We start from the raw sequence: 72,089 nt of genomic DNA, 5'->3' as shown, positions 1-72,089 counted from the left end.
CAGCAACTGATGGATGTCCGGGATGACACGGATATTGTTAGTCAATGGAGGACGACAGAAGCTGAGTGTCGACTGTGGTGTAGACAGTATCTGTCGACAGATCAGGACAAGATGGTGTAAGTCTCTGATGGTGATAGCTGGCTTAAGACCCAGAGAGGTGCTCGGCAAAACACCTGATACTCGACTGCAGGGATGGTATCGCAGGAGTCTTCTGGAGATGGAATGAACCAGGTAAAGCAATAACAATAGCTGGAGAAACGCTGGAGACAAGGACACAGGTAAACCTGGATATCCTAGAGCCTTGGGAACTTCCTCTGAACACAGGAGAACTCTGTAACAGGTAAAACAGTTGTTCAAGGCAAGGAATGAAGGCCCAGGGCCTGAGTTATATCCCCCTTGCCTTTCTGTGATTGGCTGCCAGCCGCAGCACTAATCAACACTGGGGAAAGACAGACACACCTGATTACTGCACAGGTGTGTGTGGGTCAGGGATCAGGCTGCAGAACTCAGGGAAGTTCACTGGAGACTTAATCACTGGGAATGCAGGGCAGCTGCAACAGCAGCAGCTAGGAGCAAACAGGCATAGAAACCTCAGAAACTGACTGAACCAAGTCAGGTTCATGACACTTTCAGCAGTGAATACTGACATGGCATGCTAGAGGGGCACAATTTACACTACATAGTGCAGATCTGCACTATATAGTGTTGCCTGCCCTCTCTGGCTGCTGATTTGTGCTTACACGGGAGCACGCATTGGCAGCTCGCAAAAAAGCATGCGATTTGCATGCGATTTCGCTTCCGATGTTCCCTATATCGGGAACATCGGAAGCCAAATCTTACCATGTGTACACACCATTACTGTGAGTGGCAGCTGCAGGTTACAGCTGTACAGCTGCATGCTCCTTATCACTGTCTGCCCTCCTCTTTCCAAGGCAGCAGCATTGCTAAGCTGCATCAGACCATCAGGAACTGTGGGGATGCTGCTGCCTGCACCCAGCAGTTAGGCAGGAGTCAACACATTGTGGGCAGCAGACCACCCTAACCCTCCATACTGCCACAGATTCTGCTAAGCCCCGCCCCTTGTAACCCGCTAAGCCCCGCCCCCTCACAGAGACCTAGACATGGCACCATTAGCTCTGTGCAACATCCAGCCTGACACAGACAGCTGCAGCACAACATCCAGGCATGCTGCTACTGCAGCTGCTAAGAAGAATCAATTACTGGGGGCAGAAGGAGAAAGAAGCAGACCACCCTAACCCCCGATACTGCCACAGGTTTTGCTAAGCCCCGCCCTTGGTGAACCGCTAAGCCCCACCTCCTATCAGAACCCTGAACACGGCACAATGATCAGCTCTGTGCTGTGCACTGTGTGCAGCATCCAGCCTGAGTCTAACCCTGACAGCCGCAGCACAGCCTTTAGGCATGCTGATACTGCAGCTGTTAGAATAAATCACTGGAGGCAGAGGGAGAAAGAAGCTGGTCACTGCTGTATTGCTGTAGGTAGGGGCGAGAAGGCGCCCTCTAGAGTTTGCAGCGCCTGGAGCACAAGCTCCACTGGAACCACCCTCCCCACGCCCCTGTCCAGGGTTTGCGTATGTAGGCTGCTTAGTGATCCTTACTGTATCACCCCCAAAATGTAGTAAAAAGACTGCTGGGCTACCTGGTGATTTGTGCAGTACTGCTGCAGATGCATGACTATGGAGAGGTAAGTACTGATGCTGATATGCCACTGACAGATACCTAAAGCTTGTACAGCACGTGCGTTACACGTATGTACACTGACAATGTGCACAGCGTTCTTTGGTGGTGAGTGGAAGTGGCTATTCAGACGCTCGGAGATGGCCGCCTCATGGGCGGGTCGCAGGCTGTCGATGAACTAGATGCATACACAGATGCTTAATCACTTACATTGGAGGCCGTACTCTCATGGAGAATCTGCACCTAGCATGAGGCTGCTGCAAGTTCAGATGATGCAACCGATCTTAGTATATAAAGTAGCACCAAGCTTTATTACACAGCTTAAAGATGCCCACAGTGGGCATCTTAGCCCTAAGCTAAATCAGTTGCAGCACTTAGAATTAGACCCTTGAAATATTATGGTAGATGTATGAAGCACCCAATAAGCTTTGAGTTAACATTTATCAAGTGCATTCTATAATATTATAGGCAATAGCTGATTGGTTGCTCATTGCCGACTCTTTACACTGCTTCATACATCTCCCATATATATGTTGAATTTGACAACAAGCCCCTGTACTCAGGTGGGACTATAGTGCTGCTGCCATATAATGCCCTCATTGTTTAGATCAAGGGTCCTCAAACTATTTTGCTCTGGGACCCCATCAGACAATAAAAATAATTACAGGACCCCAGCAAGTTACTGTAGAAGGTCATCACATCACATCACATGTGTAGTCAGCAGACAACACATACATGGCAGACACAAAATGATGCGAGGACCCTGAAGTAACAGACAATGCAACAGATTTTTCAGACACCTTGAATCACTGACTGAGATTAGTAAAGTCATCAGCCTGATGGTCAGCAACATGGAGTCGCGACCCCATGCTGAAAAGGTCGGGACCCACTTTGGGGTCAGGACCCACAGTATGAGAACTGCTGGTTTAGATGTCTCACAGTCTGTCACCAGCTACTCCCTCTCTTGTTAGCTGTTATATCACTCCAACCCACATCTGTCTCCAGCTGTCACAGGCTGCGCAGTCCTACTCTCCTCTAATCTGTGCCCATTAAGCTTTCAGCACATCCTCAGACATACAGGGACGATTTATTAACATACCTACATATCAGGAATAAAGATCCTCCTGGTTTCAATCTATATAACATTTCCTAAAGGTCCTCTATCCATCAGCTACAGTATATAACACCTTGGTGGTTATCTCCCCAGGGAATTCCGCCAGAGGGTCTTGTCTTTGCTGCACCATAGCAGTGTGATTTTCCAACGAGAGTCCTTTTCTGACTCATGGATACACAGCCTTCCACACAAACAGCTACAGTATGTATGCTATGTAATGGAACTGGCTGGTGAGGGACCCTGCATCATTATATGAAAGAGAACTCACCACCACTGAGCCCAACCACAATACAATTTATTGAGACAGAACTGGTCTGTGGCTTGCAGTTCATGCATGCCAAAGGAGACCTAAAACTGAAGAATGTTTTGCTGACCACAATGAAGATAACTGCCATGTGCATATAAAACAATTAAAACCAAATTCCCTGCTGGGACACCTGCCTACACGGCTCCAGAAGTTGTAAAATGGCAGCCATACAGTGCAGGTATAGACTGGTTTGAATTCAATGTTATGCTTTATTTTCTCACCATACAAAAACACCCTTTCCCTGGAATGAAGAGAGAAGCAGAATGATCTTTAAGCAAGAACCATTGTATTCAGGGCTTGAGGATCTCGTAACAAAGGACATTTTGGGTGAAATTTAATGGGATAGGAATTTGTTTTGTTTTGCAATTTTATGTAAAAAAACTGGCTAATTCACGTTTTTCTGAAATCGTTAACTTAATGGTATGCAAATTGCACTAAAAATTGCACTTTTTTCTGCAAAATCGCACATTCTGGACTCGCGATTTTTCAATTTGCATCTAGATGTTTTCCATTAAAAAGTAAAAAAATTCGATAATGCGATTTTGGGAAAACGTTACCAAAAATCGCCACGCAAACAGACCAGGTGGTGAAGGCAATTTTGACAGAACCATGCACAGACCAGTGTAATCTGTGCATGCTTCTGTCCCAAAAAATGTGTACGGCGCTGCGGACACTTTGTGGCGCCTTGTACTGCTACTAAAAGTAGAATGAACTATTGTGTATTGTTGTGGAACTACAAGTCCCAGCAAGTCTGCACCGCATGCAGGACCCAGCATGCAGGGCATTAAAGGGCCTGCTGGAACTTGTTGTTCCACAACAGTACAAATAGTTAAATAAAAACACACACAATAAAAGTATAACTTTATTACATACTGAGCCCATTCATACAGATACTTACCTACTTTGACATGTAGGTAGGTAGGTCTCCTCTGTCTGAAGAAAATCCATCTGGGTACCTGTGGAAGGAATGCATACTCACCTGGGTCCTCCGGCGTAGATCACTTCCTCTTCGTTACAAGTAGGCATCCAGGGGACTTGGCAAAATAAAAAAATGCTGAACACAAAGCAATGCACGGACTGAGGAGAAGCCACAGAATGTGTGTTTACACCCTGCGGCTCCCCCCCCCCCCCCCCCCCAAATAAAACACAATGGGCAGGTCTGGTGGATGTGCGGGATGCTGTCTGAACTCAGAGGTTTATCAAAGGGGCAGTCATTGCCTAGTAAATTAATGCCTCTTTTCAATAAACATTAAAGTTCAACCAGCATCCTGTCCATGTGCCCAGACTTGCTCTGCATTACATCTGGCCCAATATATCTTTCTTCTACTCATGTAACTCTCTCACTATACTACGTAACGTCCATAACATATACCAGCTTTGCGTGTCACATGATTTCAATAATGTCACCTTCTTGGCATTCAGCCGATTATTGATAATGCCACACAACCTGAATTGTGGGCTAGTAACAACTGAGTGGGCAATACACCCAAATAGCAATCTGTGTTTGTCAGTTCATTCACCTGCTGGTGTGTAGCATTCTCCACATTGGCTGAGCTCCCCACTGCCGGAGGCTTACCCATCTGTACCGATGCCACCGCCTCCACTTTCTCCCTGTCCAGAATCAACATTTTCAGATCCAAATTCTCATATCTTCAGGCACATCCGTCCTTATCCAATTCGATGCCCTGGGCGGGCAGGCAGCTGACATCTGCTGATTACAGGCACATCACAGGCGCATTCCCATGGGAACGCCCAGCATTTTCATGGGAACGCCTATGAAACGCTGGGCATTGCCATAGGCGCGACCCCTTGCTGCTGCGGCACGCCCCATGTCCACACTGCTAGTTGCGAACGGGCCAGCAAATAATCAATCAAATGCGGCTGAACATGCGCAAAAAAGATTATGTGCATGTGCAGTTGTACTGGGAGGAGTGTGTCGGTTAGCAGCATGGCTGTAGTGCTTGGAGTCAAACTGACTTCGCAAAGGACCATGGGAGGAGGGACTGCTGCTGGGTATGCACAGCAGACCTCCTTTTCACAAGCGGCCATTTTTCTTATGAGCAGCTGTGCTTATTTCTAGTATACAGTGCAGCAGCCCCTCAGGCAGCTGCAGCACTGAGCACCAAGTGCTCGCTACAACGGGCAGGTGAGGCACTGGTCGGGCAGCTCAGAGCTAGCGGTGCTGACATTTGGCTGGGAGGCTGCCACCCCTAGGCATAGGCTGACACCCTAGGCAATTGTCTAGTATGCCTAGGGCAGGCTCTGTCTTCAGGGTGAACTGACCAAGAATAGAAGGGAAAACAGAATCAAACTTTGATCTGCATAATGAGAACCTGTCTCCATGAGAATTGCACAATTTCACACATATACATACAATGTCTGTAGCTCTATAAGCTCTATACAAGGAAATTATGAAGTGAAGTTACATAGATTAAAGATTGGATTTATTCTGGAACGACTGTGATGTAACGCCTGTCTTCTTCTTATTCATCTCATTACAGGTATTTAACCTTACATGCCATTGCCAGTATTGAGTCACCATCACTCTGCCTGCATATTGCATTATTATAGGTATTTGTGCAATTGTATTAAGAATTAAAGTGAGTTTGAATGTAATCATGGCTGGGATGGTATGTAACCTCTTACCATTTGTTTATCTTAGTTTTATTGCTAGTGGGAGAGGGGCTCTGGCTGGGTGGGGTCTTAATAAATTAACTTAGAAACTGCTTTTAGTAATTAGTGAGAATACTAGGCTGACACAGCCTGGTTGACTATTGATATTTTTGGTTTTTAAGTAGGGAGAAAAAAGTTACATAGATTAAAGATTGGACTTATTCTGGACTTAAACTGGACAGACACTGCCAACCACCTTAACATCTTGATATCAAAGTGATTCAGAAAAACAGAAACTACAGCAACTCAGAAAACCAAGGGACTGCTTTGAGTGAGCTCACTTCATACTCACAACATACTACTCCTGGCTATCTAAATGTTTATCCAGCTTATCACCATTTCTGCAACTGCTAAAACTTTGAATATCACTGTTAATGCTTGTATTTGCACTGTCTGTTTTGAAAATGCCCAGCTGTACCTCTAATAACTTCACCTAGGGTTACCACCTAGTCCCTTTAATTCCGGACACATGTTAATTACACAGGTTCTGTGGCAGTTTAAAATCAGGTGAAGTGGAGTCTTGAAGTCAGCAAGCCACAGAACCTGTATAATTAATGTGTCCGGAATTAAAGGGACTAGGTGGTAACCCTAACTTCACCACTTCTGCTCTTCCATTGAAAGTAGATGTCCCCCATCATTTTATTCTTGGTCCTCTTCTTCTCTATCTCTATATGTCCTCTCTGGGTGAGCTTACTTGCTCACTTAACTTCCACTATCACCTCTATGCTGATAATACTAAAATCTACTGCTCCTTTAATGATCTCTCTCCTTCCATCCTCACTCATATCTCCAACTGTCTCTCTGCTGTCTACTCCTGGATGACCCAGTGCTTTTTTAGACTTAAAATATCAAAGACTAAGCTGACCTCTTTCCACCCTCCAGCATAAAACCTGACCATCTCTCATCCTAACCTGTTTATGCCCACTTCTTTCCCTTCTGTGTCACCCCGTCTGTCTAACCCTCCCCTTTTAGAATGTAAGCTCTCACGGGCAGGGCCCTCTCTCCTCTTGTGCCTTTCTTAGAATATATAAACCTCTGCCACCCTGATGATTGCTTCAGTGTCCTGTCCCCTGATGCAACTATCCATATTTACCATGTACTTGTCCTAAACTGTCTTGTACTGTAATTTGATATGTGTTTTTGTTCCTAATTATGCTTTGTAAAGCGCTGCGGAATTTGTGTGCGCTATATAAGAAACTGTTAATAAATAAATAATTAAATAAGTGTCTGAGTGTCAGATAAAACTATGGCAGTCATGACCCATAAAGTTTTTGACGGATTCTTACATACAACAGACATTTCTATGGAGACCACAATGCAGCTATGACCTATATAAGTAACTCATCCACTATGGCTTCAACATTGGAGACAAGGTTGATTTGGAAACTGATCACCAAGTGGTGAGAAAGAGGAGAAAATGGCAAATATACTGTAGCTAACCCTAATACTGCGGTCAGGGGTGTTTGCTATGTTACAGTGGCCCAGTTCATACTACTGTATGCCACATTACAATACCTCTATTCAGAGGCGTAACTAGATATTCGCAGGCCCCAGAGCAAAAGTTTTTAAGGGCCCCCTATTTAGAAACTGATGGTGTTAAATGTGTGTAAAACATTACTTAAAACAGTAAAGATGGGCCCCCTTCAGCTCTGGGCCCCATAGCAGCTGCACCCCTTGCACCTATGGTAGTTACGCCCTTGCCTCTATTTCATATTGTGAAGTGGGGCACATTCATTTTCACATTAAAGTTGCACAGTTGTTATGCAACAACTGTTATTATAGTGCCCTCCGCATTACAATGTGCAGATCGGATTATGACACATAGGGCCTTATTTTGGTTCACTCTTTCTGACAAAATCCTTCTTATATGGGCAAAACCATGTGCACTGCAGGGGAGCATATGCAAAATGTGCAGAGAGAGTTAGATTTGGGTGGGGTTTTATTTCAAAGTGAGATCTATATTGCAGTGTAAAAATAAAGCAGCCAGTATTTTCCCTGCACAGAAACAAAATTACTCACCCAAATCTAATTCTCTCTGCACATGTTACATCTGCCCCCCTGCAGTGCACATGGTTTTGTCCATCTAAGAAGTATTTTGTCAGAAAGAGTGAACCAAAATAAGGCCCATTACAGTGACCTCCAGTTGTGGGACGCGACAGTGCCCTTCAGTTCATATTGTACCACATTAAAATGCTCTCACCACTATAACATCGACTACACTCCCCTCTCATTTAAAATGTAATGTCACAGACTTCATGGCAGGCGGGGCATTGAGTATTTAGTTGCGCTCCAGAGGAGACCCGAAAAATCTAAAGCCAACTGCATCTTCCCAATTTAACTTGGTCTATCAAATATCATCATTTGAAAGACTGCACCCTGCAGATTTAATTGATACCTCCAGGGGCAAACGCAGGATTTTCAGAAGGGAGTTTCCAGAGAGGGGCGGAGCAAAGCACGGAGATGGACACTTAGGTGACCCAGTATATGCCGAGTCAGTTAAAGTATTATGGTGTGTACACACGTTAGATGTGTCTTAAGATCCTATCCACGATCCGATCAGATAGGATCGTGGATAGGATCTTAAGGCACATCCGATTTGCATCCTATCTTGACTATATAGTGCAGATCTGCCCTATATAGACAAGGCAGCCAAGACTTTCTGGCTTCCGATACGTGAACGCGCATCGGGATCGGATCGGGATCGCAAGGGTTAAAACCCTTGGGATCTGCATCCGATGCCGATCCGATGTTGACTATATTGTCAACATCGGAAAGGAAATCGGACCGTGTGTACACAGCATAGATAGACCAAATGCATATAAATAATAATAATAATAATAATTATATATGTATATATATATAGAAATCCAATGCTGGCGGCACTCGAGGTAAACAGGTACAATATGCTCCAGGTGCCCTATGTATTATATCAACCGCTCAGCATGTAGGGCCTGGATCAGTAATTTCCACTAATTACCCCTTTACAGCACAGATGGTGGGAGATGGGGTCGGAGAAGGGGGCATTGGGCTGAATGAAGGGGCCCTGATACATAACTTCCAGGGTGGTAGAGGATGTGTAATACGCAGAGGAGGGGTGTATAGTGGAGTGAGCTTATTATTCATAATTTTCTGGTGGGATGACAGCTTGCTCGACTGCAGATATCTCCAGTTCCTGGAACTAGATTTCTTAGCTTTTAATGGAATTAAAAACTAGAGAATCCCACCTACCAAATGGTTTTGGGGACTAGGGCATCAGAGTTCAGGAGGCAGAGCAATCTGCCAATGAGTATATAAAACTACATACCAGGTGTGTGGAGCTGGAGCAGTAACCAGTTGCTGGAAGGCTGATTTCTCTGGTTCTGGGAATAGTAGAGACAAGCTACTAGTGTTCTTCAAAGGGGGAGTGTCCCAGCTTTCGGAATATACCCTCAGAAAAACCCTATGTCAGACAGAACCTGAAATATCTGACTGGGAAGAGCAATTAACAGGCTTGGATGGGGTCCACTCCTTTGAAGTCAGATATCTCCGGTTCCCCAGGGCCGATTTTTTAAGTTCTTGTACCCATGGAAAGAGGGGACCCTCAGCTTTCAGAATAGCGTCCTTAGATTCCTGGGGGGGTTTTCTGGGTACTCAGAAACCCCCCCTGCGTGCGCTACTGGCCTTGACAGGTCTCAGGAGAGCATACTTCCTCCGGAGTCCGGCCACATATGAGGGTTGATGTGGGGGGTAAGCCCCTGTTTCTGAGCTACAGGACTCACTGGTCTACTGTTGCTGGGGATCATGTCGATGACAGTGCACTGCCGGTGTACCCCTGAAAACAGAGCAGGTGCAGAGACTAACAGAAATGGGACAAACTCCCTTCCTTGCTGCTTGTCATTAACAATAAAAAGGGGTACTTCACTGACAGTTAACAGGGACTGGAAACCCAGGGCACCATAAAAAAGGCAGTAGGCTGGGACTATTAGGCTGCTACACTTAGCGACACTGCTTCTTAAATAATATTGGCGGAACAGTGTTAAGGTGTCCCTATTTCACTTGGGCTCCATTTGTAATCACTATCCAGAGCTAGTTGATATTTCCCTGATGAGTTGGTACAGAGCTAGACAAGTAGACACATCATCATTTTCTCACCTGTTACAAACCTGTTTTATAGGAGGTTCATTACATAGAGCACAAAATATGTTTTACAGTTGTCTGTATGCAATCGCATTGTTCAAGTGGTTTTCCAGCGCATCAACTCCTTCCCCCCAGCCGGCTGTACTGGACATGTGCGGGATCTCGCTACACATGCAAGATCTCCAGCACAGCCCAGAGCCAGCAGCAGGCACAGCACTGTCCCTGCTGTGGAGATAGGGCTTCACCACCCTGCTGCTGACTTATTGGATAGCAGCAGGGGGCAGAACGGTCAGCGTTACTGACCGTTCATACATTTATCCGACTTATCGGCCCGCTATCATTTAGATAGCCGCATCTATATGGACTGGGGCATATAGCATAGCACATCCCAGGCACCTTCTTACATGGGGGAAAAGCAGTATGTGCTCTTATCAATCTTCTCTCCATAATGACACTTAATACATCTGCCCCACTGTGTGGAGTGATGCTTTGTTTGCTCTGAGGGACTGTTGTTATCAATGAGAAGGATTATTGGTACTTGTGTAGTTTCACTGCGCCACCGCGCGCACAGTGAAGCTTTGAAAGTGCTTCTCTTGGACAGAGCCCCCCACCCTTGGCTAACCACTATCCGGTACTTGTTTTCTAGCAGGGCGCCCAGATTTCTTAAGTACGCAAACGTAGTGAAATCGCATCTCATCGCATGGTACATTTTAACCGTGCGATGTGTGCGATGTATGCGATATTTCATTGTACAAGCACCCATGCCATGAGATGTGATGAGTGCTTACAATGAGATGTGATGGGTGCTTACAATGAGATGTGATACTATGTGATGTGATGTGTGCATAGTATTTGATGTGATGGGTGCTTACAATTGTAAGCACCTGCACCTACGCCATTGTTTAGCGTCAACCCCAGTATCCACACCACCCCGAAGCGTGGCACGCAGCAGCGGAACGCGCCCGCCGACCCTTTTCATACCCCCACTATACACGTCGGTGTGGAGTTGATTTTACATAGTGTGGCGAGCTCAGCGAGCCACCGAGCCCAAAGCGTGGTGAATGGATGCGGGTATTCCGCGGGGCTTGCTGCGCTCGCCACACTATCTAGGATCAACTACACGCCGACGTGGATAGTGGGGGTATGAAAAGGTTGGAGGATGCATTCTGCCATCCCTCACAGGGCTCGCCACGCTTCGGGGTGGCGTGGATACTGCGGTTGATGCTAAACAATGGCGTAGGTGCAGGTGCTTACAACATCACATCACATACTATGCACACATAACATCACATAGCATCACATCTCATTGTAAGCACCCATCACCAGGGGCTAATTTAGGGGTCAGGCCGCCCCTAGGCACAACATTTTTGGCCGCCCCCCCCCCCCTATTTTAATATAATCATTATTAAGGTATAATTATATATATATATATATATATAAATAGATATATAGATATATATATATAGATATATATAGATTACATACAAATTTTACTGTAGCCCACCTCAAAAAAATGTAACGCAGTCTGGACTGCTAACTGTATGAGGACCCGGACGGAGGGAGGGTGAATTAACTTTATGTGCAGTCTCAGTCAGTCTCTCTCACACTGACTGACTGCAGGGACGTTCGCGCTGCTCAGCCTAGCTGCTTTCCCCGCCGGCGGCAGTGAGCCAGAGCAATTCAGCTCAGCTCACCCAGCTGCGCAGGGGGACCATCGGAGATAGCCGGTGATGTACTCTGCATGGCAGAGCGGGTGGGCAGCGGCGTCACTTGCCACTGCCCACCCGCTCTGCCATGCTGCTATTTAAAAGAACGTCAGCCTGCTGTGCCACCCTTGATTGGTGCCGCCCTGAGGCCCGTGCCTCATGGCATGGGTGCTTGTACAATGAAATATCGCATTGCATTGCATTTGGTGCCATGCTATCCTATGCGATATTTCATTGTATAAACACTCCTGTGCAGTTAACATGGACATTGCATCGAATTGCATCGAATTGCATCACATCGCACATCGCACAGCACATCGCACAGACGGTACGCAATGCGATGTGATACGATTTTCCTACACAGAATAGCTCACTAAGCTATTTGCTTAGTGGTTACCCTGCTAGAAAACAAGTACCCACTCTCCTTGCTTGGAGGATGTGCCTACATTGCTGCAGAATCATTCCCTTGACACTGAGACCACAGTTACTTGTTAACATTTCTCATTCTTCCACTACTCATTCCCACAATGATAATTTCTCTGATTTCACTTTGAATACTTTGGTACTTGATATTCCCGTGGTCCAAGCCTTAAATGGTAACTTGGAGGTGTTTTTGGTAACGTTCCTAAACTGATTGCCCTGAAAGTCACTGTACAACATATATAGACATGGCTTTGCATTTTATGGTTTTCAGCCAGTTCTGCCAAATCTTGAAATGTCTTTTTGCATGTGGCAATTAATTTCACTCCACACTGTGTGTATTTTACATTTATTTCCATGCCCCTTAGGGGTGCTACATGAATGGATCATTTATTTAAGTATTTTTGTCTTTCTCCCATCAGACACACTTTAGAAATTTTGACTGTACTCAGTGGCATAACAATAGCCCTGCAGACCTAGCGGTGGGGGGCACTTTTTAAGTGGGTCTGCGGGGCTATTGTAATGCCGCTGCCGTATCTGTGCTGTGGCCAGGACCCACAGATTTACTTGTCTACGGTCCCGGCTCCCCTCCTGGCTTCTGTTACTATGAAAATGGATCATTACAAAATGTCCACCTCCATACAGCAGACAGTTTTTGAGGATGCTAGAGGAGGCGGCGGCCGCTTTCACAGCAGCACAAGCCAGGAGGGGAGCCGAGACCGCAGACAAGATCTGCGGGTCCCTGCTACAGAAGCGGTGCGCGGAGGGGTAAGGCACGGGGGGGGGGGTTAACTTTACCGGGGTGTTAACTTTACATGGGGGGAGCTGCCAAAATTTTCGGCTGGGGGGGGGGGCAATCTGGTAGTTACGCCACTGACTGTGCTCTTTATGTAGGGGGTCCCCAATCCCCAGGTACCCCATTTAGGGTTAACCAGTCACAGTGCGCATGGTATGGCTGGGGGACCTTAATTAAAAAGAGTCCCCCGCCTGTGGCATGACACCGTGGGATGTTGGAGCCCGTATTTTTGGAACCAGGACCAGTCGAAGAGTCTGGGGCTGGTTTCAGAAATTTGGGGGACCCCTACACTTTATGTCCCCTATATTTTTGGAACCAAGTCCAGCTGAATGGTCCTTATTCTGATTGATTCGGACCGCTGCGTGTGCAGTTAGACGGCCGATGTTTGTTGTTTGTGCATGTGCAGAGGCGTTTATGCGCATGTGCAAACGCCTTGCATGTCTGAACACGCGGTGAGTTCCGTGCAAAAAATTATTGGTCGGAACCGTCCAAACAGGGGGTGGAGAGGGTCATGATGGGCTGTTTGGGCTCATCACCATATGCGTATGCCCCGCGTTTCATGGGCGTTCCCATGAAAATGCTGGGCGTACGTATGGTAATGTGGTCTGGACGCATGTGTGGGGGGCCAGATGTCAGCTGCACGCCCATATCCCTGCTTTCATACGGAAAAATGTCAGAGTTGGTCTGGAGCACTCGGTGCTGCCTGACCGCTCGGTCCATCATTCGATGGTTGGTGACCATCGGAAGGATGGGGGAGGTTCCCACAGATGGAGGAGGTGTTCACATGAAACATCCACTCGCGGTTTGTTCACTCGGCATCTTACCACGTTCGGACAGTGTGAGAGATCTGTACAGTAGGCGGGGCTAAGAACACTCTGTTCCTGTCCAAAATACGCATCTGTCTGAATCAACTAGAATAACGGCCAATGAGCCATATCAGCGAAAGGGCCTACCAAACTACTGTGGCTGAAATGATTGGTTTGTTTGGACCCCCACAATACAAGCAGACAATGCTCCAAAGACCATTGCATGCAAAGAAAATAGGTGCAAGATGGAAGTGTCCTTGTCCTTATATTGGCCATTCAGATTGAGGTACACAACCTCTAACAAGCTGCCGCAGCAGTGCTCAGTTTTTGTTTTTTAAATTTTTTAAATAAATATATTGTATCACCTAGAACCAGCGCTTCTGAGTGACCTTAGGGTTACAATTTTGTAGGCTTTGCATAGTCATCCAGCTACTGTACCTCGGTGCAACATTTTGCTCTAAAAACAATATTGTGAGGTGTTCAGAATTGACTGGAAATGAGTGTCAAATTAATGATATTGAGGTTATTAATAGCGTAGGAGCAAAACAAACCAAAATTCTGCGATTCTAGTGTTTTTATGTTTTTTTTCAAAAAAAATACAAATCCAAAACATGAAACACGAAACATGAACATGGTGGTGTTTTGGAACAGATCCAGATCCAAATCCAAAACACTGCCCGAGATACAGACCCAAAATGCAGTTCACGAAACATGAAAAGTGCCCGGTGCACATCCCTAATTTTGATTAGAATACTCTCAGCCAATCAGATGGGAGGCTGCTGGTTGGCTGGGAGAATTCCCTCAGCCAATAACCGGCCGGCCAGTCTTTTCAAAATATTTTTATAATTCAACAGCCACTTCCCACATTGTTGCCCAGCATCTGCCGCTATGTGCTCCGCACCACGGCCTGGACTCCGTTTATCACTGATGCCCGGACCCAGTCCCCTGCCATCTCCCCAGGATTTTTTACATGCCAATTCAGGTTGTGTGCTCTGGCCCCATGGGCCAGTGAAAGAAAGAAAGTGAATGACTATCGATAGGTAAAAATATCGATGGTTATCCATCACATAGTATGTTACTATCGATGGCTGGTTTGTGGGTTTGCCATCGATGGCAAACATGGAGGACAAACATGGAGGACAACTGCACTGATGGCCATTCCTGAACTGAACTCCTTGCCATTCCCAGCAGCACAGCATAAATAAGAGAGCTGTGATTGGCTAACAAAGTCATGTGCTTTTCGGTAAACAAACATAGCACTGTGTCTGGCTGCTGTGCTGCAGATTAGGTGACAGTGTGCCAACTTATTGTGTTATTCTTTATATTATGCAAGATATTTGTAACATTGGGGTACATTTAGTGTGATTTGCATTTTAGTTTTCAAAAAAATACTCTTGGTGAGATGTTTGGTAATGTGCGATTTTTTTTGGTCAAAAACAGGCAAAATCGCATGTTTTCCGCAAATCACACATGCAATAGTTTGCGGTTTGCATTAAAAAAAGTTGAAAATTTAGCTGTAACCAAAACAATTTCATTTAAAAGATCTCATCCACATCCAGATGTTTTCTCACTCAAAACATCAATATCGCAACTGTTATATAGGCACAAAGGTTAGTAGATCCTCTTGGCGCTAATATGATGGAGGTTCGCCTATTTAGAGTATGGGGGATAAACCCTTAATCCCCAAAAGAACATGTACATAAAGTGAATATATGCTGGGATTTGGGTGGATGTGATAATTTCAACAGGCGCCCAGAATTGAAATAAATTCCAATTTATGAATACATAAACACTCAATAAAAACAATAAAAGTACAGAAAAAATTATTTCTATTTTTTTATAAAAAGAATTCCTAATTCTTGAAAAAAAAACAGAACAAAGATGAGGCCTTACCCCTAAGGGTATTTGGAGCCAGCAACGGATGGAATAAGGCAGGGATGCAGTGCGGAAGTGCACCCTGCTGTGGCCCCAAATACCTAAGCACTTTGGTAGGTTCACCCAGGGTCTGTCCGTCAGTCCGTTAATCACTTTTACCGACGCGTTTCAAGCCTCTGGTGCTCTTCTTCCAAGGCAGTGTGACTCAAATCTCCATGTTGTGGGTTTTTATGCCTAAAATGGCGGCAAAAATGTCCATGACCGGAAGTGCGGCCGTGACTTACGGTTTTTCATAAGTAATGGGTTCCTAGTGAAAAAGCTGAAAAAATATGTCCCATGAATGTATTCTTAAAGATAAAGTTCCCCTGCTAGTAGACGGAATCAATATCTTAGGATACCGCTGGCGGGGGTGCCGCGAATTACCGAACATCTGGCTTCTACTTCCGGTTCCGGTTGGCAAGATGTGATATCCTGGTTGGCGGAAGTGCCGCGATTGGCGTCATCTGGAGCTCTGGTTGGCGGAAGTGCCGCGATTGGCGCCATCTGATGTTTCTGGTTGGCGGAAGTGGTGTATGCTGTCCTGGTTGGCGGAAGTGCCGCGATTTCCCGCTCTGGTTGGCATATTAAATAGTGATGATTGGCGGAAGTGCTACAATTTAGCGCTGATTTCCTGTGTTGATTGGCGCTGTGAGATTGTGTTGGATGGCAAATATGGATCTCATTCTGGATTTTTAGAAAACATATTTGACATTGTCCCATCCTGATTTACGATGGTTCTCACAGGGATTATATGGAAAAGAAAGAAAGATATTTGATAATAACAGTATTTTAAAAAAATAAGTGAAGAACATATAAAACATTTGAGAAAAGATAAAATTATATTAAAAAGTATATATTGGGAATATTATAAGAACCATTTTAGTTTGAAGTCTTTATTATGACCTGAGGGAATCAAAGTTTTTAGCTGAAATATCCACCGCATTTCTTTTTTAGCTAGTTGTTGGTCAACATCGCAGTGTCTCCCAAGACGTTTTAATGGTTTCAATTCCCAGAATTTTTTTGATATGATTAGGATTGCATGCATGTACTTTCTTGAAATGTTCGGATAATGAATGATTATCCACCCCCTTTTTTATATTCCTTATATGCTCGCTCATACGAATTTTTAGGTTTCTAGATGTTCTTCCAACGTAACTGAGTCAGCATGTACATTCAATCAGGTATACCACTTGAGTGGTGTTGCAAGTGATAAAGTCCTTTATCTTATAGTTGTTTCCAGATGTTTTGAATTCAGTGATTTTAGATGTTTCTGATTTTGCTAGGCGACACATTTGGCATGTGCCGCATCAATGAAAGCCTTTTGTTTTTATCCTGGTGTTCACAGTAGTGTCTATGGCGCTTTTTACCAGTTTGTTTTTCAGGTTATTGGCTTTTTTGTATATGAATTGCGGTTTGGGTGGAAATTCTTTGGCCAGAATCGGATCTTTTTTCAATATGTGCCAGTGCTTTCTAAATATAGTTTCCAGTTTTCTATGGTGGGAACCATATGTTGTGATGAAGGCATATTTATTTATTGTTTGTTTCCTTGTTGTTTGTTTATTCAGAAGTAGGTCCCTTTCTGTATTTTCAGTTGCAATTTGAATTTCTTTTAATTCTGATTCTTTAAATTGGTCGTCATATCCTCCATTTGTTTCTGGCATATATTATTTTCGGAACAGTATCTACCCACTCACACTCGTTTCCGCCCCCTGGAGTAAGAACCCAAAGATACAAGGCGAAATTGGAGGAATTGACAGAAATACAAAAGGGGGAAAAGGGGAGGCAATCAGAAATTAAGAGATAGTAGAAGAAGGCTACGCATGAAAAACACTAAAGGAATCACAAAGAGGACAAAAACTAATATGGAAGAACATATTCCATATTAGTACATACAAAGTCCTTTATCTTATAGTTGTTTCGGTACTCTTTACCTAGAAGGGCGCCCATCGCGACCATCGCGACCATCGAATGCACTAAAAATCGGGTGCGACGCGATGCCCGCGATGGCCGCGATTTCCCATAGGGACCAATGTTAAAAATGAGATTGGACCCGATTTTAGTGTTCAATGCCTCAATGCCCGCGATTTTTACATAGGAAACAATGTTAAATGGGCCACAGAGCCCAAATAGTCACCGTGAAGTCTGAAATGGCCCCCACAATTGTTAACGCCACCCCACGATCAACGTGAACCCGAAGCGTGGCGAGCGCAGCGAGCCCGCGAGGGGCGGCGGTACGCGTCCTCCGACCTTTTCATACCCTACTATCCACGTCGGCGTGGAGTTGAGAACAGAATAGTGTGGCGAGCGCAGCGAGCCACCGAGGCCCGAAGCGTGGCGAGGGGACGTGGATACCTTCACAGTTATACGCGTCCCCTCGCGGGCTTCACAGGTGTCCGTGGCGAAAAGCGGACACCTGTGAAGCCCGCGAGGGGACGCGTTTACCTGTGAAGGTATCCGCGTCCCCTCGCGGGGCTCGCTGTGCTCGCCACGCTTCGGGCTTGGTGGCTCGCTGCGCTCGCCACACTATTCTATTCTCAACTCCACGCCGACGTGGATAGTAGGGCATGAAAAGGTCGGAGGACGCGTACCGCCGCCCCTCGCGGGCTCGCTGCGCTCGCCACGCTTCGGGTTCACGTTGATCGTGGTGTGGCGTTAACAATTGTGGGGGCCATTTCAGAGTTCACGGTGACTATTAGGGCTCTGTGGCCCATTTAACATTGATTCCTATGGCCAAATCGCGGGCATTGAGGCATTTAACATTAAAATCGCGGTCAATCACCGTTTTTAACATTGATCCCTATGGGAAAATCGCGGTCATCGCGGGCACCCGATTTTAATGTACCCGCGATTTACCCGCGATGCCCGCGATTTTTTACCCCCGACGCCCGCGATTCCAATCGCGGGCGCCCTTCTAGGTAAAGAGTACCGTTGTTTCCAGATGTTTTGAATTCAGTGATTTTAGATGTTTCTGATTTTGCTAGGCGACACATTTGGCATGTGCCGCATCAATGAAAGCCTTTTGTTTTTATCCTGGTGTTCACAGTAGTGTCTATGGCGCTTTTTACCAGTTTGTTTTTCAGGTTATTGGCTTTTTTGTATATGAATTGCGGTTTGGGTGGAAGTTCTTTGGCCAGAATCTGATCTTTTTTCAATATGTGCCAGTGCTTTCTAAATATAGTTTCCAGTTTTCTATGGTGGGAACCATATGTTGTGATGAAGGCATATTTATTTATTGTTTGTTTCCTTATTTATTGTTTGTTTATTCAGAAGTAGGTCCCTTTCTGTATTTTCAGTTGCAATTTGAATTTCTTTTAATTCTGATTCTTTATATCCCCTAGCTTTGAAATTGGTCGTCATATCCTCCATTTGTTTCTGGCATATATTATTTTCGGAACAGTATCTACCCACTCACACTCGCTTCCCCCCCCTGGAGTAAGAACCCAAAGATACAAGGCGAAATTAGAGGAATTGACAGAAATACAAAAGGGGGAAAAGGGGAGGCAATCAGAAATTAAGAGATAGTAGAAGAAGGCTACGCATGAAAAACACTACAGGAATCACAAAGAGGACAAAAACTAATATGGAAGAACAAGCCTCAGCAAATGAACCCTGCCTTGTTTATAATCTGAGCAAAAAAACCCTGACAGAAGTGGAAACAAAAGTGTTACAAAAAGGCCTGAAGTTTGCTCCGAATGCCAATGTGGACCATTTTAACACATACATCGATGTACAAAAGTACGTAAGAAAACTAACTTTAAAATTTTTTTTGATAAAGAACATGTCGAAATGGATCCATTTAAGAAAAAATCCACTTTCTTCCCTGCCCAAATGAAAGGTCCCTACGTAGAAACATTTGCCAAACTGTTCACAGATGACCTAGAAAAACTGAATGGCACTAAATATATTAAGAAATGGAATCTGAGTAAGAAAGAACAAATGGCAGTAAAAAGATCTACAGAGGAATCAAGAATTAATAATCAAACCTTCAGATAAAGAAGGAAGCATAGTAGTGATGGAAAGAAACTGGTACAAGCGGTACTAAACCAGCTAAACACGGAGACATACCGAAAATTAAAAACCGACCCAACTATCCGGATCACCAAAACCTTCTCCAAACATATAGAAGAAGCACTCATTAATTCGGTCATAACCAAAGACGAGAAAGATTTCATCAATATTCAAAATCCCACCATCCCCACCATATATATCCTACCGAAAATGCATAAAGACGAAGTCAACCCTCCCGGACGACCCATTATTGCAGGCACTAACAGTCTCACCAGTAACTTATCAGCTTTCGTAGATCACCACCTACAGCCCAAGAAACCAGATCCTATTTAAAAGACACCACAGATACCCTCAATAAAATAAAAAATATCAGGTATACAGATGGACTAATAATGGTAGCAGCAGACATAACATCGCTATACACCATCATAGATCATCAGGACGGCATAAGAGCAACAAAATGGTTCCTAGAGAAAACGGAATACACAGCCAAGAAAATTGACTTCCTCATCAAGAGCATAATGTACATATTAAACAATAACTACTTCTACTTCAGAGGAGACTGCTACATACAACAAACAGGAACAGCCATGGGTACCAGATTCGCCCCCTCGTATGCTAACCTCTTCCTAGCCAAGTGGGAGGAGGAAATTTGCAATTACGGGGGTGTGCCATGGGGTCTGCCATGGCCCCCTCATTTGCAAATATCTATATGTTCCTGAGTCACCCTGATGTGAGTCCTCATCTATTGGCGTACACACACTATATAGATGATATCTTTTTCTTGTGGACAGGAGGTGTTGAGCGATTGGAGGAGTTGATTGATTGTGTCAACTCTGCTGGGTCTACCCTTAAAAACACTGCTTCCTGGAGTGCCAGTGCCACACATTTTTTAGATGTGGCCATTAATATTGAGGCAGGAAAAATTCAGACTGATGTATATTTTAAAGATGTAGACCACAACACTTATCTCATGGCGACCAGCCATCACCTGCCAGCTTCCGCTATCGCAGATGATGCGGATTGCCCGCATCATGAGTGATAGACAAGAAGTGGAGGATTGGCTTGATTCTCTTATTGTAAAATTCACTCAGAGAGGCTATGAACCTCATATCTTGCAGGAACAGAAATGACAAGTGTTAAGTTTGCCCTGATCTCAACTGTTTGTCCCGAAGACCAAAGATGCCAAAATGCTGTAACCCTGGACTAGCACTTTTTCCACCGCAAGTCCTGTGATGTCACTAATGCCCTTTGGCCCATCATTAAGACCGATGGTGACCTACCGGGGTTAAAAAATCTTAGACCATTATCGGCCTTCAAAAGAGGCTCTAACCTGAAGGATAGACTTATGCGAACAGACATCCCAGGGATGGGTATCCCTAGGCCTCCTAATACCGTGTCTAAACATACTGGATGTTACAGTTGTTTAACATGTGCTACATGTAAACATATGGTGACTTGTCGCTCCTTTAAACATCCACACTCCGAATATCTTTGATAGTAGACAGGCCCTGAGCTTCAAATTGACACATGTTGTTTATGTGATTGTCTGTCCTTGTAATCTTTATTACGTCGGGCAGACTACAAGGTCCTTTCGTGAGAGAATGGGACTCCACTGGTCGGCTTTCAATTTGTCCATAGCGGGCAGAGAGGTAGACCAGCCGGTGGCACGTCATTTTAAGACAATGAATCATTCCATCAGTTCCCTCAAATACGTTATCATTGACCACGTCGCCGAGTCGATGCGGAGTAGCAATAGGGCAAAACAATTATTGTTGTTGGAGTCTAAATGGGTATTTAGATTAGGGACTATTCACCCTGGAGGTCTGAATGAAAAGTTTAATTGGAATAGTTTAGTTTGATATCATATGTATTTTTTTTTGCTCATAATGATGAGCAAAAATTTGACTACCATTATATTGATGGAATTCCATCAATATAATGGAAGTCAAATATGACAGACTCTTAGTAATTTCTTCTTTCATCCATCTGTTCTGAATCCCTTCTGTTCGCCATCTCTGTCTCACCCATTGTTATCTATGTCAAGCTGTAAAAAGATGATAATAAATTGATATTGAATTCTTTCCTATTCTATGTACTTACAATCATGTTCTACTTTTATAGATTCATACTATAAGTATCAAACCCCTGATGACGTCTTATAAAGAGACAAAACGCGTTTGGTACTTGGTATGATCCCAATCCCAAGAGAATACTTCTATTCGAAGAGTATTTGCTTTTTATATGTTTCAAAACAAATGTTTTATATCTAAGAAGAAGTCTTGGTTGAAAATTTTACATAAAGTGGAAAGACTGAATTCATTGTTCATTGTATTGTTAAATCATATATGGGCGCTGAATAACACTATTGGGTTGTGTATTGTGAATTATATATATATATATATATATATTATATATATATATATATATATATATATATATATATATGATTTCTCCATGGCTTATAAGAACATTTCTATGCAAATACGAGAGATGGTGTAAGTTAAATCACAACTGGGTGCATCATGCTCTTTTAAATCACAAACAATAAGGTAGTGCAGCGATTCCCAAACATTTTGGAATCAGACCCGGTCAGACCGTCACTGGCAGCACTGCTGTATATGTTATACTGGCCTGGGTGCCTGGTGCCTAAGTGACTTATTTTGGCACCATAGCTCTGCCTGGCATAAAGTTTTGAATTGGAAACCCAGCATTTCTTCAACAAAAGCACCATCCACTTATTTGGGAAGCCCCACAAGGTCCTAGATCTTCCTCCAGCGGCTCATTACCATCACAGCACAACCGCATCCTAGTGAGAACAACTGGACCCTATCTGGAAAAATCCCTACAAAAGTTGGTGAGACTTTTCAAGCTGCTATTTAGCTGAGGTTCCAAAAATCCATTTTGCCTTTATAGAGGACTTGAGAACAGGCCAATTACATTTCAAAAATACAAGGCTGCTCATACGTAGTAAATATGAATTGTTTTACATGTATAAGTGTATCTTTTTAAATAAATTGTACTTTTTTTCAGGCAATCCCAACCAATAAATTTCTTACAATGTATTAGCGCTACACTTTTTTTGTCTGGATGCCTGGATGCCTGCCGCCGCCGCCCATCAGATCCACCCAGCGCGCGAAACAGTCCTGCGCGCTGCTGCTGGGATGGATCACGGGGGCAGCAGCAGCGCAGCCATCCTTTGGACCATGGGAGCAGCTGTGTGTGCCCACGCATGTGCACCAGTGGCTATTTTAGCTTTGGGAGAACACAATGCTGGCTGCGGCCATCTTTAATTAGGGCGCAGTGACGTGGCCCAGCACAGAAATGCCGCAGCCCAGGTAGTTAGGGGGGGCAGCCGCTTAAGCTTTAAAATGTGCTGGCCCACCGGGAAACGGCCCAGTTTCCCGGCAGGCCCAATCCGCCCCTGTTCAAAACAAAAGTGTTTTTTTTCGGTACTTGTTTCCTAGCACGGCGCCCATGCAATTTTTAATTGTAAAAGCACCCTGATGGATGCTTACAATGTTAAAGGCACCCCCATTGTCAACGCCACCCCCACTATCAACGCCAACCCGAAGCGTGGCGGGTGGCGGTATGCGTCCTCCGTCCTTTTCATACCCCCACTATCCACGTCGGCGTGGAGTTGATTTTACATAGTGTGGCGAGTGCAGCGAGCCACCAAGCCTGAAGCGCGGCGAGTGCAGCGTGCCGAACGAGGGGATGCGGAATACGAGCCCAAAGCATGGTGAGCGGACGCGGAATACATGTAAAGTAATCCGTGGCCGCTCGCCACGCTTCGGGCACTATCTAAATTCAACTCCACACCGACGTTGATAGTGGGGGTATGAAAAGGTCGGAGGACGCGTACCGCCGCCCCTCGCGGGTTCACTGCGCACCCCATGCTTCGGGTTGGCGTTGATAGTAGGGGTGGCTTTGCCAATGGGGGTGCATTTAACATTGAAAGCACCCATCAAGGTGCTTGTACAATTAAAAATCGAATCGCATTGCATGCCGCTATATTGCATGCAATGTAATTCGATTGTATAAGATGTACTACAATCAAAAGATTGGGCGCCGTGCTAGGAAACAATTACCTTTTTTTCTTTTTAGAATGGAGTGGGTGGGAGTGATGTTAGAGAAAGACAAAAAAAGTGGAAAAGTTCTTTGATATGTGGGTAAGCTATATACTGTAGCAACACTATCAACACCTATCAAAACTCAAATACATGAGTCCTTAACAATACTTCATGGTATATGACTAGGTTGTAGGGAGTTGATCCACCCATTCACCTTTGATGCTTTATAATTGCTTAATTATTATTTATGATAAGAAATATTGGTTTTACGCAGTAACTGTAAATATATGGGGATACGGTCATTAGGACTACAACAAATAGGTCGACAAGCATTGGGTCGACATCACTAGGTCGACATGCAGCAAGGTCGACTTGGGTATTGGTCGATATGGGTATTGGTCGACATGACATTAGGTTGACACAATCATTAGGTTGACATGGGCTAGGTCGACAGTTGAAAGGTAGACATGAGGTTTTTCACTGTTATTTGAGCCAACATGTGCCGACAGGCGGTATTTCATGCCCTACCATTCACTAGGGCAGGCATTCCCAACCACGGTCCTCAAGGCACACCAACAGTGCAGGTTTTAGTGTTATCCAGGCTTCAGCACAGGTGACTTAATGATTAATTCTGATTAAACCATCTGTGCTGAAGCCTGGATATCACTAAAACCTGCACTGTTGGTGTGCCTTGAGGAACGTGGTTGGGAATGCCTGCACTAGGGTGTGGTGGGAGAATAAAATAGTGTGCCGAGCGAAGCAAGCGATGCGGTGCACTTCAAACGGTGTCCATGTTAACAAGGAAAGCAACTCCTGACGTATCGCTAAAGATGGTAACGGAGACCAGCACAGGAGTTCCTCTGATCGGATAGGCGGGACAGCTGTAACACTGCGAGCAAGTTCAGGCACAGGGCCGTACTGGTACTCTGGATGCTCCTGACAGGCTGGGCTGGAACCAGGAACACTCTAGACTCCACAAAGACACCAAGAACTCGGACACTGTAGCACCAGCAAGGCAAGGCTCAGCAGGAGAGTCTGCTGGAATCCACAGGACTGCAACAGGACTATGGTAGGATGTAGACAAGGCTCAGAAAGAACTCAAGCACAACTCACTAGGAACTGGGAACTATAACTGGCAGGGTAGTGCTGGCCAGAATGCCTTATGAAGGGTTCAGGTGATTAACACAGCTGAGACAGATCCAGCACAACTTTCAGGCTTAGATAACGAGGTCAGACTTGTGCATAATTATACACAAAGAATGAGTTGCAATGGCACAGACTAACCACCGTAGGCCACCAGAGAGTAAAATACCAAACACAGACTGAAAATAACAAATGAGCCATTAATAATGGCTCCTAACAGCCATCCTCGCTGTCCAGCCCCTCGCCGGCCGTTCTCAGTATGCAATGTTTTGGGAAAATTCTTGATTTATCAGAACAGCTAGGTTCACCGCAAATGCAGCAAGCCCGCAGCATATAGCCGTTGGGCCTCGCTGTTTTGACGTCCGCATGTCTGTACCACCTTGCTTTTCAGAAACAGCGAGGTGAAAATGGCTAGTGGATTGAATACTGAGGGCGGACTATGACGGCAACAGTACGCACTCCTCTATCTATCTACTATGTGTGCACTATATAAATAACTGGTAATACATAAATATACAATAACACACACAACATATTACACTATATAATTCTACAGTATATAGACCACAATTTCACCACTGTTGCACTTAATGCATATATTCCAGCTTTTGATTTCAATAACTTGTAATGCTCATTTTCTTACTCAAACCCCCATCTCTTCTATAAATACATTATATAATTTTATGCCGCCTGCCTCACCCTAATCTCATGCATCTCCGCCATTTACTCTGGCAGCTGGCTGAGGGAGGCTGGGCTCAGACAGGCCATGGCGCAGTTCCATTGTCTGCTTGGGAGCTAAGACATCAAGTGAAAAATCATTTTAACTTAAATAAACTGCTCAATCAAACAAATAAAATTGGCGTGGTTATTGAGGCGCATAGCTGGGCTTGATTTTAAGGGATTATCTGTGTATGAATAATGAGTGAAACGTGCAAGGATGTGAGTAATCACTAATCACCAGATGCTTTTGCATCGTAGGAATATCTGCTTTGGATATAATTGGGCAGGAAAACAACTCTTCCTTATACATGGTTATTTTGCAGATTTATTTTATTATATTTCTGTATATCATGCTTGTATTGCTTTGTCTCCTTTTGTAAAGCACAACGGAATATGCTGCGCTATATAAGAAACTGTTAATAAATACATAAATAATTAAATTGTGGTGAAAAGCTTATAAGGTTTCAGCAACAGTTACAACCTTCTAAATTGTAACTTATTTTAAAAATTAAGTATTAGATGTGTTTTTTTTATCTAACTAATTTGATAGCATCGTGATTTTTTTTTAGTAAATTCTTGGGTACTTGTGTAGTTTCACGGCGCCAGTATGGCACGGTGCGTCTGAGTCCCCTTGTGGGGCTCGCTTCGCTTGCCCACGCTGTGGGCTCGGTGGCTCGCTACACTCGCCACGCTATCTAAAATCAACTCCAAGCCAACATGGATAGTGGGGGTATGAACTATTCATGTTGGCATAGAGTTAAGTTAGTTTATTTTAGATAGTTTTCCGAGCGTACAAACCGGAAGTAGCACGGCGCCATACTGGCACCGTGAAACTACACAAGTACCAATTCTTAATTACAATTAGAAATTCCATGTGTTGAACTATGGGCACTACCCAATAAGCACCAATGCATTTTAGGATGATAAAAATGGCATGATATTGCAATTTGTGAGCAATGGTTATTATCACGCTTTTCAATTATAAATTGTAAATTCCGTGTTATTTCGTATGCTCATCAGGGATTATAAACAGATAAATGCTGGTATCGGGGATAAGCATGTCAGCATTGGGGCTAAAATAGTAGCTCCTTATCCCCAGATACCAACACATTATTATTTTTATTATTATCATTATTATTATTATTATTATTATTATAGTATTATGCTTTGTGTGCTTCAGGCATGCCAATACCAATGCTAATAGGATACGCCTCTAAATGTATAACCTACTGATTGTGTATCTCTAGCTAAACTATGGTTAGCAGCAGTATATTGCAATAAGCTGCATATAAGGGTGGCATGGTGGCACAGTAAATAGTAAAACTATGGTGGCATTGTGATGAGGGAAATTCCTATGCGGTATATTTTTAGATTCTTAAATTTTTTGCCACAAGTTCAAAGACATACTTGTAGGTTAATATTAGCATGGTTATTCAATAAGACTAAAAACACTGTTGCAGGGACCAGTGGGCGATATAAAGAGTTAGGCCACCCAGGGCCGGATTATAATGGGGGCACAAGGGGTCAGTGCCCCTGGGCCCCCCTCTAGCTAGGGGCCTCCTGTGGTTGGCATGTATTTAAAAAGGTTTTGTGCATAGGAGTAGGGTAGTGCTGCAGCTTCACCTATCTGCCAATGTGACAATGATTAATGGTGCTGAGCATCGGGAGCCAGGGCACACTGATTGCACAAGTGTGCAGTGCATTACTGGGAGTTGACTAAGTCCCATGATACTTTGAACCAGAGGGCAGAGGCTGAGAGGTTTGTGCTGAGCTCTGATTGGTGGAGCTCATTACATGCTTCTCAGACCCATGGAGAACAGCAGCAGGCCTAGTCATGGGAGGGTTTTTATTAAGAGGCAGCACTGGGACTATATCCCCTGCAGTTACCCATTGACCAAGTTTATACTGCCTTTACTCTGTGTTTTGACAGTGTATTTTCTCCCATGCAGTTTGTGGCCAGTAATGACAAGTGCAAGGGGGCCCCCCTGTCTAAAGTGCCCCGGGCCCCCCGAAGGCTTAATCTGGCACTGAGGCCACCCCTAGACAAAGCATTATTGGCCATCCCTGACAAAGAGTTTGGGGAGTGCTATCTCCCTCAGAACTTCCACAGCATTGTTTTAGTTTGTCACCCAGTGCATGGCCACCACCCATCCAGGCTCCAAGGCATCTTGCAAGCGCTTCACCCAGTGGATGGCGGACATGGTTTTTAAGCTCTTTTGCATGCTGTAGCCTTTAATATCTTTTGCATGTTGCAGCCTTATGCTACCCATTCATTTTGCATTGCATTTAGTTCAAAACACATGCAATGTGCTTAAGCATTGTGTGTTTTGAACTAGATGCAAAAGCAAGTTCTAGTTCAAAAAGTATCCGCAGCGAATATTTTTTGTACCATGCGATATGCGGAAGCCTGCGTCGCCGCGCGCAGTACAAAATGTACCGTGTATGGGCGGTTTAAGAAAAGGTTTTAACAGATATTTTAGATGTACTTAAAGATATTTTAGATGTACTTAAATTCAGGGAACAAAAACAGTATTGTTTTTATACTATACCTGCTGATTTTTAAAAAAAAACTATTTTATAGCCATCATTTGGAAATAGCATGCGATATTTAAATAAAAGTTTGTGTTTTTCTTATACCACATACTGTATATACTCTCCACATACCAAACTTGAATACAATCTGAGCTGGTGAGGTAATATCTGTGTGTTGATTTGACACGGAATGACTCATCGGGGGAAATTTACTAAGGTGGGAGTTCACTTTCAAATGAATGGATGTTGCTATGGCAACCAATCAGATACTATCTATTAACTTCTAGAAGGTGCTAAATAAATAAGTATATTCTTATTGGTTGCCCATAGCAACAACCCCACATGAAATAGAACTCCAATCTTAGTAAATTTCCCCGTTTATCCCCATGAAACATAGTGCTAACTCTGTTTCATGCTCACTGTCTACCCCACCAAAGCAGGGCCGGATTAAGCCTGGGGGTGGCCGGGGCACTTAAGACAGGTAGTCCCCAGCAGAAGGTTGTGGAAGTGGTGGTGGTGGTTATATTAGATTATGCATATCTTCTAACATGACCCATTCCAGTTACAGCTGATGAAACCTGATACTCTTGTGTCACTGCTTGCACAACTGCTTGCATTCTAACTGCATAGTCCTGCTGCTGCATAAGAGGGACAGCTAGCGATTTCAGTGTATTCAAGCTATACGGTATACTGTACCCTGTAGTCTTCCTTAACCTGGCTATGCACTAGAGTCACCATTGTCTGTCTACCCCTCCCCTTAAGAATGTAGGCTCTCACAAGCAAGGCCATCCCCCCTGATCTGCTTTTACTTATATTATCTCCTACTCAATACAGCTAGTTTTTGGTTTCTGCTCTGATGCTTATTTCAGTGTCATGTCTGCTGATGCAGCAATATTTATATACCATGTACTTGTTCTACATTGTCTTGTACTCTACAATACTGTAAGTCACTTTTTGCTTGTTTTGTTCATTTGTTTAAAAAGTTTGTTAGGCAATTGAAATCTCTGTTGTGCTATATAAATAAAGGATATTGTTGTTTTTGTTGTTGTTGTTGTTTTTATTAGAGTTATTATTCCTTTAAATTAATTTAATCATTTGGAGAGTTCAAGATAACTTTCTTTTTGAAAATGGCAATAGCTTAATGTGTGAAATCAAACTAGCAGCTAGAACACTGATGAACAAGTCTGTAAAATCTGCACAAGATTTGCAATGCCCGATGGCAACCACTCCTTTTTTTTATAAGTCCTGTATGACAAATGAAAACAATCATTATATGTTGTGCTCATCGGCAGATTTGGCCAAGTCAAAACTCATGGTAGCAGGTATGCACAGCTTTCTGTGAACAGTACACAAATGGTTCCTGTTAAATGGCCCTGTCTAAAAGGAGGTTTTGACTATTTTTGACATCTTTGTAGGAGTTTAATCCCAAGAACACTACAAGAAGAAAATGTAATTTCAGTATATTTGTTGAAATTGATATGCTTAAAGTAAACTATATTTTAGTTACCGGTATATCTAAAACCAAACTCTTATTTTATGCTAGACGTACTAAGCAATCACCCTGGGCCTCGTCGGCACTGCGGGTCTGCCTGCATGTCTATTGCCGAATTACAAATGTAGCAGCAGTGGGTGGCAACTGTAGAAACCTGAACATGGAAAGGTGCAGGCAGAGATTAGAGAGTACATGCTCCAGCGCATTCTCTCATTTACCCTATCATTCTCTCCCTGAGATCCCAACCACTTTTCTCCTTTACCCTATCTCTATCCTTCTCCTACCCTGTGTCCCCATGCTTCTCCACTGGAGCTCCGCAGATCACAGAGAACACATAGCCATCTTTGAACTGAAGTCTATGGCGAGACATCAGTCTATTAATGTGACTTATAGATGGATTGGGGGTGGATAAATGTTATCTAGGGTTGTGTGTAAATTCAAATGATAAAGGGGTGGGGTGTATTAACATTTTGGGGTATAAAAGTGCTATGAGGAAGATACATTGAAATATATTCATTGTATTACAAAAATACACAATGTGCACAAAGGGCCTAAATCAGACCACAGAGCTGCTCTTTTAGAAAATGGACAAAACCATGTGAACTGCAGGTGGGGCAAATGTAACATGTGCAGAGAGAGTTTAGATTTGGGTGATTTTGAGTGATTTTTGTTTATGTGCAGGGTAAATACTGGCTGCTTTATTTTTACACTGCAATGCAAATATCAGTTTAAACACATCTCACTCAAATCTGACTTTCTCTGCACATGTTACATTTGCCCCACCTGCAGGGCAACATGGTTTTGTCCATTTGCTAAAAAAGCAGCTGCGTTCAGGTCTGAATTAGGTGCAAAATCCGGTCTTTTCTTAACTCCCCAGATTACATACAGTAAGCAGTGCATATATTTAATTATACTGAGATAATCATGATCAAAAATGTCAATTTGTATTTGGAATTTTGTTTAACCTCACAAAGCCTATTGTGTTGTAAATCATAGGAAAGGGCATAAAAAACACAGTAAAATTACACCGCTCCCTCCTCTCTAGTTTAGTTAGGAGAGCTGCTATGGCGATTTGGTGAAAATATACTGGTTATAAGTATTTAACAGATTTTTTTTTTAAATTTACCTAGTTATAATTTGGAAACGGCATGAGATATTTAAATTAAGTTTAGTTTTTTTTCTTAGAATACATATGTACCTCCATATATATCAAATTTGAATAAAATCTGAGCTGGTGAGGTAAAAATCAGTGTGTTGATTTGACACAGAAAGTCCATCATCTTCATCATCTGATTCATGCTCAATGTCTTCCGGACCAGAGTCACATTTGTCTGTCTACCCCTCCCCTTTAGAGTCTAGACTGTAAGCACTCACTAGCAAGACGCTCTCCCCGATCTGCTTTTTTGTTCTCTTACTTAAGGCCCGTACACACTGGGCGATTTTGAGCTGAAAGCAGCTCCATTTTCTTGTTTGAGCGCCTTTCAGCTCAAAAGCTGCCCAGTGTGCATGGCCTGGCGATGAGCAGTGCATGCTAATGTGCGCTCCTGCATCATCACCGGCCCCCTGCTGCTCATATGCTGTTAATACCAACAGATGAGTGGCGGGGTGGTTGGCTTTCCATAGCATCTTGCTATGGAAAGCTGCCCACCCCTTGAAAATCACTTGGACAAGAGACGATCGTTCAGTGTATATACACTGAGCGATTTTCAGCCAAGCATCTTTCAGCATCATCTACTCTAGTCTAGGGTGGCCAATCCCGGGATCGGGATTGGCGGGATCCCGGGATATGGCCTCAAAAAGTCTGGGATTTCGGGATTAGACTGCGCATGCGCAGTCTAATGCCGGGCAGTGTCTGAGCACTTGCTCAGACGCTGCCTGGGTGTTGCCGAATTCTGACCCCTGTGTGCGGCCTGCGTAGCGTGACAGTAGAGGTCATGCTACGCTGGTCACACCGCCCACTCTGATGCAGCCTTCTCCTGTGCCGGCCTCCTTCCACTCTCCTCCACACGCCCGCCTCTGCTCCTCTGCCTGCCCGCCTGCCTCCTTTCCGGGCCTGCCTCTTCTCCGGCTGCTGTGCTGTCTGCTAAGGAGGAGGTTCTGGAGCCTGGAGGCACCGTGCACCTCCGAACCCACTCCACTCCCGGCCGCCCGCCCGCTAATGTACCCCAGGTGTGGGGGTGGGTATGAGACATGCCTGACACAATTAGGGATGCCAATCCCGGGATCCCGGATATCCCGGGATTGAGCATTTTTCAATCCCGGATCCCGGGATTGAAAAAATGCCCCGGATTGGCATCCCTACTCTAGTCTATACTGCCTACAGTGGCACCTAGCATGGTGTTTTCCTTACTTTGTCTTGGACCACTTCTATCACACCTCAACTCCCCAAATGACATACAGTAAGCATTGCAGTTAAGGCAAAAGAATATATTTTATTATACTGTAAGTAAATGAAAGTACAGTACATTTAAAATCTTAAAAGCAAATTATTTATGATTATTTGAAAAAAATCCCAAAAGCAAGGACAGAAACTACAAAAGCAAATACAAGAGATCTAAGAAAAACGCAGAATTGGTGCAGGCGTTACATTCAAATGAAGCAAGATTGTCATCATTGACAGGTGATTAGCATTCCTTGCCAGGTGATTTCTGTTGTGCGATTACCAGAACTGTACGGATACTGTAGAGAGAAGAAAAACATTTTTTAAAAGTAATTCAAAGGTTAAATCACTCAAAAATTATAATAATAGTAAAATATTGTAATTGACTTAAAGAAGGGCTGATGGCCGTTGATTGTCTTTTTAAACATTATAGGGGAGTGAATAAGCCATTTCTGTATTTTTTTATAAGAGATTTGACTACTCTATGCAGCCTAAACCCACCCGCTCCTTCCCAGATTCCTTGGGTTTTTTGTAGAGTGTACAGTGTATTGTTATAATTATGTTTCACAGTGATGTGGCTTTGTCTGTAATTGTAAAATTAAATAATAACCTTCCACTCAAATAAGTATGTGCAATCATATTCAGCATTCAATTACATTGTAGAGTACAGTTTTAATAATTTCACAAACCTTGAAATAATTTGATGACAGGACATTACTCTATATACTGTATGCTATATTCTGGTGCACTAAGAAATAATCAGCTGCTGACTTTATGTGTCTACTTAAGATCAGACAACAAAAGCAAAGGCTGCACTTGTTTTTTTGGGGCTCAATTTTATACATAAAGTTGGGTACACACGGGAGTGACCACCAGTTGTTCCAACTTTACTCACAAATTTCCTTTGCGTTCAAAACCAACCTAATTGAGCATACACACTCTGTAATCTTGCAAACGCTCAAATAATATTTGATATCGTTTGGATGCTAGTGATATATCATTGCTCCTCTATACACTAGAACAACCTCCAGGCCACTGCATTCTAGGGAGTGGCATGAAGGTGATATCAAATCAGTCCAACATATGCTATTGTTTGTTGTCCAGTTTGCTGTACACACTGCACGATAGGCACATAATCACTAGAAAAGAATAAAAGTCCCGTTATACCCATCACTGCTTTGCGCTGTAACCTTTACTTGCACTTGTAATATCTATAAGTAAGAGGGGCAGATTTATTAAGCTTGGAGAAGAGATAAACTGGAGATAAAGCAGAGAAAAGGTAAAAGGAGATAAAGCACCAGCCAATCAACTCCCAACTGTCTTTTTCAAACACAGTTGATTGGCTGGTGCTTTATCTCCTTTTACCTTTTCTCTGCTTTATCTCAAGTTTATCTCTTCTCCAAGCTTAATAAATCTGCCCCTAACTCCTCCTTCCCTCTTTTAGGGGATTTAAGTGTTTTTGCAAGCCAATGACGCTTGATGGAGCAATTCTAGTGTTGCTCTGTTCGGGCACTCAAAACGGCTTATGCTGACATTCTGTTCCGTTTTGACAATGTGGTAACTAGTTTCTACACCTACAGTATGGTGTGGTTAGGACAAGAGGTACTGTATATGAGAATAAGGGTTTTTTCAATGCAAAATATGCAAATATAGGTTTGGGCTACGATTTACTATTATATCTGTTGCTATAGAAGAGTATAATTTTTATGTTATTATATATTTTAGTGATAAAAAGGTACGTTGCTCCACAGCTATGTATTACTCTGTACAATAATAGGATTATGAATATATGGGACACATTGTTTTGTAGTGAAGAAGGGGCTTTGGCACAGATTTTTTTTATAATTGTTAATTATACTTTTAAAACCACTCTGGGTAGATGATGGACAACAATAGAGATGAAGTAGAGAAGAAATAGGTATTGTTTATGACAATTTAAAGCGTGAAATAAAAATATGTTTTCTCAGCACTCAAAGACGATTTATCAAGTAAGGCTGTAAAAACGTTATTGATCTCAGTGATAAAGGGTCAGATGCACTAAGCTTCAAAAGTGATACAATAGAGAGTGATAAACAGCCAGCCAATCAGCTCCTACCTGGCATGTCACAGGCTGTGTTTGAAAAATGTCAGGCAGGAGCCGATTGGCTGGATGTTTATCACTCTCCATTTTATCACTTTTGAAGTTTAGTGCATCTGGCCCAAAGCTTATAAAAATAGTCTTTAATTCAAAACTTAATCTAACTCAGATCATCAGACAATTAACAGTGTATCGCAGTAGGATAAGTAATCTTCATCAAACTGCTTACGTTTTTCCATTTCTCATCAGATCAAATCCCTCATTTATCTTTTCTAATGGGAGTCTGTATGACACAATGTCATTAAGGTCAAATTTCCCAACCATGTTTTCCTGTACCAAACAAGGGAAGTCCAGAGGTGCCTTATAGTCTACAAAAAGAAAAAAATATGTTATTTTCTTTATAATACACATAAACTGATACACTATGACAAAAATATGGGTCTAGGGAATTCAATGTAAAACATATATATTCAGTAGTGTCCAAAACATCATTAGGTTTTATATGTTGCAATAACATCTGAGGTATACAGAGGAATGCATGTTCTATAGCCACTGACTTGTAAAAGCTAAGGTATGAGATAGGCATCCTCAAAGTGTGAAGACATATTGGTTTATGTGTCCTTTGAAGATCTGTGAAGGTATCCTAAACTAGCCATACACTTGTGCAATTTGGCCAATTTCCATCTGATTCTGACGGATCGGACCAAAAAATCGGAGGAAAAGCGTCCAAATCGCATGTGTTTGACTTCTGATCCAGAGTTGGAGATCGGACTTGCTGCATATAAATTACAATATATCGCATCCGATTTCCCTTGAACTCCCCAGGAGCAGCCCCATCGCGAGTCCTTTTACATATGATAGATTGAATGCGATAAATCACAAGTAAAAAATAGCACATCAATTAATCGCATGGAAGCACAACCTGGGTGCTGCCGGAAGAGTTCAAGATGAGAAGATGAGACTTGAGCTTCATACAAGTCCCAGTAGTGTATAGTGGGGGGGGGGGGCTCCTTCACATCATTAATGATCCTCGCTGTCTGCTGAAAATGCAGGTCAATTTGGCTATATAGCCAATGACCTACATATTCAGCGGGTTCCAATAACGTCACTGAATGTTTCCATTTACCGATATCATTTAATGTGTACGCTCAATATCAGCGACCCACGGTCGATATTGTTAAGTATTTCAGCCATGACCATCTTCATATAGTCTGTATGTGGTTTAAGTGTTGAGCTTCAAGGGAAAAAATATGATAACTTAATTGTATACTGTACCTCCCAAAAAGCCGGATTGGATTGTGCGTCCAGTTAAAAGCCACATCACATCTAAGCTAAGTCTGTCGGTTGAATTGGGAACCCCAATTATAGTAGCAACTCCATAGGAATAATGTGTTGACTGAATCATGGATGCCTAAGAAAAAAACAAAGTTGTTTATAGAGAAGAGTCAGAGAAGAAGTGAAGCATAGAGCATTATTATTGTATATGTCCTTGTTTTGAAGAGGCTGTACTCCTCATTGCATCTTAGGGCACAAACACGCTCGCCATTTTTCAATGGGGGGGGGGCTGTAATACCAGCTGATAGACTGCTAATATCAGCCCTCACCACTCATCGCCGCCCATACCCACTTGGAGATTTCTAGCCCAAAACAGGAAAAGTGAGCTACTTTGCACTAAAAATCGCCTAGTGTATAGGCCTTTAGAGATATCAAAAGACAAAAATGTATAGCATTCCTACAGAGCAATGCTATGAGGCTTGTACAACAAATGTTACTAAAATAAATCAATATAGTAAAGGCTAGAAATAAAATGTAAAAACAAATTTAATCATCTACAAAAAGCCTCTGGGAGGCGCAACGTACTCTATTATCAAATCATTGTCTGTAAGTTAACATGTTTGCCAATTAATATCATTTTCTTACCATCACATCAACTTTTCCAATGCATTCAAATCCATAGTCAGCTCCTCCATCTGTCAATTTTGTAATAACTTCATGAATGGGTTCTTTACAATCATTTGGGTTCACACATTCTGTGCACCCCAGCTCTTTAGCTTTGGCAAACTTGGTTGGGTTGATGTCTACTCCAATAATCTTTGAAGCACCAGACACTTTGCAGGCCATCACAGCTGACATGCCAATTCCACCCAAACCAAACACCACACAACTGGTGTGTGGTTTTACCTAACAGAAAAGGAAACCAATTACATTAATTGCACTTCTAGGCATATTGGAGGATTCTAATGGAATAAAAATATCAATAAATAAATAATTTGAATGTAACAATTAGTTGTTTTTTTCTTTAATTATCAATGCACTGGTAGACCTAATGCCGATTCTAGTTCTGCCCATTCTTGAACCAATCTGCCATCCCTCTAACCTCATGGCCCGGTCCCATTAAACTTACCTTGTGGCACATTCTCCTCATGGCTGACATGCCTCCATCACCAGCTGTGGGAGCCGTTGGAAGGTGTGGCTCTCACTGTATGTTGGAGACATGACGGCCATCCTGCATTATTATATCATTTTCGCTACTTTTTGTGACACATATTACTATATACTAAAGTGTATCCTGAAGTGAAGATAGACAAAATTAACCCACTATGAAATAATCAAATAAAGTGTGACCAGGCTTACTTGTGCAATGTTGATGACTGATCCATACCCAGTGGAAAATCCACAGCCAATCAGGCACACTTGATCCAGGGGAGCAGCCCTGTCAATCTTAACGCATGCAAATGCATCAACAACAGTGAATTCAGTAAATGTGCTTGAAGACATGAAGTTGTGGATCATTTTCCCATTGATAGAAAATCGGCTGGTTTTGTCAAGCATGAGTCCAGCATTTTTTCCAACACTGTAAATCAGACATTGTTTATATGCTTTTATTTTTGGTTATAATAAACATTTTATCTTCAATTTGTAAAAAAATGAAAGAATTAAACTGTAAATTACAAACTACTGAGAAATACTTAAACAACAAGGCTAGTGGGGATTTTTTTCTATACAAAATTACTTCATAATCAGGAATGTCCATAAAAGAGGTAGAATAGCCACTGTCATCATAATCATTTATTTATGGGACACTACAGACTCTCAGATGTGCCACCTCTCCTGCATTTCCTGGATTTTCCCTGAATTGGTGGCAACCCTCCAGGACGTTTTTGCAGTCTCCCGGATTCCAGGATTCTCCTGGAAACCAGGTGACTTTGAAGCCTTCCTCCACAGCCTCCCAACTGAGTGTGCACACTGTCAGGGGCGTAGGGAGGGTGGTTCCAATGGAGCGCAAGCTCTGGGTGCCAGAAAGGTCACAGGGCATGCACAGTGTGTCTCCAGCACTTACGAGTTGCTGCCCGCCCCACAGCTCCCTCCACCTCCAGAAATATTTAAACTGGGCCGTGGGAGAAGAGAGGACGGAGAAGCACTGTGCGGCCAACAGCTGAGGATGCTGCAGCAGCGCTTCCTCCCCAGATAAACCAGCTGCTACTGTGTATCAGTCCCACGGGACCTCTACCGTCTGTGCTAACAGCTGAGGTAATGGTGAGGCCAGTGTGGAGGGGGGATTTGTGTGTGTGGACGGTCAGTGTTTGGGGCAGATATGCATGTCAGAGAAGTGAGGGGGTGGGGGAGGTTGCGTGTCAGGATGAGGGGAGGATGTATGAGGTAACTCTGTGTGGGAGTTGTCATTAGGGGAAATGTGTTATTAAAAGTAACAATAGGGACTTCAGTACATATCTGTATTAGAGGCCACAGCCACTTTTTCAAAGAGGCCATGCCTGTTTTACAAAACCACACCCACTTTTCCAGTAGAGCGTGCATGAGGCTGAGAATCTCCAGGAATCGAAGATGCCTGAGGTGGCAACCCTAGATGTGACATATGAATATCACAAAATAATATTAAAATTAATACATTTTAGCATAAATCAAATATGTGGATAGTATGCATCCTCTCTCCATATTCAGCAAGTTTTAAAAAAAAACAGATCAGTGTCCCTGCGAAAATTTCTTTCATCTTTTAGCACACAAAGGAGTACTTTGGTCCGTCGAGTGGCCTTTAGTTGTGAGTGGTGGTACTTCACCCCATAGAGCTGAGGTGTAGTTAGCTATATACAGGTATATAGTTGTTTATAACAGAAAATAAATAATAAAAAACATTTAAAAAAAACAATTGGGTGCAAAATATAACTATGTCAGTAGGTAATATATTATTGTACAATTATTTTTGCTTAAACACAATAAATTCAGTCACACTGAAATAAGCTACTTATTTATAATGCAGCTTCAATATAGTGTTCTGGAAGACTATTAGAAGTTACCAAAGAATAATTTGATAGAGAACACTTAATATAAATAAGTGTTACTTATTTTATTATCACGTACTGTAAGTAATAAAAATTCATTTCAAAACTTCCTTTAAAGCATAATTGTGGCTATGTCACTTCACAATAAATGAGGTAACACTTATTAATACTAAGCGCGCTCTAATAAATTCTTCTTTAATATAAAAAAAATGTACCTGCAAACATGGATTTTTGATTGGTGGGCTGCTTCTGCAACCCAATTAGGTGAGCTGCATGGTCAGATGAGCTGCAGTGAACAAAATTGCTAGCATCTTAGCTGACTGAATAGTGGTGGGTATCAGAAGATGCTCACTAATCAGAGATCCCTGTGTGCTGGTAATTCTATTGTAAACATTTATCTATGAGACACAGGCCCTGGGCATAGGTTATATAAATTAATTCCTAGGATACATTGGTTCTGGATGGTTCCCAAACATAACCGTAATGCTTGGAGGTGAGAAATGAAATGGGCACTGGCAATATGAGTATAGATGGCAGTATTGAGCAATGGATTCTGTGTGGTGCATGAAGGATCTTCACACACAAGGAAGAAAAAGGAGATGTGACTACACCTAATGACTTCCAAGTGGAAACCATTCCAGAAAGGACTAAGGCCAGATGAGTATATCCAGCCGAGTTGCAGCTGTAAAAGCCAATCAGGCTGTATTGGCAGTCAAAGAGCCCAAGAGGTCAGTGGTAAACAGGAGGCTAGTGTCTAAACCTGCAGAAGGCAAGGAATACCACAAATCTCTGGAACTGTGCTTATGTTGCTGAGAAAAATCCAGGCCAGTAGGCCTTGATTCTGAGATGCCCAGTTGGCAGTGTCTAGTGACTTGTAAGAGGCAGGGAGAACTTTGATTAGGCCAAGAGGTGCCTTACCTGGGAGAAACAGGACTGAAACATTGTTAGACTTTGTGCTGCCTATTATAGATAAGGGGTGAATATTGAATTTATGCTGCCAGTAAAGACCCATTTCTAATTTAACGGAAACGTTGTGTGTATGACCCTGTTTAAAGCACCCAAAACAACTAACTAACAAACTAATTACTATTTGTCAGAGGGTACTAGATAAAATCTTGTCTGAAACTAGGTACACACTGTCCATTTTTTTTGATCGGGTGACAAATGGGGGATTATTATTATTATTATCATTATTATTTTTTTGCAAATTAAAAGCCCCAATATTTGTACATTATTTTTTTTTATTACTATTTTTTTAATCAGAGGCTACCGATTTTTCATGACACCCCACTGATTGTGCTTATGTCTGCCCACAAGGAGAATAACATACAGTAATTTCAGGAAGACATAGGAAACATGGGCAGATTATTGAGAATGCCCACATACTGTTCGATATCAGGAGATTGAGGCCATGATAATCAGTCTAGAGCAAGGGTGGCCAAACCTGTCCTCAAGATCTACCAACGGTGCATGTTTTCCAGGCAACCTGTGGATCTATAGTAGGAATGAATGCAGCATGTTTTAAAATGTGACAGTTAGTAATGACTACAGCTGTGCACCAGCTAGGTAACCTGGAAAACATGGACCGTTGGTATATCTCGAGGAACGGTTTGACCACCCCTGGTCTAGAGTCTAGACCAGGGCTGGGCAACACCGGCCCTCCAGATGTTAGTGAACTACACATCCCAGCATGCCTTGCATCAGTTTCAGCATGGCCACATAGCAAAACTAATGCAAAGCATCCTGGGATGTGTAGTTCACTAACATCTGGAGGGCCGATGTTGCCCAGCCCTGGTCTAGACGGACAGCTAAATTAGGCTAATCACCAGATTATTGGCAAATCAGCCTAATATCTATATAGTGTGTACCTATTATTGGCACTGATATTAATTAGTATTAATTTGCTGTTTGTAATTTTTTTTTAAGTAAAAATATCCTTACTCATTTTTTTCACAGAAGTTGCTGCCTTCATGCAGACAGGCTTTACACTTCAAACACATCGGGCTACACAATGGGATGACATGATCTCCTAAAGAACAAGAAGAAATATGCAGGTGTAGTGATCAGTCTCACGATAATGTGAATATATTTGTTAATACACAATCAAAAACTATAAGAATAGTGCGGCAGAGGTATTAAGCCTGGTGAAGAGATCAAGTCAGACAAAGGTGATATCCCACCAGCCAATCAACTACTTACTGTCATTTTTCAAACATAGCTGATTGGCTTGTGTGTTATCACCTTTTTTATCTCTACTTTATCTCCACTTTATCTCTTCACCAGGCTTAATATATCTGCCCCAATATCTTTAATCTTTACTGTAGGGACAACACTACTAATTTTAATAAAAATGTATAGTCCCAATGATTATATAGAGAAGGTAATTGTAGCTATACATGGATGTTCAATATAATTATAATTATAATATAATTACAATATAATTATCATTATAATGTCAATATGAGAATTTCAATATAGTCAATGTCAGCATTGGACATTTCAACATATTCATATTGATGATATGTTGACAAAAATAAATTGATGATGTTAATTTTTTTCCGTCATTCCGAAGCATTTGACTAATTGTAAAGCTACCCCTAATGATAGGTCTAATGGTGACGCTAATCCATATGGTAGCCCTAACATTAACCTATTGAAAATCCTATGCATAGTGGAAATGTTGGTAACATGGCATTTTGCAGCTGTTGGCATTATGAAAATGTCAACATTCTTCTGTCAACATTGTGGATGTTGACATTGTGGATGGAGACATTCTCACTTTATATTCTACGCAAAATGAAAGCTAAATCCTCATGCATGTGTTCAATAGAGACCTGGGCTACTAGCCAAGGATTAAAAACAGAAGAAAGGGATTTGTCCACACAATTAATTGAATGACAACCTATTTTGTCCATTGTATTGGATATAATACATAACGTAAATATAAAAGATATGAAGATAATTTAGGTAAACACAAGGCTTATTGTATTATGGCAGTAGACAGGAGAATCAGATGAATGCAAGGGGGAAAACAAAGTAATTGGGGAAACACCCAGAGGTAATTTAAGAACATAAGAATGTTGGGGGAACATCAGGACATATACAGATTGGCAAAATTAAAGGAGTCAAACAAATACAGGTGGAAAATAAAAGATACAGGAGAGAACGCAGATGACAGGAAAGATACAAGTGTCACATAAAAATTGAATACCAGAAAAATATTGCAAATCTGATATGAGATAAAAATATTTGGGGTCAATACAGAGGACAGACAAGAAAAACGGAGTTAATTAGGGGAGTTCAAAATGTCCCTCCGCAGTGACTGTGTGCTAATCAAGTCTCAGAGAATTTGTGCTAATTAATATGTATATATTATAACTGATGTAACAGAAAGTGCAATATTGGAAAATATGGTCTCAATGGCCCTTATTCTGATCGGTGCGGATATATCCGCGTGCGTTCGGGCCGCCGATGTTTTGTGTCTGCGCATGTGCAGAGGCGTCTCTGCGCATGTGCGAGCGGGGCGTACGGCCAAATCCCGCATGAAATGTGGACACTACGAACAGGGGGTGGAGAGGGGCGTGAAGGGCTATTTGGGCTCATTACCATATGCATACACCCCGCGTTTCATGGGAGTTCCCATGAAAACGCTGGGCGTACGTATGGTAATGCGGCCGTGACGCACGTGTAGGGGGCGGACATATGACATCGCCGGATGTCAGCTGCCCGCCCAGATCCCTGCTTTTGCACGGAAAAATGTCCGTGTGGTCTGAGGTTGCGGGTGCAGGTGGAGCATTCGGTCCTGCATTCGATGGTCTGCGACCATCGAATGATGGGGGAGGTTCCCTTAGATGGAGGAGGCGTATTCCGTGTAAAATACACGTGCGGTCCGTTCGGCCAGCTTCTTACCGCATACGGACGGAGTTGGCGATCCGTATGGAAGGCGGGGTTTCGCACGCACGGTCCTGGCCGCATAATCGGCTCCGGCCGCACCGATCAGAATAAGGGCCAATGTGCCATAACAATAAAGTGAAATCCATTAGTTCTATCCATATAAAGAAAACTAGAAAGTGTGTATGTAATACATTCATCTATGCATGTGAATAATTTAGTTTCACATCCAGTTGTACGACGTGTGGGGAGCTATTAAGTCAATGTTTCAGTTAAAAGACTGAAAGCTACCTGCAAAGTTACTTCTTCTTATATTTCTGCATTATTAACATAAAAAATATTTCTTAAAATTTACCTGGATGAAATTTAGTCACTCCTTCTCCAACACTCTCAATAATTCCAGCTCCTTCATGTCCCAAAATAATGGGAAATTTTATACCAGCCATTCCACCTCCCAAGGCATGGTCATCAGTGTGGCAGATTCCACTGGCATAAATCTGGTATTAAATACATTGACAAATGTAATCAAAACATATTTGGTTATATTCATGTTAGAACAAAAGTACAGTATAATAGTTTAACTAGATTGATGAGTATCGTGGTCTGATCCTTCTTTACAGTTGGGAGCAAAACAAATAAAATCTAAGCAAATGGGGGTGTGGCCTCATGGGTAGGGATGTGGCTTTATGGACCAAACACTCATTTTTGTCATTACAGGGTTGTACTCGGAGAACACTCTGTCTGCAGTGCAGGCTCATACACTGTGACAGAAGGGGTACCGGGTGGCTCCCCAACAGTCGGGAGTCCGACTTCAGAATCCCGACTGCTCCCTCGTGGGGGTCTACGACCCCCATAGAGGGAGAATAAAATAGGTGGCGAGCGCAGCGAGCCCACAAGGGGCTTCATTGCACTCCCCACGCTGTGCAGTCGGGATTCCTGACGTCGGAGTACTGACTGTTACTGAGTATTATACCACACCCGACAGAAGATGGATGCCACAAGTAATGTTACATTGCAGCACCTGGCTCCTGTCACTGAGTCAGCACTTTGGTGCCACTGCTGGACAGGTGACAACTGGGTACTTCCCACGCACACTCCTAGTGACACCACTGACCAAAATGATGTGCTGTGATAGCGAAATGCAAGCATCTATTGATGGTTGTCAGCTATGTAATAGATGACCATGGGACTGATGGTCATCCCTGTTCTTTGTGGGTGTCCGGGGTGGAGCTATACTCCGTGTCTAGACATCCAGACATCTTGTAAAAAACAAAAATATTTTGTTATGCTGTGCCATTGGAGGAAAACCATCTGGTTCTCCCCTATCGATGGCAAAAGTATCTGACATCAGCAGTAAACCACCATTTTGAATCATGGATGGTCAGAATCAGTGTGTGTGTTTGTTTTATTATATGTTGTGTTTTATGTTCAATTCACTTATATATGTACTAGTAAGCCCGCCCTAAGCAAATGCTTCGAAAAGCTAGTCTGCTACCTTGTGATTACCTCTGTTAATTGTTAAATATGTATAATTATTGTAGCATTCAAATGAAATTAAATACACACGCACACATTAAATTAGACACTTCTGTTGTGTTTCAAAACTTCTATCATAAAATGAAATATGTATAATTATATATTTTGTTATATATATTCTAGACACACTTGCAGAATTGAGGGCCTTATTCTGGTTCACTCGTCTGGCAAATCCCTTCTTAGATGGACAAAACCATGTGCACTGCAGGTGGGGTAGATGTAACTTGTGCAGAGAGAATTAGATTTGGGTGGGGTTTTACTTCAAAGTGAGATCTATATTTCAGTGTAAAAATAAAGCAGTCACTATTTTCCCTGCACAGAAACAAAATCACTCACCCAAATCTAATTCTCTGTGCACATTTTACATCTGCCCCCCTGCAGTGCACATGGTTTTGTCCATCGAAGAAGGAATTTGCCAGAAGGAGTGAACCTTTATCATTTCTAAACCATCCAGTAACATTAACAAACTGCATATAGAAAGGTGTTTATATTTGTTTTGGAAAATAATATAATAATGAGAGTAAAAATAGTTTACCTTGATGCGGATTTCATTGGCTTTGGGTGGTGCCACATCAATTTGCTCAATGACAAATGGCTTTTTGAATTCATAGGCAACTGCAGCCCTGCACTTGATAATCTAGAACAAAGTATGCAATAATGTTTGTAATCAATATGCAGTACTGAGGGAAGATCGCTCTTACAAATATGAGTGATATTACTTTACAGAGGGCTACTGGAATTCATACAATAGACTTTACATATCAAGACAGAGACATTTAGCAATTGGCAAAACAACAAATATTACTTAGTGTTCATTGTTAACTTAAGAGGTATAGAAAACTAGTATTAAAATGTGTCAATGTGCTGTTTATCAGAAAAATAAACACAATGATGGGATGGTGTCAGGGGCAGGACCTTTAAAATACAAATACACTTTGATGTTTACAACTTTTTGGCCTGAAAAGAATGGCGTAAAGCTACAGAATTTCCGCAATGCACAAGTTTCCTTTAGTTGTTGTAAAAAGAGATTGAAATATGCATATCTCTTCTGTACGTGCTGTATCCTGAGCTGACCTCCTCGAGTGAGTGTGCCAGCCAGAGATATCCATAACAAAGTAAAGCTTTGCTGCTCCACCCTTCTTTCCGAGTTCTTGTTTCCATGCCTGGTCTAACAGTAAATCTGGCACAAGATTGCACACTGTACAAAAGGTTTCTTGTTTCTGTATGTGTGGTAAATAGCTTCCATTTCATGCAGCTGAAAGATGAAAACTGTATGTTGGCTGTTGTCAAGAGCTCTCGACAAGCTTTGTAAACATTTTGGGGAAGAATGGCATACATTTAACAAAATTAAGAACTTAACATGTATATGATGTTAGGCTTTACCACCAGAAAGTATTTTCTTTTACAAAATAAGCATACATAATTCACCCAGACCCTCCAAGCATCCCCCGCGGTGTGCGAGTAACTCAACGCATACACAGATAAGACTCCTCGTTCTAAGCCCGGAAGGCCTATCATTGCAAAGGACAGCTGTATTCTCCAGAGCTATCCTTGGCTAAAATCTTCATGCATTCGCAGTTAGTGATTGCCGATATGCATGTGGAGTGCGGTGGGATGTGTAGCCAACAAAATGCCATGCTTGCTGAATCCCGCACTTGTGGTCTGGCGTTTATAGGTTAGAACATTTTAAATAGTGTTTCTTTTTGTGGCTGTAGACATTGTAGGGAATAGCAGATGGAGGGCTTAAGTCTATGCAGTGGAAACATAGTATTATAGGCGGTATGTCAGGATGCACATATCAAATATATAGGAGAAGGCTCACCTAGAGGGAAGGACTAAGGTAGTAGCATATTACATGTGTGGATTCAAAGATCAACAATGAATAGTAAACAGGTTAAAAATAGGTTAAATACCTAGTGTTGACATGCACAGGTCAACAGGGTCAAAAGGTTGACGGGGTGAAATGTCAACATGGTAAATTTAGGCAGTCATGTACCCTCATTGGTTCACTCGTTGCTTGCCACAGGCTGAGGTGTCTTTCTCATCTACTTATGCACTCGCCACATTCTACTATTCCTAATCAAAGTGTATAGTAAATCAAGCCAAAGTTGAAAAACATGAAATCCCCCCCCCCCCAAAAAAAAGTGTCGACCATACTTGTGTCGGCAATTGTCATGTTGACTGTTTACTGTTTATATGTTATCCGACTATATCGACCTAGTACCTGTTGACCTAATGCATGTCATTTATATCTTATCGACCATTTGACACTGTTGAAATGTGTAATATATCAAACAGTAATACATCATACCTCCCAACTTCTGTGCTGATGAAATAGGGACACTCGCGCGGGCCCGAAAAGGGGGCGGGGTGTATGCAAAGGAGGGTGCGGCTTATGCTAATTAGCCGCAACCTCATTTTCATACGAGAATAGACACTGTGCGCATGTGCACTGCGTCTCTTCTATTAGATTGGGGGGTCTCCCAACTGCCACCCCCCGCAGCGGGACAATGCCTGCCGCGGGTGGGACAGCGGGACAGGACCCGAAAATCGGGACTGTCCCGCTGTAATCGTGACAGTTGGGAGGTATGATACATTCTTGTACAAAAAGCAACTAATAATCAATTAGGCATCTGTTAAAGCATTCCACTGTAATATTCTTTTAAAATAACATGGTACATTTACATACTGTACCACCATAGGCGTGCGCAAGGGGGGTGCCGGGGGTGCACAGGCACCTCCTAATCATAGCTGAGGGATGGGGCTTTCCAACGAGCCCAGCCCCGTGTCTCTAGCCCCCTGGGAACCGGAGATGCTGCCAGGCAAAGCTGGAACGTTTTCCCTATAGAATAACATGGGACCCACTAATTCCGACCCCCACCCAGTTCAATGGCTGCCAGTTCCCCCTTCGGTATCACTGAAGCTCGAGGTTGATTTCAGTCGAACCCAAATCGCTGGGCCTTCAATCTGATACCAGGCGGATCCATATGGATTATTTGATTCCAGGGATATTGAGGTTAAACCGTTTTTTTTTTGTATGTGTGTGTGTGTGTGTATACTATGTGTGCGGGCGGGCATTTGCCCCTGGGCACTTGGGGTACAAGTGTCCCGTGCCCGCCACAGCCTCCTTCCCTTTTGAACGGCTGACCAGATGCTGCCTGCCGCTGACAGGTAAAGTAGCTTCAGTGTGCGGCGTGCAGCATCCGGCCAGCGGCTCAAAAGGGAAGGAGGCTGCGGCTCCGGTGGGCATCTTATAAGAAGAGTGCACAGCGCTACCCGGAAGTGCGGATTCACGGGAGCGCTGGTGTGCAATGCGCACCCCCAGCAATGAGCATGAAACTCCCCTTGTCAACGAGCATTTAACCACCCCCTTCCCAGGGAGCATGTGACTCCTGGCAAAGAACATTTCACATCCCCCCCATGGCATAATCTGTAATGGCCATCACAGTCTGAGGCGTAACGTGTAATGGGCATCATGGTGTGAGGCGTAACATGTAATGGGAATTACACGTACAACGTGTAATGGGCATTATGGAATGTGGTATACTATGTAATGGCTGTGTGATGTGTAATATGCATGTAAGTATGTGTTAATTTTTGGCGCGCGCCTTCGACGTGCACAGTCCCTATTGTCCCTGTTTTAATAATATTTTTTTTAAGCCCTAACATAATTTGTAATGGGCATTACGGTGTGTGGCATGTGTGATGGGCATTATTGTGCGTGACATTATGTCTAGTGTGTTTCATTATGTGTAATAATAGGAGATGATGAACACGCCCAGTAGATAGTGATGGACACGCCCCCTCCAATGGTGCACCCCCTAATAAAATGGGCTGCGCACGCCTATGTGTACCACCCCTAATTGCAGTAACTGACTTTGGTACAAAGCAAGTTACTACTAAAGTTCACAACAGGTCCTAGTCAAGAAATTTATGGTAACTGTGCTCCCTTCTGAAAAGTCCTTAATAATGGCATCATTCTCTGACAGTAGGGTTCTGGACATTTATCCAGATTGCCTTATAAAAGAAGCAGCACACTTGCACCAGTCACTCATCCTTGTTCTGTTATGTCCATTTTGGTCTATCTGCTTCTCTCTATTCTTCTACTTCTCTGGCATTATAATGTCATGTCAGTGATGGTGGAAGTAGTGGCTGATGCCGGGAGTAGTATTTATTAATTAGCGGGCAAACTCTGCATACTAAGCTCCAAACTATCCTGGGAATAATGCTGATTATAGGAATTTCCTTCTCTGACTATACTACTATGTTTGTTAGTTTTAAATCCCCTGTCCCTTAATTTTTATTTCCTGACTGGTGCTTAGATAGTAACATCTTGTTTCCTTTGTACAGTACTTCTTGTATATCTGTAGTTTGATTGACATCTTGCAGGGTTAGGGAGCAGACGGACATGATTGGTTCTATACATAAAGATACTGTAGTGTGTCACAGTCAATCAAATACCAAATTGCATAAATTTTAAACCAAATTGCATTATATTGCTATATAGGGGGTTACGATGAAAATAAGAACATTTTGACGCAGTAAAGTGGAAGTAGAAAGAGGGAAGAAAAGGAAAGACATATTACATTAGAAAGTGGGCTGTTGGGACTTGTTGGATGGAGTTAAAGCAATGGGTTAAAATATACTGTATATGAATGGTAGCATGACCACAGCCTGTTGCTGGAGTGGATGCAAGAATTGTAATTCCTGGTCACCAATTTCATATTATAATACAATAGCCAGCAATATATGGGTATGGATCATTAGGTCACCACAATGTTGGTCGACAGTCATTAGGTTGACACCATTGGGTCGACATGCATTTAGATCGACAGGAGTCTAGGTTGACATACATGAAGGTTGACATTAATCTGGGTCGACATGGGTTAGGTAGACAGGGTCATTAGGTCGACAGGGTCATTAGGTTGAAATGATTTAGGTCGACAGTCAAAAGGTTGACATGGTTTTTTTTAAAAATGTATCCAGAATGTCGACACAGTCAACATGGACACTGAAATGTAGCACCGTGTCCCCTCGCATGGCTCGCCATGCTTCGGGCACACTATTTAATACTCCCACCACACCCTAGTGGATGGTAGGCCATGAAATAGCGCCTGTCGGCACATGTCGGCTCTAATAAAATGAGGAAAACCCCATGTCGACCTTTTACCTGTCGACCTAACCCATGTCAACCTAAAGACCCTGTCGATCTAATGACCCTATCCACCTAAGTCTGAAATAACGGAACCTTATATATTTACATATTCTTATACATGGGGATATAAAAAAACATCTGTCATCTCATGAGAATGACATTATTTATATTGTAACATCTCCAGAAATTAAATCAAGCGACAAAAATTTATGTATTAAGCAATTTGTGCCATAACTGCTATTATAGATATTAATCAGTTACACCCATACTTGTATAACAGTTAAATTACATGCAACATACAGTATTATATATGCCTTATGGCTATTGCATATGCTACATGAAAGTTATTTTCATAGTTCCATTTAATTAGTTTAGTTGGTACTCTTTACCTAGCACGGTGCCCATCGCGGTCATCGCGGGCATTGAATGCACTAAAAAATCGGGTGCGACGCGACCGACGCGATGCCCGCGATTTCCCATAGGGAACAATGTTAAATTTCTCAATTGACCCGATTTTACTGTTCAATGCCTCAATTGACACGATTTTTCCATAAATGGCCCACAGAGGCCAAATAGCCACCCTGAAGTGTGAAATGGCCCCCACAATTGTTAACGCCACCCCACGATCAACGTGAACCCGAAGCGTGGCGAGCGCAGCGAGCCCGCGAGGGGCGGCGGTACGCGTCCTATGACCTTTTCATACCCCCACTATCCTTGTCGGTGTGGAGTTAAGAATAGAATAGTGTGGCGAGCGCAGCGAGCCACCGAGCCCGAAGCGTGGATACCTGTGAAGCCCGCGAAGGGACGCGTTTACCTGTGAAGGTATCCGCGTCCGCTCGCCACGCTTCGCGCTCGCCACACTATTCTATTCTCAACTCCACGCCGACGTGGATAGTGGGGGTATGAAAAGGTCGTAGGACGCGTACCGCAGCCCCTCGCGGGCTCGCTGCGCTCGCCACGCTTCGGGTTGACGTTGATCGTGGGGTGGCGTTAACAATTTTGGGGGCCATTTCACACTTCAGGGTCGCTATTTGCCCTCTGTGGGCCATTTAACATTGTTTCCTATGGAAAAATCATGTCAATTGAGGCATTGAACAGTAAAATCGGGTCAATTGAGAAATTTAACATTGTTCCCTATGGGAAATCGCGGGCATCGCGTCGGTCGCGTCGCACCCGATTTTTAGTGCATTCAATGCCCGCGATGCCCGCAATTTTTTTAACTGCGATGCCCACAATCAAAATCGTGGGCGCCGTGCTAGGTAAAGAGTACCGTTTAGTTTATCCATTAATAGGTCATTTAGCGCTATTGCACAGGTTCTCAAGCTTGGTCCATGGGACCCCACACAGTGCAGGTTTTGTAGGTCTCCTCACGGAATTACAAGTGAAATAATTAGCTGCACCTGTGGATCTTTTAAAATGTGTCAATGAGTAATGAATGCACCTGCCGGGTGACCTGGAGAACGTGAACTGTTTGGGGTCCTGAGGACCGAGTTTGAGAACTCCTGCGCTATTGTATGCATTGACTTCTTAACATGAATCACTTTTTATGTGTCTACATGTTATAAACTGCAATTACTACTTTGCTATCAAAGTATGTACACAGCTTTAGATTGTGAATAAAAAGACAGTAAAAAGAAAGAGTTGAATATTAGATTAAAACATTTATATATATACTGTGTTCTGTGATATTTATTTACACACTACTGTATAAAGTGTATATTTTGATCATATTTTAATATCTACATTTTGAAAGATTTATAGAACATCAAAACTCAAAATGAAACTTGGATGAATATTTATCAAATACCACAAATGCAATACAATGCAGAAACCATTGCCTCAGAGGCGTTCTGTCTGAATGTTTAGTTGTGGAATTTGTATCACCAAAACATTGTTTATTGCACATTGTTGTATATGTGGATGGTCATTTCACACAGCACAAAAATTAATGCTCATGCAAAATTCGGATAAATATGGTTAATAAAAAACATTAACCCTTTGGATGCTAACATCCCTGTGAGAGATGTTTAAAATATCCACTAAAATGCCAGCGTCGCTCACATTTGTTATATAAATTCAAATAAAAAATGTTGTGTAAAAAAAAGATTATATTACCTACATAAGGTAAACAATTTTCTTACATAAGGTAAACATTGCCGGTCATTTTGATGAATAAAAATGTTTGCTTGCCAATTTTCACACCTATTTTTACAAATTCACTTGGCACTCAAAGAGTTAAACACAAATGAAGATGTCAAGTATATTTCTGCCTAGTGTTTAGTTCAATTCTAAACGGAAAATAGGTTTAGAACTATTGTAACGGCAACTTTTCCTTACACTTAAATATCTTAATCATCTAGATCATTTTGTTTAGTTGAACTCAGTGAATGTGAAACGTACCTTTCCAGCAGTTGACATTTCTGTTCAGCTATGGGTTCTATCAATGAAAAAGAAAGATGAACAGGTTTTAAATGCCTGTCAAAACCTTCTGGGTTGAGAGTGAAATACGGTCCGTTTATATAGAGGACTGTCCTTAAGTTTGAATACACCCCTTAAAGAGCCATTGCTTGTCAGCAAATATACAAATGCCCTCAGTATTCCAGAAAAACAAACAGCTTTTGGCAGTTGTGCCAAATACACAGGTTTATACAGATCCTTGATCATGCCCTCTAAGGTTGCATTTCTGCTATGATTTTAGCAAAGTCATTTGTGATCATAGGGATTTATGTGTTACGCCTATTACTGTATATTGATTCTACTTTAGTAGAGTTCTACCTCACCGTGCTTTACTTTATTGTACTTTTAATCAACAATAATATTATATTGTAATGTACAGAACGCCAGATAACTCAGATTATTTGCTAAAGGACAATATTAAAATTTTAATGGTGAGGTAATAAGATAGGCAATTTAAAGGACTGTATTATCTGTACTGTTTAAAGTACTGTACAGTATCTTGTTGTGGGTGTATAAAATTAGTGCGTTTGCAGTGTCCACTACTATCGAAATCTATTAAACTATGCTAGTCCCACACTTGTAGATAGCACAATTAGAACAGCACATATAGGATTTCCATCATCAGCTTCCAAAACACAAGTGTCCTGCATCGCTACAGTAAGAAAATGATACATTCTGTGTATAATAGACAATTACACATCTTGAAAGTTATTTCTGGCTGCGATACAGCAGACGGTCTCATTTGGAAGGAAAATTTACAACTGTAGACTTTTTAACATGCCAGGCATGATTAACCTCTTCCATTAATCAGTTTATTATATACGCTACATTACTCTGTTCATGATACTATACTAATTACTGCTATAACATTAATTTACTTACACGGAAATATACTTTGCAGAATTAAGTCATTTTATTTGGGAGGAGACTTCAATAAAAAGTATAGAAATGTAATAGAAATTGTTATACTGTTTACCACAACTTTTTGGCAAAGCTATTGATACTTACATTTTATTGGGCTTCTACATTGAAGATATAAAGTTGCACCACTACGTATTTACAAACATACACGTCCAAAAAAACTGAAAGGTACCATCTTGTTTTTCCCTGTATGATGACTCCAATCACTCTCCTGGGTGCACCTAAACAATTTTTATTTGTATACCTATAAAAGTAATACTATGCTACAGTATGTGTATTTACCTACCCTATTTAATATGTTCTGAGTTTGTAATAGTGGCACAATTCCGGTATACTTTTCAGTGAATCTGTGAGACTATAGATAGATTTTGACAGAGTTGGCCCTTAATCAGTCTAGCAACAATGCATCTTGCCATTCTGATGCTTCTAATGTTAAAGATAGAAATCCCCCATATGCAATGGTGAGCGAATTTAAATTCACCACAAATATTCCTAAATAACTTGCTAAACAATAAGTGGACCTCAGGGTAGTGAGATTGATCAAATTTGATATCTGGAATGTATTATGTTTCAAATGTTCCTATCAAAGCTTTTGGGAACCAGAAAGCATCTGACCTCACTACAAATATTACTATTTTGTTGTCTTGTAAATCTTCTTTTATTTATTTATTTACATATATTTTTTTTACAAAAATAATAGTTCTACTAATATTATTATGTAATTTATGTAAGTTGCTGACTTTAAGTCTCCTGTTTATATTGGTAAACGTATAAAATTTAGTCCAGTATTTTGCTTCGTGAAATGCTTGACATGAGGTTAAAATATGTGATTTTGTTAATTTAACTAAATTTACCAAGTACAGGTTAAGTATCCCTTATGCAAAATGCTCGGGACCAGGAGAATTTTGGATAACGGATTATTCCGTATTTCGGAATATTTTAATTTTTCAATGATGTTTTTTGAAGTATCTTGCATTTATGCTGTATAAACACATAAAATACACACATATATATTTTATCACCACATAAAATACACACAAATATATTTTATTTGTTCAAAAAACAAGGTTTCAAAACATGAAACTAAATTTGTGTACTATCTCAGATACTGAATTTGAATGGCAAGCAATCCTTTTCTTGTACATATATAGTGCCAGTTACATGTCATGTCCTCAGTAGTGCTGTTACATATGTCCCCAGTGAGTTTTTATAAAAAAAAAAAAAAAAATTTCTCCACTTTCTGGAATGTCTGGTTTTCGGAATAATTCGGATAACGGATATTCGGATACGGGATACTCGACCTGTATAGTAAGTGTTGTTACTTTTTCAAGTCAAGCACAGAAAAACTGTTGTTTTGCAATACATCTACCATATATACTCAAGTATAAGTCGACCCGAATATAAGCCGAGGCACCTAATTTCACAACAAAAAACTGGGAAAACTTATTGACTCAAGTGGGACCCTCACTCGAGTATAAGCCGAGAGGGGGCTTTTTCAGCATAAAAAAGTTCTGAAAAAGTAGGCTTATACTTGAGTATATATGGTATATGGCTTTAAGAAAGATAAAGAATGCAACATTTGAGTAAACCTTTTACTTAAATCATAATGTATTATGTAAACTCTGGATTTACTAGTTGGAGCAGAAGTTACTTGATTCTTGTGTACGGGGCTTAACTATCTGTTGATTTGTGCTTCGGTTACAAATAATTTGTGCAATATCAAATATCATTCTGTTTCTTCTAAAGTTTCAGTCAGACTTGTGATGGACTGGTATGCTGTCTCAGTTTGTGCATATATGTTGTCATACATTTAAATTGGTTTGTTTGTTCATACTTAAAGTCAAACTGCAGTTGGGTAAAGTCATTGTGTCCCACACATACGGTTATTTTTGGTTCTTTCTCTGGGTTGGGTACGAGGTTCCTGGCAGGTAGGATACCATTGGTCAGGATACAGATGAGGGCATCCCGACTGCCATAATACTGACACAAATGGTCAACTAAATTAATGCTAACGTCAACCGTCCCTTTCTGTAGTCTAACCCTAACTCTCCATTCCTGCAGCCTAACTCTCCCTTTCTGCATAATAATCCTACCACCCCCATGCCTGCATATTATCCCTAACCGTTCCCCTTTAGTCTAACCCTTCCAGACATACTTACATTCAGGATTGCAGGGTTAGGGATTCTGGCACCGTTATTCTCACAGATATTGGAAATATGTATTCCAACCACCAGCATTCTGTACATCAGGATGCCAACTGCATCCCCTTGCTCTTGCTGAAGAACAGCCCTTCTGTGGCCTCATTAGTTTATCGTATGGTCTCTACTGTAGGCTAATCAGCAAAAGAAAGCAAAATGACTAACAGCTGCCATGTTGGGATAGCATATCATGGACATGACAAGAGAAGCAAATGCCCCATATAACACTTTTGTATACAAATACATAATACAGAGCTTGACATTTATTTGTTTATTATCATTAACAACTAAAGCCAATATTCAATTTGCTTTAGAGAATCATCGGGTGCAAAAAATTCAAGATTTTCGCAATTGTTTCAACTATTTTTTTTTCAGACTATGCAGTTTGGACACCGCAAAAACAAAATCCGAGATAAGGTGCGGAATGCCCTGACGAGACAATTATCATACTGCTGAGGTCTCCTTGTGTCTTGGTGGTGAAGCTGTTAAAAGAAAACAAATAATGTGGCAGTAAAAGACAACACTAATCATTTGCATGACACTCTTGTGGAGTTTCAAGAAAATATCAATAATAGGGACAGGACAAAAACATAACCATTAATAGTTTTTGGGATCCAGCAGTATTATCTATAATATCTTTCTATTGAGTATATTTTAATGAAAATACACAAATATGAATTAATAATTGGCCTTTTCAAAATACAAAACAGACATGTTGATGCTGCTTTACTCTGCCAGTTTCTCTGGACTTAATGTCAGAGAAGCACTTGGTGTAGTTCTGCACCATAGATATAAACACATGGGGTCCCAATGTGTGGCCACTGGCCGGCATACCCTAACATCAGATTTCCATGTCAAGACAGAGTTGTACATGTACTGCAGCAAATAAAATATTCCCTCCAGTTCTATTTTACATACAGTACAGTAACATGAATGTGAGGCACTACTGAGGGGAATAGTATGATCATAGTTAAGTGAGATGACTGATTTAAAGTTACAGTATTGACAGTGATATGACAAATTTTTGGGGGAAGATACAGAAATATGATATTGGGGGAGATTAGGAGGACGTTATCATGAGGAGAGCAATTTATGACAAGTAGGTAGACCTCGTCACGCTGCATAGTGCTGTACTGCCAGGTAAGGGAGAAGCCTGGCAGCAACTGAGCGGGTGCTCAAATGCTGCCTGGGTTTAGACTGTGCATGCGCAGTCTAATCCCGAAATCCCAGGATTGGAAACTCCAATTCCGAGATTGAAATCCCGTTGTTTTGGGGGCAAAATCCGAGGATCCTGCCGATCCCGATATTGGCCACCCTACTAATAAATGTGCTGCTCACTCCAATATTCTCCCCAATGCACTTGTCATGCCTCATTACCCAGAAACTGCATAATAAAGCAAGAATAGAAGCCACTGCACACTCAGTGCAACTGGAGTAATTGGGGTAAATTTACTAAGGTCTATTGAAGATGGGATGTTACCCATAGCAACCAATCAGATTCTACTTATTATTATTTAGCACCTTCAAGAAGATAGTAGAAGTTTTAGTTGTAAATGGTATTATTTTCATATTGAGGCTGAAACTGTTCAATACGACCAATATTCTTGGCTGAAAAGAAAAAAAAAAAGACTGCGATAAAATATAGGCTGATGTAATAAAAAAGATACATAATACATTAATAAGAATATAATATAAATAACATGCAATATATATAAAAAACACAATTTCTTGCTCTCTGAGGAAGCCGCCGATTATTACATGCTGGGAAACGCGTAAGAGCAATCTGGTACCAGAATCTACACATTGACCATCTGTGGTAATTACTATAAGGATGGACTCTGGATCAGGCAGACTGGAGTACAAACAAGCTGGGAGTCCTCATCTAGAGATTCCACACCTGGGTGGACACCTCTTCATGCACCATGTATCTGGTATAACCCAGCTGCAATTGCATCAATTCCTACTGGAACAGGAGTGGTAATTATATGAAGACAAAATAACTAATATTTACTAACAAGGAGCATCCATTGCTGCATATATCTTATTAATGAGACTTTCTGTTGTTCACTCACTAACAAAAAAATCATCTGCATAATATTACACTTCATTAAACTTCATTATCCCTTTCCCTTGCATCCGACTAACCTTGGCTGAAATTTCATACAGTCAATAACTTTCAGGAAATTAGCTACATCTACTTAAGAGCGCTATTAGAACCAGCCGGTATTAATTACCACTAATACTGTAGCTGTGTAATATATATATATATATATATATATATATATATTTATATTTATTGTATGTTATTTGTATTGTATTCTTATTACTGTATTATGTATCTTTTTTTCTAAAATCAGCCTATATTTTAGCACAGTCCAATTTTTATGTTCTGTTATTTATGGTTTGGAGTACCTACATCTGGCTGCTGCCTACATAGAGGACACAGATTATAATAATTAATTCTGTTTGGTTTATCACGCTTGGATCTGCAGTGCACAGCTTTCCTTTTATCCAATTTTCTTGGCTATTGAACCTGACATTGTGCCCTGACTTTATTTCACCAGATGCACATATGCTTTCTCCCTCCCCTTTTCTCTCAGCAGCACCAACCACCTCTTTACTATTCTCCATTAACTTTTGTTGGTCTCACAACCTCCTCATCCTCCCCACTAAACTCACTCACTATTATACACAATCCCCCAAAAAACTTTTGGGGAAATTTACTAACGAAAATACTCCTAAAATAGGCGTATTTGTATAAGTAAATACGCTTATTTTATGCGTATTTGTATTTTCTGCATTTACTATGATGACAATACATCAATTCCTATTCGTATTCATGGCAAATTCGTATTAGCGAATACAAATGTATCCGCCATCGATAGAATACAACTAGGAATCACCATTCATTCGAACGGTGGTTCCTAATTTACTAAGCGGCCGTATGTAATATACAGCCGCTAATTAGCGGGATACGAGGCCCAACCAGCCAGCAGGGTAATGTCACAGCCGGGGGGAGACTTTTTGTACAAGTCCCCTTGGCCAAAGCATTCGACCCCTGACCGATCAGCCTGGGCAGGGATCCTGGGAAAGTGGGGTCTCCCCCAATGAAGGTGTCCCCCCTCCAAAACTTACTGAATCCTGGGGCTGTCCTCGGTGCCCCTGGGCATTAGGCACCGTGCTGATGGTAGTGTGAAAATAGAAAGAAAGAAACTGTTGTGTATTGTTGTGGAACTACAAGTCCCAGCAGGCCTGCACCACATGCAGGGACTTGGAGAACCACAAGTCCTGGCATGCGGGGCATTAAAGGACCCGCTGGGACTAGTCCCACTACAATACATACATACATACATAAATAAACACACACACACACACAGTAAAAGTTTATTACATACTGAGCCCATTCGTACTGCTACTTACCTACCTTGACAAGTAGGTACAGATGGAGCTCCTCTCAATATTGTCCAGCCAGCGAAGAGGGACTCCATCAGACTGGGACGCGCGTGCCTCTCACGCACAAACGCGTCCCAGTCTCTAGACGGCCGGGCTGCTGACCCTGCCCGTCTCCGCTTCAGTGAGACAGGCAGGGTTAGTGGGGGTCGGGGCAGCAAAGGGGACCGGCTGGAGAGGCGGCAGACGTCGGCGGGAAGATCTGTTGCCACAGGGTGCGCGTGCACCTCGTGCGCGCGCACCCCCTGGCTGGAGCTGGTCCGGGCTGGCGATTCAGCCAAGATGAAATGGGCCCCATCTGTAGGTCTCCTCCGTCCACTGGTCCTGAAGAAAATCTATCTGGGTACCTGTGGAAGGAAACCATACATATGGGGGTCCTCGGCGTAGATCACGTCCTCTTCGTTCCAAGTAGGCATCCAGGTAAATACCAATATGAATACGGCAGAATACAACTCCCTACACCATCGGCAGAATACACATCAGTAAATCTGCTCTATTTATGATTTGTATTTTAGACAAAATACGATTGATGCCACTTGAGTCATATTTGTATTCTTAGTAAATTTCCCCCAATATGTCCTACTCCACAACACTCTCTTAACCACTTCACCTTACTCTATACAAAATCTATCAAAGTTATTCTGCACAAACAAGGGTAATACAGGGCTAATGTGGTCAAACTTGCATAACTTTTGAAGGTGCCCATACATGGTGCGATGCGTACCATGCGTGTTAAACTAGATTGCAATGCATTGAGTTCAAAACTCATGTGCTAAAGCGCCCTGACTTTTGAACTACAGTACATGCAATGCAATCTAGTTAAAAAAGTACAGCCAGCACACACTTTATGTGCCGTGTGATGGGATGTGCGCGGGTGTGTGCATATCATTGCACCCGATGGAATGTGTGCGGGATCGCGCATCTCATTGCACCATGTTGCTTACAATGGTTTCACATAGAAAACACACTATCAATAAAATTCAAAATTAGATTGGCCACTTTTTCATCTCTCTGCCAATCAATGGAATTATCTTCAAATCACATAGGTACCACCTATAAAGAGTTGGTTAATACTTACCATGCCATATGCATCTGTTCACATTCCCATATTTGAGGGAGAATCAAATTATTTTCATTTTTTTAAGACTATTGCAATAAACTCATTGTGCTTTCTCCTCTATAGGCTGCAAGCAGAATCAGCCTCCTTGAGTTAATGTGTGGACATTGTGCAAGTGTACAGCAACATTTCGGTACACAACGTTAAGGCGCTTATGCAGATGGAGCCACAGTTATTCAACCCACCAGCGTGACAGAGCATTCCATCTCGGTGTGCCATTCGCCAAGATGGGGAGGCGAGAGCGTCTCACGTGCATTCATGTCCCATTGTCAGTGAACGGCGGAAAGCTCTGTCACGCCGGCTGGATAAATAACCGTGGCTCCAGCTGTATGTCCCTGGACTTGTGGTCTCTGTGTACATATGTATGCATCATTTGAACATAAAGGTGCACTGAAAAATGTCTAACAGACCTGCTGCATGTTGGTAATGCAACTGCACAACTTGACTCTACTCATCTCTCCTCCTCGCTGGCTTGACTCTTCCAATGTCTGGCTTTGATCACCGCATTCTCTCAGCACCTGGCTCCAAATGGCCCTCAAACCATACCTTCCTGTTTAGATTTTCATGGACAGTCCCATTTTTTGGGACTGTCCTGTGTTCCACCTGCATTGGTGTGGCAGTTGGGAGACCCCCACGCCTGTCGCTGCTCTGAATAGATGCTGTTTTCTTGGGCACAGCATCTATTCAGGGAGATAGAGGGAAAGGGGCATAGACAGATTATACACAAGGCAACCTAGGCACCACATAAAGATATCCTGACCATCCAAATCTTTCCCCGAGGAGCATTGCGTGACTACCACGTGGTGTCATGACATCACACTGACATACAATAACCTCACTTCTAAAATCCCTTTGATGTTATTTGATAGGATATAAAGAAATGTTTGGACACACAAAATGGTTTCCTCCACTTTGTTTGGACAGCCAGTTTACTTTTTTAAATGGGACACGAGCATGATTCAGATTTGTACCCAATGCCAGTGTTCCCTCAGCTGGCTCACACAGGGATGTCCATGCTCCCCACAGCAGAAAATGAGGGTGTGTTTTTGCGGGAGTCCCAACTTTGAACAACAACATTTTGGGAGGTATGCTCAAACACCAGACTCAACTCCTCAGATTGCTCTGGCTCCACACGTGACCCGCAGTCCGGCAGTGTGTTAGCAGTAGCCTCGCTCCTTCTCTGCCCTGCAGTTTTCTTGTTTACTATGTGGCTCTCTTCACTGCAGTACACTTTCACAGCATGTCTTCCCTGGCCAGAGACTCTCTAAACTAGCCCTAGTTTTGTCTGTTCTGTAGGGTGTTTGCAAGGTCCTAACGGTTGGTCAATAACCCTTCAGATTCTAAGGTATCACATCTGTTACTTAACCTCTCATATTTTTAGTTTAGGCTAGTACTTTGTTGCATATTGTAAAGTATTCAGAGCCAGTCACAATGTCTTATTCCCACATATCTGTTTATTGGTCTTGATATAGAAAAAGGAACATACAGATGTTGCCATTCACATCATGGCTCTGATATGACTACATGAGCACTCCCAACATGCCTATTCACTCCTGCTACAAAGTACGTAGGGCTGCAATATTTTTCCATCTAATGTAGTCTTAATGGCTGCTGGCACGACTAAGATGCATGTGCTCCCATCATGTCAAACTAGCCGCAGCCATCATAAGCGTGGTTATATCTGTAGATATATGCTGTATTTACATGGTAGAAGATGCATTATTGCCATCTGCAGGATAATACAGGAAATATATATAGGAAATATTTGGGTACTCTTTACCTAGAAGGGCGCCCATCGTGGGCATCGCATGTACGACCGATGCGATGCCCGCGATTTTACATAGAAATACATGTTAAAATGTAAATCGCGTCGGTCGCATCGCATGCGACCAAAAAAATCGCATGCAATGCGACCGACGTGATTACCGCGATTTCCCATAGGGAACAATGTTAAATGTCCCGAGCCACCGAGCCCGAAGCGCGGCGAGCACAGCGCGCCCGCGAGGGGACGCGGATACCTTCACAGGTATCCGCGTCCTCTCGCGGGCTTCACAGGTGTCCGCGTCCCCTTGCGGGGCTCGCTGCGCTCGCCACACTTCTGGCTCGGTGGCTCGCAGCGCTCGCCACACTTTCTATTCTCAACGCAACACCGACGTGGATAGTGGGGGTATGAAAAGGTCGTAGGACGCGTACCGCCGTCCCTCACGGGCTCGCTGCGCTCGCCACGCTTCGGGTTCACGTTGATCGTGGGGTGGCGTTAACAATTGGGGGGGGCCATTTCACACTTCAGGGTGCCTATTTGGCCTCTGTGGGCCATTTAACATTGTTCCCTATGGAAAATCGGGTCAATTGGGACATTTAACATTGTTCCCTATGGAAATCGCGGTAATCGTGTCGATCGCATCGCATGCGATATTTTGGTCGCATGCGATGCGACCGACGCGATTTTTTACCTTGCGATGCCCAAGTGGGCGCCCTTCTAGGTAAAGAGTACCAATATTTGTAATACATAAAGTGCCTTTAACCATTCAGAGGTAGAACTACCATTGGTGCATTGCAATGGGGGCCCATGAGGACTAAGGGGGCCCAATGCAATGTGGCATATTGTGTACATGATTTGGAGTGGAGTAAGGAGTCCAAACTTATTTTTTGTGCCAACCACTCACAAGTTCTGCAACTGTAACCATTACTCAGCATGTATGCAGTGAGTAAAGACATACTTTTGCGGCTCTCCAGAGTCCTATGGGGATCTGCATTGACCCCACTTTACAACCACCATTTCTGATTTTTGTTAACTGTATGAGCAACTAAGTTGTATGTAATGCTGTCTCTTGGGGTGCACAGGGCTCTGTGAAGTAAATTAGAAAATAACATCATACTGCAGCACTTTGTTATAGTTCAGCTTCATTATAATTCCACTTCCAAATACAGTATTAGATTTTATTTGCAAAGAAAAATGATGTGCATTTACATAGGGAGAGCAGTCTACTTTCCCATTGCAGCTTTGTTTATCTTCCAGAAAATTTGGCAGCTCATAAATAACAGTTGCCAGCTTGTGAGTAGTTTAAGCTTGGAGAATAAAACAAATATATTCATTTGGATTAATTGCTCACATTGTAAAGCCACACCTATATGTGGACAAGTAACACAACATGCCCCTGCATTTTCAGCACAGTCATGATGAACAGCACTTTTTGTGATGGCACTATTAGCACATTTTAACAGTAGAAATACTACATTGAAATGGAGCAGCTCTCAATGGGGCAGATGTATGATGTGTCGATATGGGGGAGAAGGGTATCAGCGCACGTTATGTGCACTGATACCGCTTCTCACCCATGTATGAAGCTGCCGGGATGCGGTAATGGACAGGGGCGCTATGCGCCCCTGTCCATATCGGCGCTGCTATCAAAATGATAGCAGGCCGAATGTATGAACGGTCAGCATTGCTGACCGTTCCGCACGAAGCCGGGTTTGGCTTCACCAGCATCAGGCTGGCGAAGCCCTATCTAAACAGCAGGGACAGCGCTGTCCCTGCTGTTAGGTCTGGGCTGCGCTGGGGATCTCGCGTGAACAGCGAGATCCCGCGCATGCCCAGTGCGGCCGGCCGGGGGACAGGAGATAGCGCATCAGTATTAACTGATGCGCTATCTCCAGAAAGGGACATCGCCGGAGGGGGGAGTTAACGCTCCCCCGCTTCGGCAGACAAGATGTTAATACATCTTGTCGATGTCCCTTCCTGCTTCGCCTCGCTATTGAGGCGAAGCAGGAAGTATCCTAGCGGCGCGATAAGCGCTGCTATGATACATCTGCCCCAATGCTCCTGTCAAATAGAACCGCCAATCGCCACTGTGCGCCAACCGATAGAAGGTGGCACGCATGCACGCGATGCTCTCGTTCCATTGGAGCTCTCTGCCGGCTCCCCGCAGCTCCCCGCAGCTCCCCCACAGTCTCCACTCGCTGCCCCTACTCCCTGCACATCTCCCTTAAGCAGATACAGGCAGGGAAGCCGCTCCACGCCGCCTTGCTGACTGGTGACACGCGAGCGTGTGAGGCGCTTGCGCATTCCTGTCAGATGGAGCTCCTGTCCACAAGCCTGCACCAGCTCAGGACATCTGGTGGTCCTGCAGGATGACGGGTGCTCCATCTGTAATTTAAAATGCAGATACAGTATGTAGAAGAGTGCTAATAATGCAGTATGTCTATAACACTAGGGGCCAGATGTACTAAGCTTGAAAAGTCATAAAATAGAGTGATAAACGACCAGCCAATAAGCTCCAGGATACGGTCATTGGGTCTACAGCAAGTTGGTCGACAATCATTAGGTTGACACCGTTAGATCGACATGGTTCTAGGTTGACATGGGTCAAGGTCGACATGGGTAAATGTCGACATGGGTTTAAGTCGACAGGTCATTAGGTCGACACAAGCATTAGGTCGACAGTGTCTATTTTGACAGTCAAAAGGTCATGCCCTACCACTAGGGCATGGTGGGAGAATAAAATAGTGTGCCAAGTGCAGCGAGGCACCGTGCCCGATGCAAGGGGATGTGGTGCGCACTGGAAACTGTGTCCATGTCGACTGTGTCGACATTCGGGTAAAAAAAACCTGAAAAAACCCCATGTCAACCTTTTGACTGTCTACATAGACACTGTTGAGCTAGACCCATGTCGTCCTTGTCCCATGTCGACCTAGAACCATGTCGACCTTTCCCCATGTCGACCTAATGGTGTCGACCTAATGACTGTCAACCAACTTGCTGTAGACCAAACGATCCCAATCCTAAGCTCCTACCTGCCATGTCACACGCTATGTTTTTAAAAAATGACAGGTAGGAGCAGATTGATTGATGGTTTATCATTCTTCATTTTATCACTTTTCATGCTTAGTACATCTGGCCCTAGATTTAAATCAGAATAAACTCTGCATACTGTTCTTTAAATCATACTTGCATACTTTTGGTTTTTCCTCTCCGAGAGAAGCCCGGAGAGTATGTCAGGGGGGCGGGGACAAGGCTGATGTCACCAAGTCCTACCCTCATTCCAGTCAAACCCTGAAATTCGTGGGTCTGTATATTGGGGGAGGGGCTAAAATGATGCAAAATGACGCCATTCGCATACATGTAGCCTCGCTGCGGACCTGCAAGATACAATATGGGACCAGAACCTCATTTTCAGGAGCCTCCTGGACACTCCAGGAGGGTAGGCAAGTACAGAATGCTTTAAATTAATTCTTAAAACAGTTTATAGGAGAAATGTATTAAAGCTTTAAAAAGGGCAAGTGAAGGTGATGCCCATAGCAACAAAATGCCATCTCTTAATTATTTGGTATATTCTATAAAAAGTTAACTAGAATCAATGTTTTTATGTACAAAAGCTCCACTGGGCTTCTTCAGATGATGTAACACATCACCCCAGAAATTTAACTATGGTTGTGAATGTCCTATAGGATGCTTTGGGCAGTAACCTCCTTTCTAGAGGCGTCAACCGCACCCCCTATGTGTGACCCCTAAGTGTAAAATCACAGGCAGGAATGAAAAAATGGATGGCAAAGACCTATGTCCCAGTCCTGCATCTGACCTAACGTTTAATTTGTTAGCCAGTTCTTACAAACATTTGGAGATCAGCACGTATCTTGATTACTAAAGGTGCCCATACACATCCCGATGTGGGCGTGAGTTTTGAGCTTAAATAGCACGCATCGCATTGCATTGCATGCCTTGTGCATGCGTTGTGCATGCAATGCGATGCGATGAAAAGCAATTACAATAAGTATGTGCAGCACATACTTTTTGTACTGTGCGATGAGGTGCCACGGGAGCGTGCACCTCAAAGCACAGATCGCACCACCTGCATCGGGACGTGTATGGGCACCTTTAGATCTTATTATACTGTAGAAATACTGTATATGGCCAAATAATGCAAACCTTTTTATTTTACATACAGTTTTGGTGGTTATTCAGACCTGATGGCCTATATGAGCCCTGCGATCAGATAATTGCCGTCCCACCAAGAGTGAATTCCAAAGCTTGTGAAAAATATGACAATGCATTTTATCACTGGATGGCCTTGTGCATGCGTGCTAAGGTCATACTTGCCTACTTTTGAAAACTAATTTCAGGGAGACTATAGTTGGTAATAGAATTTTGCACAGAGCCCCATTGAGGGGGCGTGTCATGCTCCATCCAAAGGGCGTGTCTAGTTCCATATATGGAGAGATTGTGAAAAGAGATTGTGAACGTGGCACCTAGAATCATCGGTAGATGAGCCCCAAAGCAGTTAGTAAGAGCTACTGTACTTGGTAAAGTGCTGGGAAATGGTGCTGATGATTCAATGTAAATGTATCTGTCTCTCATTCCTTTTTTCCTCAATAATGTAACAGTGTAATGTGGGATAGGATAAATGAGGGAGATTGCTAGACTAATGAGGGAGAGAGGGAGATTGCTGCTATTTCAGGGAGTCTCCTGCAGAATGCAGGAGGGTAGGCAGCTATGGCTAAGGTCCCTACGCATGCACAGTCATTCGAGAATTGTGTGGCCTGCAAATTTGCCAGTCATCAGGTCTGAATAAAACCTTATTCTATTTTTTTTTTAAAGGTAAGGTAAATACTTCATATCTTATCTGAAAAACTAAGTTGCTGGGAAATTATACTCCATATCTGCTCAGTACTGGGTGGTATCCTGGAGCATTAAATACCTGGAGCTGTAAATACCTGACCCCATAGGCCAGATTCTCTAAGCATCAAAAGTGATAAAATGGAGAGTGATAAACAGCCAGCCAATCAGCTCCTGTCTGACATTTTTCAAACACAGTCTGTGATATGGCAGGTAGGAGCTAATTGGCTGGCTGTTTATCACTCTCCATTTTATCACTTTTGAAGCTTAGAGAATCTGGCCCTGGAAGTGAAGTATTTTGCCATGCTTTCTGGGAAGTTCCTGTTTTCCTGAAGTCAATCTAGTTACAGAGGAAGGAGGGTGTATTAAATGTATCCTTATTTCTGAATTTATCATGACTGTGAAAGTGTGATACATACAGTAATTACCAGCCTATTTTTGCAGCAATTGCCTGAATCAAGCTTTGATTTTGATACTTCTGTTAACTTTGCAATTCTTCTTTCGGACATTCTTTCATTTGTAACTAGCAGCTGATCATCCCTTCAATGCTTATATAGCAACAGGTAGGGGCGTAACTAGACTTTCGTAGGCCCCGTAGCAAAAGTTTTTAAGGGACCCTTATTTAGCAACTTATGGTGTTAAATGCGTGTCAAACATTACTTAAACAGTAAAGATGGGGCCCCTTCAGCTCTGCGCCCCGTAGCAGCTACACTCCTTGCACCTATGGTAGTTACGCCCTTGGCAACAGGGTTTTGACAGATCTGCAGCATACAAAAATCAGAAGTGCCACCTAATCTTTCCATTCGGGTCTGTGTACTCACCACCCGCTCGTCAGAGGCTGCAATGCTTACAGAGCCTCTGACAGTAGAAGTGATGAATAGCAGGAGGCACTTTGTTATACATGGCATCCCACGACAGCTCACCAAGCAGTTTGCGAGTATCAATTTCAAAGAGTTTGCAAATACCTGGGACTTTACATATAACACCATCAGTCCTTCCTATATTCATACCAATCAGTTCGCACAAAGACCTGCTTGGAAAATTCACATGATAAAACCAATATCTTTGGAGCATTAACTTAATAAACACTCCACAGGCTGGGTCACCTTTATCTTTCCAGCTGTTATTGTCATGCCATACTAGGAATTTTTTATTCCTGTCACAATGCAATAATTGCAAAAACAGGTGAATACATGATTTTAAATAATAATTACCTCAAAGCATGTAACACAAATTGATCTGGGACAAGTTGTTCAAATGCAAACTCTTTGTGTATATGATAGCCCTGCTACTGTTCGATTGGAGGGTGCCACTGCTGAAAGTATCCATCACCACTTGAAGAGTGTGCTTGAGGAAGTTTCTCATGCAACCAACACCACCATGGTTGACTCAGAACTCATATACACCTCACAGGAGTCAAGATTTAAAGAGTCTTTGACCATGCCTTCAGTCTCAAGCCCATCACTTCTCTTGCCTGAATGCTCAGGTGGGTTTGATGGGACACATCAACCTATAACAGTTCACATTGTCACAAGATCTGGTCAGGTATTCAAGCCTAACCCAGTATTCCAGTACTTTTTAATTATTCCATGACTATTTTTTCCCTTTCTCTCATTAACATTCTGCCCTTGCCACCCCACTATCTCCTTAGGCATATCATCTTTCATGGAAGGACTTAAAGTATGACCTGCCTAATGGCACTGAAAGGGAGGAGGCAATTGATTACTTGGGCCTGGAATGCTAGATTCTGCTGCCCCCTCCTTCTTGTGTAATTAAGTCCACAGACATTTTCCCAGTAATATCTTCAGGCAGGGCCGCTGACAGGGGGTGCTATGGGGACAACTGCCCCAGGTCCGGCCGCTCTGACAGATTGTAGGCAGCTCTACCCCCACAGCATGTATGGCTGTCAGCACCCCTTCAGAAACTGCTGCACTCGGCCACCTGCCCCGTTAACTGCAGCAGGCCATGGGTCCCCACCGCGCGATAGGCGTCGCAACCTGGCATCATCTCACCGCTGCGCCAGTCAGAAAAGAAGGCTGCCATCATGATCTGAAGACCAGCGATGGGAGAGCAGTGTATGGCCGGCTGTCCACCTGCTCACACTCATCTGTGTGTGATGGTAATGAATCTTTTCAATACTAACAGCAGGGAGAGGGGGGCAACAATATCATCCAGTGTGTACACTGTGTATCGTTCATGATGCGCACACCCGCACCTCCTTAACGACCCGCTCCCGTGCCCAGCATATTCGGACGAGGGAGAACGTCATTCCCCCACTGCGTTCTCCCTCCTCATATGCGGCATCGGCAAGTGTGTATGCCAGCGGGATCGCTGTAGGGTGTACGGCCCTTAACATTGGGGAGGGGCCTGCCTATTTTGTCAGTCCCAGGTACCACAGTTTCTGATGGCAGCCCTGTCTTCAGGAAGATGGTCCCCCACATTTAAACAAAAGACTAGAGTCTGCTCTTTAATGCACATGTGTCATCTCCTGAAAAACCACTGGGAAGATGGAGGCCTCTCCCCTGTGGAGCACACGGGGCTGCATTGCTGTTCATGTTGGTACTGTAGCTTATTTTTTTTTACAAATGTATTTTGTGACCATTATGCAGCCTGCATCTCCCTGCCCAGGGGCAAACACAGGATTTTCAAAATGGGGTTTCCAGAGGGGCGGAGCAAAGCACGGAGATGACCACTTAGGTGACCCAGTATATGCCGGGTCAGTTAAAGTATTATAGATAGACCAAATGTATATTAATAATAATAATTTTCTGGTGGGAGGACAGCTTGCTTGACTGCAGATATCTCCAGTTCCTGGAAATAGATTTCTTAGATTTTAATGAAACTAAAAACTAGAGAATCCCACCTACCAAATGGTATTGGGGACTAGGGGATCAGAGTTCAGAAGGCAGAGCAATCTGCCATCGAGTATATAAAACTACATACCAGGTGTGTGGAGCTAAAGCAGTAACCAGCTGCTGGAAGGCTGATATCTCTGGTTCTGGGAACAGTAGAGACAAGCTACTAGTGCCCATCAAAGGGGGAGAGTCCCAGCTTTTGGAATATACCCCCAGAAAAACTCTAAGTCAGAAAGAACTGAAATATTTGACTGGGAAGAGCAATTAACAGGCTTTGAAGTCAGATATCTCAGGTTCCCAAGGGCCGATTTTTAAACTTCTTGTACCCATGGAAAGAGGGGACCCTCAGATTTTAGCCTAGGGTCCTTAGACTCATGGAGGGGTTTCTGGGTACTCAGAAATCCCCCCCTGCATGCGCTACTGCTGCCCCCAGCAGTGGTGAATATTGGGGTTTAAGCAGTTGGGCTACACCACTCCACCCCACACCGTCATGCCCCCTTTTCACCTTTTCACAGTTTAAAGGTTACTTCTGCAGTGGGTTTTCAAAAATAGAGGCACATTGCTGCTATATTATAAAATCACTGAAGTGTTTGCTATAAACCTAAAATTTCCCTATGAGGGTTATTCAATGATTCTTAGTTCAGTATAGTTATTTAAATTACGTCCTGTAAGGGTAATTTAAAGGTTCTGAAAAGGTACTGTACTTATTCTAATGCTTTCTGTCTACTACATTCCTACAGTAATTATAATTATCTATTCTATAGCATTACAGATGTTTCCAAAATGATACATATCTAAATTAGCCTAAATCAGAAACAATGTAAATGATCTCAGTTGGGTATATCACACCTAGATTTAACTTTTTTTAAAAACAGGTTGAACTTGATTGACAAATGTTTTTATTTAACCTCACTTACTTTGTTACTATGTAAATTATTAAATTTTCGGTACTCTTTACCTAGAAGGGCGCCCACGATTTTGATCTTGGGCATCGTAAGGACCAAAAAATCGCATGCGATGCGACCGACGCGATTACCGCGATTTCCCATAGGGAACAATGTTAAATGTCCCAATTGACCCGAGTTTCCATAGGGAACTATGTTAAATGGCCCACAGAGGCCAAATAGGCACCCTGAAGTGTGAAATGCCCCCCCCCCCATATTGTTAACGCCACCCCACGATCAATGTCAACCCGAAGCGTGGCGAGCGCAGCGAGCCCGCGAGGGGAGGTGGTACGCGTCCTACGACCTTTTCATACCCCCACTATCCACGTCGGTGTGGAGTTGAGAATAGAAAGTGTGGCGAGCGCAGCGAGCCACCGAGCCCAAAGCGTGGCGAGCACAGCGAGCCCCGCGAGGGTACGCGGACACCTTCACAGGTATACGCGTCCCCTCGCGGGCTTCACAGGTGTCCGCGTCCACTCGCGGGGCTCGCTGCGCTCGCCGCGCTTCGGGCTCGGTGGCTCGCTGCGCACGCCACACTTTCTATTCTCAACTCCATGCCGACGTGGATAGTGGGGGTATGAAAAGGTCGTAGGACGCGTACCGCCACCCCTCGCGGGCTCGCTGCGCTCGCCACGCTTCGGGTTTACGTTGATCGTGGGGTGGCGTTAACAATTGGGGGGGCCATTTCACACTTCAGGGTGGCTATTTGGCCTCTGTGGGCCTTTTAACATTGTTCCCTATGGGACATTTAACATTGTTCCCTATGGGAAATCGCGGTAATCGCGTCGGTCGCATTGCATGCGATTTTTTGGTACATGCGATGCCCGCGATGGCCGTGATGGGCGCCCTTCTAGGTAAAGAGTACCAAATTTTCTTAATTTGTCATATAAATTTGCAATCTATTAAAGTTAATTTAGAATGATTTTTAGTGGATAGGTGCTGCGGAGGTGAGAGTCAATTGCTACTGGTGCTCATCGCTGTCCAGCAGAAATGGTTGAAATCCCATACAAATATTCCCTAAATCCCAGGATCCCACTGATCCTGGGATTGGCATCCTTATTCATAATATATGGGTAGATTCATATTCATCCACAAGTATTTTGTCATGATCCTGTCTCATGTTTAGTGGTTTACCTCAGTATTGCATTTTCAGTTCAGCATGTAGTCTGCAATCTCTGCAGCATAATCCTGATTAGATACCTGTGAGATTCTAGGCGAGGGTTCTGACAGCTGTAACCCCTTAGCTCCCTGCTAGCAGTGGTTCAGCTTCCTCTATTTGAACTCTCACTGAATTCCTCTGCAAATCAGCTCTTTAGTATCTGGATCCATTCCATATAAATGCATTCCTTGTGCATTTATCGGTGTTATGCAGGCCACACACGCACCGATGCGGGCGGTGCGATGCTGTACGATGGGGTGCGCGCTCCCGCGGCACCTCATCGCACAGTACAAAAAGTATGTGCTGCACATACTTTTTGTACCGGCTTTTTCTAGCACAGCATCGCATCGCATGCACATCGTATGCACAAGGCATACGATGCGATGCTGTGTGTGCTAGTTAAGCCCACAACGCACGCTGGAATCGGTGCGTGTGTGGGCTGCATTAGGCTTCAGTGTTTTACAGCCTACTAGGTCTCTCTCCACTTCAAAGCCTACCTGGAGTACTGACATCACAGGGTCTGATCATCTGCCCAAATCTGTGTCAGCTTGAGTCTCACTGAATCGCCTGTCTCCAGTCACCCATCAACTAAGTATAAATAGAGAGATCTTGGACTCCAAGGCTGTCAGTTCCTCTAATTCATGTTATCCAGCCGCTCCTGCTACTACCTGTGCACCTCCTGCTTCCAGCACCTGTGCACCCCCTGTTACCAGCACCAGTGCACCCCCTGCTACCAGCACTTGTATGCCTCCTGCTACCAGCACCTGAGCTTCATCTGCTTATCCCATATCCATGACTTCCTGCTCCTCTGCACCTGCCGCTGCCAAGCACTAATGCCCACTGTGCTAGCACCTCCTGACATCCAGTCCAGTCCTTCTGGTAAATCTTTCCAGTAGCCAGTCATTATCTTCCTTCAAGTCCGGTCCAGTCTCCCGGTGAATCATTCCAGCCTCCAGTCGTATTCTGCATCCAGCCAGTACAGTCCTATTCAATATATTGTCTCTTCCATTGAACACTAATAACCTGTACAATTCAGTCATACAACTATATATTCATCATTCTGCTTCCAGTACCAACTCCCTGGTGATTCAGTGGTCAGGATATGGCTCTCTCTGCTGAAGCCCGGGTTCGATTCCCAGTCAGGGATTGTTCTCTGTCTCTTTGCCTGTTTTCACCCTCTTGCAGAGACTTCACACATACGCCGGGTTCACAAAACTCATAGCCATGACAGTAGGAACTGACCACATGGACTCATCCGAAAGTGTTTGTCTGACGCGAGACGTCCTAAGCAATATTGCAGGACGCCGGGAGGGTTTGGAGTCGACTCAGCACCAGTTGGCATGGTGTCTTCAGCAGATCTCTTTCCCCAGAGATACTCAGACTAGTATTCACTCCTGACCAACTGCAGTTTTTCTATCAGAGGTTACTACAAGAACTTTTGCCTGATGTTCTTTCTGGGATGCCTGAACTCCTCAGGAGGGCCACCAACCGTGTTGATTCAGTTTTAGCCTATCCGGTTA

The 72,089-nt window shown here is 43.0% G+C and overlaps 1 protein-coding gene across 1 annotated transcript; it reads right to left on the bottom strand.

Moving 5' to 3' along the window:
* Positions 1-31,930: 31,930 nt before the first annotated feature.
* On the bottom strand, positions 31,931-51,359 carry LOC146065567 (alcohol dehydrogenase 1-like). The gene is made up of 9 exons (XM_083179053.1): positions 51,256-51,359; positions 44,236-44,337; positions 42,520-42,661; positions 40,215-40,302; positions 36,610-36,829; positions 35,896-36,156; positions 35,251-35,386; positions 34,205-34,343; positions 31,931-32,197 (listed from the first exon to the last, which is right to left on the bottom strand). The coding sequence occupies exons 1-9, from the start codon at positions 51,271-51,273 to the stop codon at positions 32,143-32,145; spliced, it is 1,161 nt and encodes a 386-aa protein (XP_083035179.1). The 5' UTR covers positions 51,274-51,359; the 3' UTR covers positions 31,931-32,142.
* Positions 51,360-72,089: the final 20,730 nt, after the last annotated feature.

Source organism: Crinia signifera, chromosome 1 (genome assembly GCF_055691185.1).
Source record: "Crinia signifera chromosome 1, ASM5569118v1, whole genome shotgun sequence".
NCBI classification, from domain to species: Eukaryota; Metazoa; Chordata; class Amphibia; order Anura; family Myobatrachidae; genus Crinia; species Crinia signifera.
The sequence above is the reverse complement of the archived record's forward strand: the minus strand, read 5'-3'. Positions and strand labels throughout refer to the sequence as shown.

Coding starts and splice junctions, on each gene's coding strand:
- LOC146065567 (XM_083179053.1), bottom strand. Junction 42,662..44,235: donor CCAATGAAATCCGCATCAAG/GTAAACTATTTT, acceptor ATTTAATACCAG/ATTTATGCCAGTGGAATCTG. Junction 34,344..35,250: donor CCAATCCGGCTTTTTGGGAG/GTACAGTATACA, acceptor TTCTTTTTGTAG/ACTATAAGGCACCTCTGGAC.